This window comes from Mesitornis unicolor, unplaced genomic scaffold (genome assembly GCF_000695765.1).
Source record: "Mesitornis unicolor isolate BGI_N332 unplaced genomic scaffold, ASM69576v1 scaffold3190, whole genome shotgun sequence".
Lineage (NCBI taxonomy): Eukaryota > Metazoa > Chordata > Aves > Mesitornithiformes > Mesitornithidae > Mesitornis > Mesitornis unicolor.
In genome coordinates, this window is record NW_010157433.1 from 488 (window position 1) to 60,481 (window position 59,994).

Below are 59,994 nucleotides of genomic sequence, written 5' to 3' on the forward strand. Positions count from 1 at the left end.
AAAGTTGCCTGGTCTTCCCTATTTCTTATGGGAAACAGTATGAGCGCAATCTCATAGTATTGTATATGTATGAGATTTACAAGTTTAAATCTGAAGCATTGCTTTTTCTACTAGTAAAAGCAATGTATTTCTGAAAATATCTAGAAATGTATGCTTCAGGAACTATAAACATTAAAAACTTAGCGATCCCTAAGCGTTAGAATCTTCCAGAATCAGGCGATAACTAAACAGATTTCAAGGAGTATATTTTGAAGTCTGTTATCAGCATCCCTTTTGTACCCAGGTCCTCTCTGAACCCTTTTAAGTCATCTGTACCTGATAAAACCTAAATTAAAAAAAACAACAAAAAACTTTGTATGTAATTTGAAATAGTTCATAATGTTCTTTTTCAAGTTACAATTTACTTCACATTAGAAAGGCTCCCTAGGTCTCTTACTGGTAGACATTCCATCTAAATTCAATTTCTTATTACAGAAAACCATCTCATGGAAGCATTCTAATTGAAGCATTAACTGCTGGAAATTATACACATGGTCACTGCATTAGGAAAATCTGCCACTGAGGTAACCCTTGTCTGAACACAAGAAAACATCAATAAAATTGTCAGAAACAGATCTGAAGCTCTGCACACAACTTTCTCCCACACACACTAGGGAGGAACATTTAGATCTGATTGCTTTCCAAAGCAGTACTGAAGCAAGTCTTGGCCATAACTTGCTAGATTGCAGTTTTATTTTTCAGTGCAGATACTCCACACTGTCACAGCAACAGGCTTTAAATCCATGTTTAAAATCTAATTCTTAATGCCTAAAAAAATCTGATTATCAGCTCTGATAAATCTTACTCTGCATTTAAGAAGTTTAAGCAGCCAAAATGGGACTTGACACAGTATGACCACGAATGTATTTATGCAAAGTACAAAATTTAAGTAGTTTGAATATTTGGAAAATATTTATCACAGAACATTACAGAATCACAGAACGTTAGGGATTGGAAGGGACCTCAAAAGATCATCTAGTCCAATCCCCAAATGTTTGTAAAATGAAAATAGCAGCAAATAAAAAACTAATCTGAAAGCTTCAGACATGTTGCTGTGTTACTACTATGGAAAAAGCCTCAAAGTTTGAAGCTGGTAAGAAGAGGACAACAGGAAGAGGCGGAGAACATCAACTGTTACTGGACAGTAACTGAGACCGAACAGTCATGGTTTAACCTGTGTTTGACTGAACATTGGCTAGGGAATTGACACTACTGAAGAGTAGTGAATGGCTAGCATCGGTACTGATTTCGTGCTTATTGAAATTATGGAAAAGCTTAGAATCTCCAACTAGTCATTAAATACAATTTCTATTTCTCATCTTAATGGTATAAATTGTCATCTTAAAAATATATGAAAATATTTTTTATCTATTACACAGTTTAGTTCAATGATTAGAGAAAAATTCTCATGTAATTAAGTGAATGATGTCCCTGAAACCATCTGCAAGTGCTTCATTAAGTCTAGCAGCCACCTAGTACAATTTCCTTTATCCAACTACTATAAAAATCATTCTGGCCATGCTTCACACATCATACTAAGCCTTCTCCTGACCTGAGCAGTTGTGGGCACCAAAATGAGAGCTGTGTTAGCCCTTAAGAGAAAGTTTATCCCACCAAGCAGAGCAGTGAGGTTGGAACAGTGATTACAAAGCTGGCTATAAAGGCCTGAATTTTTCCTTTAGTCTAAGCTGATGCTATAGCTCTTATAATAAAGAACATTGACAGAAAATGATAAGGAACTGTCCTTTCAATGGCTTCAAAAACTTCATCATGATACTAACAATATGGTGAGGTCCCAGGAGGAATGGGTCCTGGGGCTGAGATACAGAGGTGAGACTGGCAACACTGGAGTGGAAAAGTGCGCAGATATTGCTGCTAGGCCAGTATGCGATGCAACTTCAGCAGAGAAGGTCACACATCAAGCATCCAGACTCAGCATTAAACAGCCCATAAAGCTGACAGACAGCAGATGTAGTCCACCTCTGATGAGCTTTCTGTAACTGGTAAATTCTGGACAGTTTCCCCTGGGGCTCCTAGCACAGGGCAGCAATGACCATCCAGTTCTGCTCATCTTGAGCCCACATTAAAATACATCTAGATTTTAATGCATGGGTTTTTGCCTGTGAATTTACCTGTAAGATTCTGCCTTGGGAATTAACCCTTCCATATTTTCAGAATTAAGTAGATACTCTACTTCCCATTTTTATATTATCTTTTAAAACTTCCTAAACAATCAAGAAGAGACAGGAAAGAGATTAGGATAGGTAGGAGGCAGAACTGAGCAAGTTCCCTGTAGGTATTAGAGGTTCATTAGTCTCAAGGACTACAGAAAACAGTTAGCAAAAGGAGTGAAGGAAAATAGATGCTGTTTGTAAATCAGCATGTCCTCATTTTCAGTCACAAGGTACACTTAATAGTACACTACAGAGGAAGAGGGCAAAGACTTGTACTGAAAGCTCTGCATCTTTGAGATACTTAGAGTTACAGAAGACAAGCGGTTGAAGGCTCCCATCCATAATATAGTTTGCTTCTTTTTGAACTCAGTTTCACATTAAAATAATGAGTAGAAAGCAGAGGCTGGTAAGCCTCAGGGAATGAAAAGCTTCATGAATCCCCACAGACTTTCCAGTCCTCAACGGCAAAGATCTAAAGGCTCCTCTAATCCCTCTGGATATCCCAGTCTCTGAGGCTCTGAAACTGTGTGGTGCTTAAAATATCTTCTTTATATTACCCACAGTCTCACTGATGATTTCATTCTACAGACACTTCTCAGCACAGTGACACCTTACCCTGCTCAGCTATTCAGGTTGGCAAACCAGCACTCAATACTAGAAATGGCTAAACAGCAAGCAGTAAAGAAAGGACAAAAACACCAGTAATGACTCCTACCCATGTTACCCTAGTCCATAAAAGATACAGTTAGGGCCCTTTGATAATGTAAAAATAGGTAGATAAAAAAATACCATGCATTAAATTTAACATTTAACATATATTTAACATAAACCACAAACGGTTCGTGTCCTAACAAAACTCTTTAATGAAACTCCATTTTAACTGAGACAGAAAATATGGAATTTTAAAATGGACCAGCTAGCATTGCTTTACCAATTACAGCTTTTAAATATACCTATCCCATTAAGATATCTTGTTTGGAAGACAAGTGATCCAGTTCTAGAGAACATTCTTTCTGGAAGTTATTTAGCACAGCACTATTTTTTATTTTATTTTATTTTATTTATTTTTTTTACAGTGCTATTTCTAAATTATTCTCTCTCAGAAGTAAAGCATACATCAGGATACTGATTCAAACAGCTGTTATTTCCATGACACTTCTATATACACATGCTATAAGAAGCATATATATACATAAATGTGAAGTTACTCAGAGGTTTATTTTCTACCACATCACGATGCATTCTACAGTTTATGCCCTAAAAAAGGCTGTTGAATGAGGACCAATTCCTTTGAAAGCATTGTGAAATAATCACTTATTTGCAATACCCACCTTGACTAGTAAAGTCAGGTATAGCCAGGGGATAGGTAGATATATTATGCAAGTACTAGTTCTCATAACATTAATTTCTTCTGAATTGTTCAGGTACATGTATAAATGCTTGTATTAAGAACATTAAACTTCTCTCTGCACAAAGCTGTAAGTGTTACATAGAAAATTAGGTTTCTGATCGAAACGACAATGGTTGAGATTTGATTTAGATTGTTGGAGGGTGAAAGAAGAGAGGTGGAAGAAAGGTTGAGAGAAAAGCAAAACATGTCTAAATAGCAAAACCATTTGCTGCAACTCAGGAACTCCTTTTTCTCCAGTCTGAATAATAGAGACAGAGTCCAGACTTGGCTGTAAAGAAAGGACGCTAAAAGCTTTAAGAGATAAAACATTAAAAGCATCGTCCTTGAAAATGTTATTTTTCTGCGAGACTAAATCCATTTTTATGACCATGGTTTTGATTTAATAAACTTTTTTTATCTCACTGCTCTGTACATTCAGTTTAAATTAAATTTACCCTAACAATTCATAACTGTCTATAATTTTCAGTCATGTACAATATAAAGTATTTGATATATTTTGTAATTTAATAAAATCAAGATAAATATGTATGGCTTATTGAGATACATTGTACATTGTTAAAATTTTAGGATCAATTCTGAAGCTTTCATAAAAGTAATTGTCTAATCGTTGAACAGTTATATGACCACAAAGATAGGTTTAGGAGGAAGAGTAGAATATTATTCTCAGTTTTAGTTGAGAATTAAAAAAAAATCCGCTGACAACATGATTTTTCAGACTTTTGTAAAGCAGAAACCTAATATAGTAAGTTTAAGAGGTAGACAACTACTTTGCCAAATGCACTGTAAATGTCTTTATGGCAGCCCATATAACCTGAACTTCTATTAATAAGAAATAGCTGAAGTCTGAAAGGTGACAAGAGATGACCATGTTTGCCACAGATTGTGGATGAAAGATTTAAGCACTAATTAAAGAGATTTAACTGAGTTCTAAAGAGATAGTTAGCATCATCCCTCCAAAACGAAACACTTTATGCATGGTACGTCAACAGCTCCACTTACATATTCTCCGTATGTCTCCTGTGCTGGAGGTGGTGGAAGGGGCCGGTAGCCTGCAGGTGGGGGTACTCCTCTTGCTCTGGGTGCCAGAAGCCCACGGCTACGACTGACTGGTCCTCTACTGGGAGGCACTCCTCTGGGTGCTGGTGCCCCTCTCGGCACTCCTGCTGGTGGTGGAGGCACTCCCCCACGGCCCCTGTGAAGATACAGATCACTTACCATTAAATACTAAATGCTCGGGCTCCCTTTCAACAGCTCCCTGCCCCCCCACGATGACAATTTTGCTTTGCTACAGCCACAAAAATTCTAAAAGCAGTTTGCAGTTTGTCATTTTTCTGAATGCTTTAATCCAATTACACACATTATGTAAAAAAATGCTGAAAGATACAAACTAGACATGTGCTTCAGTGATGAACTTCTCACTAGCTTGAGCCATTCTCGCATACACAGACACCCAAACCAATTTGCTGGAGTCAGTCAACTTCACTAGAATTTGACTTATAGTACAAGAAATCACAGTCATAGAACAGGTTAATTTGAAGCTGTCAGGCTATATCGTACTCAAACCCTGCACAGAGAAATCAGTTGCAACTCCTTTCTTATCCTGTGTAAGCTTCTAAGTGCAATGCAAAGATCCCACTGCGTCTCAGACTGAGTGGGTCAGAAAAATTACATTTTCTCCTGGTTCTAAAGATTTCCGGCTATTGCAGGAAACGTTCAGACATGTACTAAATGTGCAGTGTGATTATAGGATATAACCTGATGTTCTATATGTATTTAAGAACAAGAAATAATATTTCTATAAATAACAGTATTTGTTTTTAAAGTTCTGAAAAAATTATAAGTATTAACTACCATTCCATTACTTTGGACACTTAACATATGGATTAAAAAAATCTGAGACCTAGACTGGAACAATTTTAGAGGTGGCATTCTCCCCCTGCCTCCCTATAGCAGAGGGAGGGACTTAGAGGTACATTCTTAGAGAAATTTGCGTTATTTATCAACTAATAAACAGGATCTCTAAATTATTGCTAATAAATACCTCCTTTTCAAAGGAGATCATTTCACCCCATGGACTATAATTGAGTTTAAATGACTGCTCTGTAGGCATATAGACTTGTCTTGAAGAAGTCATATTCTTATTGTATCCTGTAACAGATATATAGATGAAAAACAAGCACAAGCTCTACGCTTTCTTTCTACATATAAAACAATCTAATTTATCTTAATAGTAATTAAGAGAAAATACTCTGTCCTGATTTCAGAAGAAATTTCCAACTTAAGGCCAAATATGGTTCTTACTTTGTTTAAAATTTCCTATCCAATTTCAAGTAAGTCATACAATTTGTTATCAGTTAGCTTATCAGAAAAAATACAATTGTTTTAGCACAAATAATTAGCATTTTAAAATTTTAACACTGCATCACCAAATGAAGAATGCAAAAAGATAAATACTTGATGCAATCAGGATAGATTTTATTATTTCTAATTACTGATGAAAACACAGCCACAAAAGTATTTTAAACAAGCCTAGAGAGTAAGTGATTTAAAACTGTGCTTATTACTTGGTTTTGGCTAATCTGTAGAATGGCTCCTCAGGACAGGGTACCAGCTGCTTATTTGACTTCATTGTAGTGGGGGCAGGGGTGAGCAGTGAAGTTCCCAGACACAGCCTGCTGAAGTAATATAAAGAAATAGCAAATGTGACACTTTCCAAGTGAAGCCAAAGAAAGGGAAATGAACCTATTGGCATAGACAACAGTCAATACCAAGTGAAAAAAAAAAGGTAGTAAAAAGGGTCAAGAATCACTAGGCATGATCTATATGGCATCCTTCAGACAGGGTGCAAGTGAAAGCAGCAGGAAATGGGACATGCTGAAAAACATGGAAAAAACATTTGAAGGAGGGGGAAAAAAGTACCATTTTTAAAGCCAACAGATTTATTCTAGAAGAGTAATTAGAACACCAGAGCCACATATTGAGAAGGTTTTTTCTGCATTTCAAAAACAGTTAATAGGATTGCAGTGGTGATGGGTGGAAAATCATATTTCTCCCCTATTAGGAGACTATTTACATGCTTTTAAGAGTTACTTTAGGATGAATAAACAAATTTGAGATTTACAGTTCTGTATTACACCACTGATGACTACTGACCAGGCTGGAGGAGACTGGAAAGATGCAGAGATAGGAAACCCAGTAACAGGAGAGTTCAATTACCACCATGCAGATTTGACTCTCATCAGGGTATGATGCTAAGAGCAAATTTTTAAGAACTAAATTATTTCCTTAAGTAGTTATCAGGGAACTAAAGAAGTCTGACATGAGCAATGAACAGAAACTCAAAATATTGAGGAACTACTTGAACAGGAACCTTTGCATACCTTTGAAAAAACCAGCAGATCAGTTCCTGCTTCATTTGAAAAAGGGCAGCTATATAAAATTGTTTAGAAAGATGTAAGCGTAAAATATAGATACACAATATGGGAAGACATTTCGAGAAATCCCATGGGAAGTCAGAGCAAACAATTTTCAAAATAGGAAAAGGTTGAAAAAGGGCAAAAGGAGCTCAGTAAGGCCAGAACAGCAGGGGGTAAGGGGAGGTGTTAAAAGAGGTATCACCTGAAAAGCTGAACCCATCTCTAACTTCAAAGCACAAATGCTAATAAAAGAAATGTAAAATATTCAGAAAAAACAGGTCAGAGCTAACTTAAAGGAATTGTAAACAGCCTAAAAGAAATCAAAAGTCCTTCAAGCATTCTGGAATGGGGAAACCTGCCAGACTGAGGCCAAAGTACAATTGAAAAAACAGTAAGGTATGTATATACATACATACACAAATTTTTTTGCTACACAATCAAGAAAGACTGAAAATTATTCTCATGGTAGAGCCTTTCCTTATGGTGAATGCACTGGATGGTGCTGGCAACTGTCTTAAGAGACAATTTACATAAAAAAAGAGCAAATAGAAGTAATTGCACTATCTTTCCATAAACTACTGCAGGAGTTCAGATCCCTAGCTCTTTAATCTGCAACTGAATTCCAACCTGAATGTTTAGGAAAGGAAAATAGCAAAAAAAGTTAAAGTAGCAAAGTATAAGAGAGTGACATTTGAGAGCTAATATACACACACAAACACAAATTTATAAATCCTAACATTATACAAAGTAATAGGTTCTGCGCTGTTACTACACAGAGAACACCTATAATTAAGATTGGCCCAGTGGTCAGAACACTAAACAACAAATACAATTTTTGAAAATATAAGAAGAGAACACATAAAACTTTGTTAGTCAAATGTGTGTATTCAGAGTCCTGTTTCTTATTTTGGAGAGAACACAAAAGACTTGGAAATGCATCAGAAACTACATCAAAGATAACCAACAGCATAAATCAGCTTGCATATAGGAAACAATTAAGTTAAGACACTTCATACTACAACTGAGGTTTTATGACAGAAGTCAGTAGAAACAAAGGAACAGAGAAGGCTGAGGGGTGACCTCATCATGGTCTACAACTTCCTCAAGGAGGGCTGCAGAGGGGGCAGTGCTGACCTCCCTCCAGTGACAGAACACGAGGAGATGGAATGAAGCTGCATCAGGGGAAGTTCAGATTGGACATTAGGAGAAGGTTCTTCACTGAGAGGGTGGCCAGTCACTAGAACAGGCTCCCCAGACAAGTGGCAACAGCATCAAGCCTGTCAAGAGTTCAAGCAGCATCTGGACAACATAGTCACGTGGTTTAGTTTTAGGTAGTCCTAAGAGGAGCAAGGAGTTGGACTCAAGCCTTATGAGTTCTTTCCAACTTGAGGTATTTTAAGGTAACTAAAAAGAACCTATACTTCTCTAGGCTGAACAGTCCCAGCTCTCAGGCTTTCCTCACAGGAAAAATGCTCCATACCCTTCATAACCCTTGTGGCCCTTTGCTGAACTCTGCAGTATATGTTTGTCTCATTTGCACTGGGGAACCCAAAAATGGATACAGCACTCCAGATGTGGTCTCATCAGTGATGACTAGAGGAAAAGGGTCACCACCTTCTGCCTGTGCACAACCCTAATGCAGCCCAGGATACCATTAGCCTTCTTCACAGCAAGTGCACATTCCTGGCTCACGTTCAACTTGGTGTCCCACCCTGGTCCTTTTCTGTCAAGGTATTTTCCACCTGAGTGGCCTCCAGCATATATTGGTGCATGCGGTTGTTCTTCCCCAGGTGCAGGACTTTCCAATTCCCCTTGTTGAGCTTCATGCCATTCCTGCCAGACCATTTCTCCAGCCTGTCAAGGTCCCTCTGGACAGCAGCACAACTCTGGCATATCATCTACTACCCAGCCCAATGTCACCTGCAAACAAGATACACTCTGCCCCATCATCCAGATCATTAATGAAGTTAAACAAGCTGGACCCAGTGTTGACCCCTGAGGCTCACTGCTTGTTACTGGCCTCCAGCTGGACTTCACACTACTGGGCCTAGCCATTCAGCCAAATTTCAGTCCACCTGTCTCCTCATCCAGCCCACACATCAACAGGTTCTCTATAAGGATCCCATGAGACAGCCTTCCTGAAGTCACAACAGACAATATCCACTGCTCTCCCTTTACATACCAGGCCAGTCACTTCATCACAGAATGATATCATGCTGATCAAGCATGACTTCCCCTTTGTGAATCCATGATTACTACAGATGAGCTTGCCATTTATGTGCTTTGAAATAGTTTCCAGGATTAGTTGCTTCATCAGTATCCCAGTGCTTGAGATGAGACTGACCAGCCTATAGTTCACCAGGTCCTCCTTGCTTTTTTTGAAGGTAGGAGTGACATTTACTTTCCTCCAGTCCTCAAGCACCTCTCCTAATCTCCACAATTGTTCAAAGATTGAGAGTGGGTCCACAACATCTGCCAGCTCCCTCAGCACTCATGGGTCCATCCCATCAGTGCCTATGGACTTGCATGTCCAGTTTGCTTAGCTATTCTCTAACCTGATCCTCTGCCACCAAGGGTACGCTTTCCCCCCATCTTTGGGTCCTTGGCTTTCAGAAGGCCTCTCTTACTCAAAGACTGAGCGCAAGAAGTCATTAGGCATGTCAGTCTTTTCCATGCCCTGTGTCACCAGGGCCTCTGCTCCACTCAGCAGGAGGCTCACGTTTTCCCTATTATTCTTATTGATAATTCAGTATTCACAGAAGTACTTCTCGAGTTAGACATCCCTCACCACACTGCTGATGACTTCTGTAAGTCATCTCTACTCATGTCTACATAGCAGACACCTATCCATTAGGAGCAGAACTGATCGCCCTAAGGCAGTTTAGTCCCCACGCATCTCTTACAATTGTCATCTTTCATTATGCTTTAGCTAATGCTTCCACAGCTCTCACTTCTCAACCATCTTGCCTACTCTTGTTTTCCATTTACATTTTACTCCAGGTGTTTAAGGTTGAAGTGGTTTTATTTTACTGTAATAAAAGCTTCTCTCAGACATACTTGAATGTAACCCACTACTACCATTAAGTTTAGTGAACACGCCATTAGACTTCTCCCTTTACACCCTGGACATTCAGCAGTGCACAAATATACACAGCATGTTAGAAAGCACTCCCAGTGGGCATCTAATGATTTTTCAGCTAGATCTCCTACAGAGTTTGTCCACATATTCCATGCTGTATTTACAATTTCTGTAATTTCTTACATTTTTCCTTTTGAAATCCGATTCTTTGACTTTCCTGAGCTTTCCCTCTCATTCAACTACTTTTGAAGGGTACCCATCTGCTTCTTGGGTCTCTGAAGAAACTGCAGAGAAGGTCTTTTCTCTACCTTTTTTCTTCTACAACTCTAACACCTATAACTAGGGAAAAAACAGTGCAACTGGTAACATTTAGATTTATTCTTCTACTTATCTCACCCAAACCAAGACACCTCAGTTCTGTTTTATCACACCCACAGAGATATCTTACTATCAAATCAAATTCATCATTGCTCCTAGTCCCTTTGTCTTTCATTGCTTGCTTCTTTGACCAATGTCATCATTCTGAGGTTATATTTCAGCTGCCATCACCAATCTCCTTTTCTTTGCTTACAGCCTACAGAGTATTCTTTTTTCTTTATAAAAACACCTAAAATAGCCTCTCTTTTCAAATTACATGGAAAATTATTTGGCATGGAGATTTCAGGTGACAAAAACTTTAGGACAATGAAGGGCTCCTCTCTCAAAATCAGATATTCTTTCATGGTAATTGAGGGTTTAGAAAGCAGATTTTGAAAAATTCTGGAGCATAAGTGATTGGATATCAAATTCCTATTTAATTAAAATTATGGCACATTTGTTCAAATAATTATGAAACAGTCTAGATACACAACTTTGGATCAAGTACACAAATCATGCTTTTACTACAAGCAGCACAAATCCTGGAAATAACTTTTCTTTCTGATGAAGAAAACTGTGCTATATTAACCCTCAATCTGAATGCTTCTGATTTTGAAATCTGATCAGACTCCCAATGCACTTCCTTGCTCATTAGCCCTATTACAGAATCACAGAATGGTAGGGAAATTAGGTATGAAAATTTAGTGATAAGAGCAGACCAAACAGTAACTTCTGTGTCACAAACAGCAGCCTAAGGACATATGATAAATGTGAATGATAAGCATGATAAGAACATGGCATTTCATCATAAACATGAAATAGAACTGTGAGTGTCTCTGGACTGAGCATCTGTAGTAGAGCTGTTACAGGCATTTATAGAAGATTTAAAAACATATTTAAGAACTGAAGTAAAATTAGCAAAAACCTCATCTCCAAAAGCAATGAGATCCTTAATTTCCAAGCACTTTTGTACGTCTGATTACAGTGCTAAAGAAGTTAACCTTGGTATATAATTACCACTACTCTGAACAACATTGAAATGAAGGCAAGAAGTGAGAGATATATTACGTAGTATTACGTAAGAAAATAAGAACAAAGATTCGTTGATTTAGAGACTATGTTGTTACAGGACACAACCAACTGTGTGTGTAAATTCTCTAAGTTAAGATTCATTCTGCATTGCCTCTGTAATCATTATTACAGGATACATGTAACTAAACAGATCTGTATAAATGGAATAATTACTCGGTGCTTTTCTTCTAACTTGCTTAATCTGAGTAAAAATACTTCAGAATACTACTTTGAAATTATTTTAAAAGCTGAAATGTAAGTTTCGAGCTCACATGAATAAGCACCATAGCCACAACTGAAGGGAAATAGTTCACTGTAGAAAACTGTTACGCTTAACTGCCGCAGCCACAATCCCTCTGTACTGTAACAGACAGCTATGCATTTTATTTAGTTTTTGTTTTCACACTTTGGGACTCAAAGGAGCTGAAGCTGTCATCTCAGCACTGCAAGGAAGGTAGGGGATGCTAGAGTAAAAATGTCTCCCGTGTCAAAGAAAAATACAGCAAAAACAGCAGTAGACTTGCCTATTCTTGGATCAAAGGAAAGCCACTTTTGAATGAAATAAGCACAATATAAAAGAGACTAAGTTCAAATCCTACCTCCAAAACACTTCCATAGCATTATTTTATCAGGACTACAAAAACCTTCGTGGTACAGTAAAAGGAATATGTATATTTCCTAAGTTAAAAGGAGCTCTACAGGGCCAATACCCAGACCCTACAGGTACCTAAGGAGCAACTGGAAGTCAGAAGTCAAGCAGCACAGAAGTCTTCTTGTGATGTGCATGGTTTCTTAACTGGGTACCATTTGAGCTTCACAAGACAAATTTCAGCACCACTGTTAATTCAGCCTAAGCTAATTAGACTACCTGCAACAATTCAAGATTTGTTTCCCTTATCTTCTGCTCTTATTTTGAGGGTCTTTCACATATTTCACTATTGTACTCTGAGGGATTTTTTGGGTGTTTGAAGGGGGGAGCTTAAAATATACACATTGAAATTAAATTTCACAGCAGCTGAGATATTTACCTGGACAAAGCAGGAACTGGTACTCCTCTTGCTCGAATAGATGGTTTTCCACGAACTACTGGAACTTCTGCATTTTCTGAACCACCATTTAAATATGTTAATTCCTGAAGCTGTGCCTGTCTGATTTCATCATTGTAGTCCTAAAACAGGGGGCAGAAAGTAAGAAAAAACCCCATTCAACTACAACACCAAGTTATGTCAGCAAACACTGCTCCCAAAAGTTTCCTCTTAAAGAGCTGAACATCCCATTGAAAAAAGTTTAATATACAGAATAAGAGGTTGAAGTAGATGAACTTTAAGGTCCCTTCCAAATCAAACCATTCTATGATTTTATGATTATAGGCATATTATTCAGTCAAAAATTTCTAAAATAATTCTATATATTAACTGCAATTTCTGGTCTGCCATGTTTCCTTCCCATTGCATATTATCTTCATGTAGCTTTACCAATTAAAATGCCAATGTTAAAATGCTGCAGATGGGGGAAAATAGAAAAATCAAGGTCCCATTTCTGAGCTGAGATCTGGTTTGTAGTTCCAGCTAGAGAGCAATAGTGTGTTAAAAGCATGGAAAATTGAATTGCATAGTGTTGCAAAACACTGCAGAATAAATACACTGTAGAGAACAGCCCCTGATAACCAAGGAATAGATTAGACATCTACACTTTTAAAGTCAGGAGTTAAAGAATAAACAATTAAATTCATTCAATAAAAACATGCACTATTATCTGATAGTAAGAGCTCAAAAAGTTTCAATTCTAAAACACGCAAAGGTAAACAATTTGAAGACACACAGCTTGTTTCTTATTCTGCACAAATCCTCTCTCAAGGTCTACTCAAAAGAAAGCTGAAGTTATTTACTTGGAATTAATATGGTACTTCTCAAATACACAAGAGTCTTCTCAGGGACCTTGAGCCAGCCTCCAAAACTAGCACATCACACAGGAACAAAACAGATACAGCAATAAAGTCTTGAGCTGTACATATTTTTCTGCCATTTTTCCTCCACTTAAAATGACACAAAGAATGCATCTATAAAGGTGAATCAGAAAAAGAAATACTTTATTCTGTGTGTATACATACACACTAAGTGTCATAATATTAATAGGCTCTCTGAGAATGAAGTGATACTTCTGATAAAACAGGTCTTACCTTCTGCGAATCCCCCCCATTTCAAAGAAGGCAGGTTCATACAAAAACTGCCTATTTCTGTTTCAATTACAAAGCAAAGGATCTGCATCCCTTATTGGAAACCTAGTTATTACATTTATGTGCTAAGCAGGTACCAAAAGACTGTAAGGCAGCCTCGCATCAGGCAGCTCACAAACATAACTCCACATTGAAAGTGGACTAAAACATCCATGAACTCAAATATCTCAATTATCCTTAAAACATTCTGCTTCCACAAACAGAAATACAAGTTTTCCCTTTACATGCCATTGCTGAAGATAGTTACTAGTATTAAAAAAAGGCATTTTGTCCAAACTGTCTTAAATAGGATCTGAAACTTAACTCTCATCTGTCTATTTGAGATCATCCTCTATTTAGAAGCAGAAACCAACCAGCAAACAAGATGAAGAAAAAAAAGTCTTGAAGATTGAACCAACTGTTGCAAAATGCATAATTCAGGCTTTTCAGAAACAGATTACAATTTAAAACAACTTGGAGACAACTCACAGCCAAACCACCATAGGAAGTGGAATAGAAACAGGGAACTGAACACTGTTCTGGCCAAAAACTGTACAGAAGCCTGCTTTATATTTTTAATTTGTTTCTGGACTTGAAGTGGCTAAAAATGCAATATTCTATGCAATGTGTGGAACAAGAACTTCAATCTTGAAATAAAAAGCTAATAAATTGTTCAAACTATACCACAAACAAGGTATAGTTATAGTCCTTAGACAAGGACTGCACAAAGGTACAGCACAGAAAATGTGGTCCTTATCACACATGCCAGAGACAGCAGGAGGATACAGAGTGAAGAGGCAGCACAAGGAAATAACACAAACAGCCATGATAAGCAACAGTGTTAATCCATTAGACTCTGAAATGGATTCTTCAATTAAAAGTAACAGATGGTTAATACATGAATACCCACTGCTGGAAAACAGCACATTTCAAGTCAAATTGAGGAGACAACAATCTCTTCCTCACCTAGAACACAGGATGGGCATGGAAACTCTTTAGTCTGCACTCCTCCCTGTATAGTTTAGGCAGAGGTGACATTTGAATTTCAGTCAAATGCTGCAGATTAATTTCAAGTGAATGGACATACTCCGATTTTACAAGTAATGCCCATCCTGACTTTGATTACAGTCTTTTCTAAAGATGGAGCATGGTTCTGCTGCAGGAACGACCACATCATCAAGGTTGGCAGAAAATCTCTTGCATGTTTCTCCCACAGAATTACTTACGTGACCCAACTAAGCATCATTCTTTTAGCTTTTATCTGCAATTTTCACCCAGCCGTGATTAACACATTGGCAGAAGCTCTCCTCGGGAACATCTTTAACTTAGGACCTTATTCCAATTTATCAAACCATTAGTAAAATAATTTTTTATTTAACATTAGGAACTTTCCCTGAAAAATCCCATACAGTTTCACAAAACACCCAAGAAAATCTCTATCCTGGCAGTGAGCAATAACTACTTATCAGGTTTCTAGCCACAAGAAACGTGTGAGTTTCCAACCCCCCCCAGCTATTCCAAATGCCCTTAAATGCTATTTCATCCCCACACCTTACAAACTGAACATGCAGGAGGCAAGGTGAAGTACAAGAAAAACTTGTGAACTCTGTTCATGTTATAAATGGACCTCTACAGGTTGTTCTCTCAAAGACATTTAAATACTTTGCTTTAAAGACAAGGAAAACAAGTAACTCAGGTAACCCAACAGAATAGCATCATTAATGCTGTACCTGTCAAAAGAATGGGTACAGCTGCTGACCAGAGGGTCTGTCTGATATAAATGAGGATGATATAAATGAGGACAAAAGAATATACTTGAAGTCAGCAGCCACAATTCTCCCTGCAGAAGACAGGTGAGAGTCGAGGCAACATAAGGACAGACAAAAACTCTGAAGTCAAGCTTTATGTTTTCAGTTTTGCCAATAGTTTAAAGGAAAGTACACCCCTGCAGCTGCTTAAAGCTGAACTTCAATGCAAAGGTACTTGTTCACGGATCTAGAAAGTTCTTAGAAGAGAGGCTAAGGCATTTTTGCTATAGTCAGCTATGACAAGGATATTTTGTATCCTATATTCTAGCACCAACTATCATTATATATTCAGCCCTGATCTGAAAACTGAACAAGGACCATATTCATAAATTAGGATCAGCATCTAAAGTTGATGGAAGGTATAGTTAGCTTACATTGTAAGAGAACACATATTAAGATCATAATCATATATACTGATAGCAGGACTTACTAGAAATAAAACTGATAATTTGCTACGAAAGCCACACTAGACCTTGTGAAAACTAAAAATAAAATTGCACTTGGCAGCACTTAACCTAAAAAGGACAAAGTGCTCGCTATTGCTTCCTGAAGTGGCTGCTGCACGGGGGAAGGCAGGGGGGCAGGAGATTAAGGCATTTAGAACCGTTCTGATAAGATTACATTTGAAAAGCCAAAGGGAAATTAAGACAGTGCTGGCTTGATCCCATAGTTCAGAAAAGATTATTTAGCATCAGTTCAGCTCAGTACAATAAAGATGCAATGATCAAAACTTGAGACAGAAAAGTATACAACCAATTAATGGAATTGCTCGTTATCAGGCTGTAATTCTACTGGCTTAGCAGTAATGACTAGGTTTTAATAAACTTGCTTCATTTATTACATTAGGTGAATCAAGCTCAATGAAGAAAAGTAAGATCCCTGATGAAGGGGACAGAGCGATCAGATATAGCCTTCCTTCCAGTGCATGCAAAAAGCACTTATATTGATCATATTTTCATTTAAGAAAGCAGGTGTTTGCTCACTTAGAATAGCCAAGAACTTAATTCTTATTCTCCCCACACAATCAAATAATGAATCATGCAAATACAGTAACCTTTCAACACTATGACAGCCCAGCATTCCTCAAATATTCTGTTGATTCGGTAACAGTAGTATGTTTATTCACCTCCTCATATACATCAAGACAAAAGCCAGTTGGAACCTGCAGAAAATGTTATGATGCAGCGCGTGCTTCTCTGTAGTTGAATATACACTGCTCAGGACACATTTTGGAGGGTGGGTTTAACTGTCTTAAGGTGCATTATTCCACATGAGGATGTATTCCTAAATGAACGTCCTGATACTTGTTACTTATTATGCTTCAGCTCGTGTCATGGAATAGTATTGGGGCATATACAGTAACTCATTCAAACAAAAACAAGTCAGAATAGACACTCGAACTCAGAAAAGCCCTATGTTAATAACAGTAAGTTTTTTTCCTTATTTGACATTTTTTACAATTTTTTTACAACTATCTGTGAACTGAAGTACTTTGCTCATATACTTTGACCAGTTAAGTAAGAATAAGTTGCTCTTTTACTGTAGGTCATATCATAAGATAAAAGTGTATGTGGACAGTTATACATTCCCCCAATAACTGCCAGTACCAAAATGAAAAGTATTTGTAAGCATCACTACTTCTTTCACAGGTGAAAGAAATTAAGTAACATGACCATGCCAATATTGCACAGTAAGTTGGTTTTAAAGACCAAGTTTCTCACTTCTGACTACCAGCATTCTTATGAAAAAATTAAAATACTAACAGGGATGAGGAACTTCTTGATTTCTTCCAATGCATGTCCCATTCTGGCGTATGCTTCTGCCGGTGGAGCAAATACTTCAATTAAAACATGCAAGTCATCATTTAGGTGGAAGTACTTTGCTTCTCCACTTTTTCTCAACTCTTCCTCCTAGAAGATAAGAAAAAAAATTAAGTTTTTTCCCAGCTTCTTATTTTAAACATTGTAATTCAAGTGTTAGAGCTGCTTCAGAAGCATTTGCACATAGCATTTACTCACATTCAGATGTCAGTAACTAAAAAGTATAAAATTCTATACATTACTGATACACTTCAAACCAATGTTGCTAAAATATTAGAACAGTATCAGTTTGGTTAACAGTAAGTGGCTATTAACATAAAATAGGACCCACCAGCTTCTGCTCACATACAGAAACTGTAGCACAAGGGAATATTCCCAGTTTTTCCAAGTGGACCAGTTTAATGTAGAAGACACTGAGAAACAAGTGAACTTGAAGCCTCTTTTCTCAAAAGTAAGGTCTTTTACGAACAGGTTTGATCTAATATTCCACAAGAGCAAGATTCTTCTATCAATATTACTTCAATCTTAGTATTATTGCACTGCTTAGAAACATTTTCTGTTCTCACTTTCTACCCCATGAGTACATCCTTCACAGAACTGTGCTACTTGGATACAGAACTAACAGAGTATGAGAAGGGAAGATAACAAAGGAAAAAAGTTCACCAGCTATTTCAGACGACAGTTCATTTCTTTTATTCTGCTTCACCCAACCTGCTTCAACATGACTGAAAAACCATTACTTCAATGTAGTGGAACAGAGCTCAGTTCTCAAACACTTTTGCATGCACATCCAAAACGTTCACAGATCTAAGGACATCCTCTGTTAGTCTCAGATAGGCTCCCCCCTCAATGTGCATCTGTCAGGTGCATTCTAAGAGATCACTGAAAATTTCACTGTATTACCAGATAACATTATATCAAATTCTTAGTATTTCTTCTATGAAGAAAGCAAAGCCCTAAGAATTCTCTCGTGCTGCTTATTGTATTTAGCAAGCACCAGGTAAATACTTCATCCTTTGGACTACTAAAACAGAGTTTCAATGAGAGTTGAAACCTCCCATCATGAGCACCCCTTAGTTATGGATTGAGTTTTATAAGCGACAATCCATTTCTGCTTCTCAGATAACACTGTCATCATACTCTGTGTTTAACTATAGAGATGTTTAAAAAAAATCAACACAAACTAGTTAGCTATTAGAGCAGCCACAGCAAGAATATTAGGAGGCCAGAATCAGCAGGATTAGATTTTTGTCAGCAAAACGGTTATCTTGTCAATACAAATAACAGATCTTAGAGATAGAAAGTAAACTACAACATCACAGCTTAAATATTTAGTTGCAATAGGAATTGTTTCTCACTTTAGTTAAGCACAGTTATTCAAAACATACACGCTATCATCTAGCGCTGGAAGCTAGATGTTTTCAGTGGAGTTTCCCATATGCTTTATTTTTTTAGTATATACATGCCATCAAGCATGTCTTTTTAAAAACGGAAAAAATTCACTGTGCAGATACACGTGCAGAAAATTGAGAATTAAGAAAACTCATTTCTGTGGTTATCAGCTTGCCTGGTAAGAGCACAAGCAATAAAAACAGCACAACTTCATGTGCAGTGCTCGGTAACAAAGGATTCCAATCAGCAATTTTAACAAAACATACAAGATATTTCAGTGCAGGTTGTTCTAAAAATCAGTCCCATTAGCAAGCTTTTACTTTATCCTTTCTTCGTGCTCCACTTGCAAGGTGAATTGTTTTCAATTCTGTAACATGACTCAGCAACAAACTGTTCTCCACAGCCTTTAACAGCACACATGACAGAGCTCATCCCCTATGGCCTTTGTCTCCCAGCCTTGGGCACACATTGAACATTTCAGGCTCCTTTATTCCCTATGTGACCAACACAAAAGCCACAGCTTGCTCCCATTCCAGTACCCTTCACTGATAGAATTTTAGCTCCCACAAACCCCTCTGCCTTCCACTACTTGACAGATACCAGCCCTAGAACTCGACTGCTTTAAATCAGTAGTTGAGCAGCAGTATTTATCAAAATATATGCTCATAGTACTGTCCATTTTCATCTGTACTACACCACCTTTGATTTAGACTGTAAGTTTCAGGTACTACACAGTATTTCTTTTTAATGTTACAATAAATGAAATTTGGCTTCTGTCAGATATTAAATAGCATTCAAAATACTCAAGCTGAAAGGCTTGTACCAGTCTTGGTAACTATTGATAATACAGGAAATAACTAACTGGGGCAGAAGGCTTTATTTACTTTAACTATTATGTCTTCGGATTTGCTATGCAAAAGCAATGTTGTCATGCAATAAAGAAATTCTGAAACAGGTCCTTTCACTTTTTCACTTTCCCATAGACACATGAAAGCCTGAATAGTCAAGCAAAAGGTCTCTCTGCACTGAACAACAGCTCATGAGAAGCAAGTGATGAAGTGACAGCATGGCTTGAAAAAACACGCACATGGAAGAGAATTACTGAGTTGAGATGCTGCATATCACAAGCACATGTATGAAACAGTTCTCCAGATGTTGACAAAAAAGTGTTTATATAAACTCTAGACTGACTCTAGAACTCAAGTTTTCAATGAGTAAGGAACAAAGATACAGTGAAAACACTTTCCTGACTATGCTCTTTTTAAACCCACATCTTATTTAAATGAATTAAAATAAGCTGTTTTGTGGTGCAAATCTGGCTCCAGTGTAAGAATACTAATTTACATAAACTGAAATTTTTTAAATCTGTGATAATGTAATTCCAAAAATTTTGCTATCAAACAACAAAACCTCTAACCAAAGCACTGTTCCAAAATACAATTTTTCCCCCCTTCAAAAATTTTTCAATTACAGTTTATGCCTTTAAACATCGGCATCTTATATCACCTATGCACCTGTGAAAACAGGGTTTGCTCTGACTTCCTGATCACCAGGAGAATAATCGATCTTCCAGGAGATTTCATTTTCATCTGACCTTTAATTAAATCAAGAAGTAAATGAGAATTGAAAGAAAATCCCACATAACTGCAGCTATACTTTTTAGTCAATTCCTTTTGTCTTACAAGATGCAAAACAGTAGGCTAGAAACTTGTTGTTTGGTCAGACAGCCCAGTGGAAAATAGGGAGAAGCAATCATGCTTGAACAGTCATGACAGACAAGTAATGCCTGGAGTCACAGATGCAATGGAAAGGCAGTTTATCTCCCGTGTGTCTTTCTAGGCTGGCATGTCATCTTGCTTCACCATCTATCTTCTCTACAAGGCAGCAATGAAATTGCTTCCTTTGGCACCTGGATTACTGGCAAATAGAAAAAAATGTAATTTACTCTATTTACCTATTATTCTCCTACAGGAACATCTCCAGCTTCTCTCCATATGTGAAATACTGTATCAAACAGGGCAAGAGTGATGTACTTCATTGTTTATCAATACCACATGAAAATCTCAACTGGATGTTCAAAGTAACACAAAAACTGGTTGCACCTGAGTACTTGCCAGCCTTTCTGACCAGCAACTCACTGACACCAAGTAATTCAATCCTGAGGTTCTCTTCAGCATAAACCACTATTCCTTTTCGTACAGAAAAATCCTGCATAATTAAGGTTCTTTTGTTTATTAGTTCTCTGGACAAGTTTAATACAGTAGATCCAAAGTGCTAACCAAGAATGCATGAAGATCAATGCAAAAAGTTACCTGTTAGTGAAAGATACGGCTGAAAAAATTAGTATATAGATAATCTACATGAAACTCAAAAAAAAAGTCCAAAGTTCACTTCTTTGTTTAAACAAAAAATTATTTAATAAAACATTTTTTAAAAGGAATTAAAAGGAAGGGTTTGTTCTGCGTAACTTAAGAGCTAAGTAATTTATGGGCTCAAATCATGTTCGTAAAACTCTATAAGTCACATAACATTTGTGTTTTGCTGATGGAGAAATGTGCTGAAAAGTGCATCATTTAGGAAAATCAGTAGCCAGCCCTTCAAGACTCTTCCATATGCATGTCATTACGAGTCTTTATAGCACACAGTATTTTTAAATTTCAGATTATATAACCACAGAGGTTTCACTGAAGGCCAATAAAACATGGCTAGCCACAGGCATGAAAGATGTTCTGTGTTTTAATTTGATCATTAGGAATGCTCCACATAAAAACGCAACTTACCAGTCAGGTAACATCTCCTCACTGACACACACTTCTGCTACAAATTTAGCCAGATATTTACTTCAGTAAAGAGTGGAACTGATTAGGACAAACACCTATCAAGCTAGAGAGGGGTTTCACTTCTGCTGTCTACTTTGACTCTTTTAATGATACATCCACTATAACCAAATACATCCCACAAACAATTGCAATTTGTCAGTTCCTTAAGTGGCATAAGTCATCCTCAGAGCCGTGAAAATATTTTTCTGACTGTGTTTTATCTCCTTTCAGCAGTTGTTTTTAATCTTTGTCTAGAAATGTTATTAAATTTTAAGTGTTATGTTTTGAACTAAGGTTTTCCTTCAAAAGTGATAACCCTGCCATGTTCACTTGGCCATTACTCACTAGAAGCTGAACAAGACCAACCTAGAACAAATGCCCCACTTACGTGCCCAAGGACTGCAGTTTAGGGGGCCTAAGTACAACTCATAGTAGCCTCAAAATACACAGTGAGAACAGGCTCCTTAGAATCAGATGGGATCTGTTTTCTCTAACTAATATAAGGTTATCCTATGCTTTTTATTTGCTCTAAATTTTGGTGTGGGGTTTGTTCACCTCCTAAAAAAAACCTTCAGGAAGACTGAAATTCAGGTATCAAACATTCCACTAACATTCTCAGGTCTTACCTTTGTCTTGTCCCTCATAGAGCCTTTTCCCAAAATAGACATTTTGGTCAGTGTTTCTTCCTGCAAACGCTTTAGAGAATTGCCACGTGGACCCAAAAGTTTTCCCACAAAGTTGAACTGTAAGAAAACAAAAAAAATACATCAAACTCAGATTTTTAAGCAGAAGTAAAAATGGAATATTTGCTGATCAACCTTTTGCTCTTGCTGCAGACAAGTATTGGATCATAAATTAGAGTCACTAAGTACACCTGTGTAGGACAATTAACAGCATGCCAGTGGCTCCACCAGGTGCCAACAGAAACACAGAAGAACTCTAAGAACTTAAAGAGAAGTTTGTGTTTATCACTTTCAACACAGAGCAGATGTGCTCAAACTGCAATTCAATTTTCAGCAATGGTTACCAGGTACATAAAACCATAAAAAAAAAAGCTGGCAGTAATCTTGGATACAATACTAACCAACCAGAGCTGTGAAGAAAAGAAATACCTTAATTGCCTTACCCTCCCTTGAAGATTTATGAAGTAATACAACGACCCATACAATGTACTCCTAAACTAAAACACAAACAGGGAAATCCAGAGAACGTAAGCATATAAATCCAGTCCTAAACCAGAATCAACAGAAAATCTTCCCAATTACCACTCAATCCCCATTATCACTAAAGTTTACCTAAATCAGTTGCAGTTCATAACCATGGCATTACACCATTAATATGACTATGGAGAAGAAAGTGGTGAGCCCCAAAAATAAAGGAAGGCAAGGAAAATACAACATTTTCATTTCATTCATAGAAAACATCAAAACATACAGCTGGTGCTTTTTTCAGCCCAGAAGGTGCTTCAGAGGGAAAAGTAGGCTAAAGAGATAAAAGAGGTATCAAAACCCCATTCATAAAGGAAATCAAAAAGGGAGAATCTGCCTGTTTTCACTTCAAGGACAAAACTAGACTTAGTAGGAGTAGGTGTGAACTCATGAGCACTACCCCATAGGGCATATATTTCCAGTCACATACCAGGAGAAAAAGCTGTGTACATTCAGCTGTCTACTTCTGCACATCACTGCACTGTATTTTGGAAGGTACATACAATTTGAAGGATAGTTACAGAGAAGACATGAGGATTCACTTCGTAACTATTTTAATTGTGCAAAAAAAAAAACAACAAAAGAGCTGATAAACATAAGCTACACCTGGAAGTTGTTATGCAATGTTGTGAATGCTTCCTGGAAGTAACAGTTTACTCCTGTGTTGGATTTGTGTCAAGGTTTTGGCAGCAGTAGATTACAGGGGTCACTTCTGTGAGAAGATTCCAGAAGCTGCCCCCCATGTTGGATAGAGCCAGGTCTAAGACAGACCCACCACTGCCCAAAGGCTGGCCAATCAGTGACATAGCACCTATGTGATAACATATTTAAGAAAGGGCAAAGTTGAGAAGAGAGAAAAATGAGAAATAGCCCTGCAGACACCAGGGTCAGTGAAGGATGGGGAGGAAGTGCTCCTCCAGGCACCAGAGCAGAGACTCCCTTGCAGCCTGTTGAAAAGACCATGGTGATGCAGGCTGTAGCCCTGCAAGCCATGGAGGACCCCACACCAGAGCAGGTGGATATGCCCTGAAGGAAGCTGCAGCCCATGGAAAGACCATGCTGAAAGCAGGGTCATGGCAGAAGCTGTGGCCTGTAGAGAAGAGCCCAGAGGAGCCAGTTTTCTGGCAGGACCTGTAACCCCATGAGGGACCCAGACTGGAGCAGTCTATAACACAGGGTTCAGGAAGGGACCCACACTGGAGCAGGTCTTGAACTGCAGCCCATGGGAAGGGCCCAGATAGTAGCAGTTTGTGAACAACTGAATCCTTCAGGAGGAACCACAGGCTGGAGCAGCGGAAGGAACAGCAGAGACTAAGTGTTATGAGCTGACCACAACTGCCATTCCTTATCACCCTCTGACACTCGGGGGAAGAAGATGGAAGAGTAAGAGTCAGGAGTGAAGTTGATCCCAGAAAGAAGAAGAAAGTATGGGAAAGGTGGTTTTAGTTTTATTTCTCACTATCCTGTTACAATTAATTGGCAATAAATTAATCTTTCCCAAGTCAAGACTGTTTCGCCTGTGACTAAGTGGTGAGTGATCTCCCTGCCCTTATCTCAACCCACAAATCTTTCATCCTACTTTCTCCCCTCATCCTGTTGACAAGGCAGAGAGCTTGGTGGGCACCTGACAGTCAAAGGTCTACCCACCACAATTCCTGTCAAAATAATCCTGCAATAGAGATTACTTACCAAGCTACTGTTCAGTAATATTTATTATAGCTAGTGAAACCTCATAAAACCAGAATATTCACACTACTGCAATCTAAAATGAATCAATCATGTTAACAAAAAGTTTTAGGCACAAGTATAATACAGTGATGCTAAAGAGCAAAGAGGCTTAAACTATTTGTTTGTGGCCACCAATTTATGAAACAATTGAAGTTTTTTAACTGGCCCTTTCCCACTGTGCCATTAAAGGGCCAAGATGGGATTCTTTCATCTCCCTATTGTATCACAGAATCACAGCGTGGTTTGGGTTGGAAGTCTCCTTAAAGCTCCCCCAAGTCCAACCCCTCTGCCATGGGCAAGGACACCTCCCACCAGACCAGGTTGCCTGAAGCCCTGCCCAACCTGGCCTCAAACACTTCCAGGGAGGGGGCATCCACAACTTCCCTGGGCAACCTGTGCCAGTGTCTCACCACCCTTGCAGTAAAGAAATTCTTCCTTATATCTAGTCTAAATCCCTCTGGGGAGATTCTCCTCCTCCCCTATTCCTCTACACAAATGTGAAAACACTTGACAATGAGGTAGTAGCAGCTCAAAACCCTTTGTTACTACATTGGAAGTCCTGATGGAAAAAAGCCCAGCTGCAGTCACCGCACAATGCAGAAAGTCTACAGCTCCAGTTCACCTACTTTGCCTTTAGACAAAAAGAAACAAGCATTAAAAGCCTACTAAGTAAGAAAATAGTTTTATTCCCTTTAGTACTTAGAAGTTCAATTGCAATGTAGCCCTGAGTTAGACACAAGATCTGATTGAGCAAATTGCTTAGGATGACTATAGTCCAAAGAAGATATTAAATGTAAGGCCTTGCATGAACTAGTATTTTCTGAAATTAATCAGGCCAACTCTCAGTAAATCCTCAGACAATTTATTTAAGTTTGTTTTGCCCCCTCCCTGGAAGTGTCCAAGACCAGGTTGGATGGGGCTTTGAGCAACCTGGTCTGGTGGGAGGTGTCCCTGCTCACAGCAAGGGTTGGACTGGATGAGCTTTAAGGTCCCTTCTGACCCAAGTGATTCTATAATCCTATTAGGGATATATATTTTTTTTCTTATGGGTCCTAAGATGCGATCAAGGAAAACATTCCTCAAAAATACGTTGCTTAGCAAAATAGTAGAAGTTTCCCTTGCTGAGAATATTCAGGACTCGGGGCCACTGACAGTGCCCTGTGTAATCTAATTTACAGTTATGATTTCAACAGAAGGCTGGACCAGACATTCTCTAGAGGTCCCTTCCAACTTGGACTTCTGATTTTATTGTTTCTGGAAGTGTAAGCACAAGGAAAGCAAACAAATTGAAACAATCCATAACAAGTCTGAACTTCCAGAAGTCTGTAACTCCTTGTCAACATTAGCATTGAATAAAGGATGGTGACTTATGACCAGTGAGTTCACAGCTAAGCTCAAATGAAAGCTTTCATATAGAGGAATAACACATCAATTTTTCAAGCATTACTTAGGATTACTTATGTTTGCTTTAAAATAGCCTTGTAAGTTACTAGGAACAAAAATAAACACCGCATACATTTAGAATGAGAGATTTTCCATTTACAGTAAAGTATGCTGAAATTATTTCAGAATGTAGAGTACCTGCTGTCTGATGCAGTCTAAATTTCTAGACAATTTTAGTTAAAATATTCAGATTAAACTATTCAATTTTTGACTGTAATTTAGGAGTAGGCAAACACGGGTTTAACTATGCAATGCATAGCTCTGAATATTGCTTCCTAACTGGAAGAAACAACTACCTGACAATTAAAAATGCAAACTGCAAATCATAACAAATCAAAGTGCACACCTGCAACAAAAATGAAACCTACTTTGTATATCATCAAAGCAACTTGGCTTCAATGCTCAGAGAAGACTTGGGTGTTCCAAAGCTGTTTACTTCAGCTGTATTGTTCACTTTCATTAAAGCCAAATAGTTTAATATGTTGTGTATATCTAAAACTTGACCTACAGAACTTTAATACCACCAAAAGTTGCCACCTTCCCATAACTGAAAAATCTCTAGTGTTGAAGCTAGACATTATGGTAGCTATACAAGAAGCTGCACAGATGACATGTTCTTGACAACACATTTAATGAACATGAAAATGTATTAGCTGTATCCCGAGATCCACTGAACTATTCTTTCCTGTGCACTGAGTCTCCAAATATTAGATATGACAAGTCTGAAGCATGAGAAAGCTGTGCTACAAGTCTGAAATTCTGCTGACTTGAAAGCACAGTACCTCTAGATGTAGTTTCAAAACACAATAAACATTGAAGGTTACTTAAAAATGGCTTACAATGCAGTCCCAGAGCCTTTTTGCTGCCATGTTACAAAGCTAAAAAGCTCTGGAACATTTCAGTTGATTATTCCATAAATAAAACCCATTTATGATATTGAATGAATCCTTTCAGCAGAAAACAGACTATTTACTTTGAACAGGTACTGGATTTTGGTGAAACTACTGGTTTATCTCCCATTTATATCAAATTGGAAGCATCTGATTAGCAAAGGTATATTTTGAAATTTTTCATGGAGACATAAAAATACTCAAAAATATACCAGACACTTAAGTTACTAACATTATTGACACACTTTATCCACAGCAATCAGGGAGAATGACTCAAACCCAATGGTACAAAACTGCCACACAGTAAGGCAAGTTTAATTAAAAAATTAACAAATCCAACCTATCTGCTGGTAAAACAGAAGCAAATAAGCCTGGAAGATCAAAGTTAGCTCTTACACAAGACAGCTCATGTACAAAGATGTCTCACATTCCTATGGTGTAGTTGACCAAGAGCACAAAAACAAAAACCAAATTCATGTCTAGTATTGAACTCAAGCTTAGAAAATCTCTCTGAATTAGAGAGTTCTAAATTCAGATATGCCAAACATGGCACCTTAAACAAAATTACGGCAAAACATTTACAAAATCTCTGCAAAAGCAGTATCAAGATTCAGATTAACAGGCTTAGGAGGAGACAATTAGAGAAGACAGGAAAAACTTCAGCTACAGCTCAAACCTAACAACACTTCAATAGTGATAAATAGTGCCCTCTGTAGTCTTACATCACTACAAAGTATCGCCAGATATACATTAGTTTGAGTTAAAGAATGTAAAATTTAAAGGGTGTTCTTATTTCTTAAAGCTTCTGATCACTGAAAGCACATCCTCCCATGCCTGTACCTCTGGTTTACTTTGTGGGTATAGATGTACTTCATGGTGTAACAGCTCCTTCTCAGATTCTTCAGATATGGGATTCTATCCCTTGGCCACAGGGTCCACTAGCCCACAAGTACACTGAAAGCATCTGTTTGTTTCCCTTGCACAGATTACCTTAAACTGCTGTATAGCTACAAAATCTCCAGTGTAAAATACTTTCATAGAAAATATATTAAAAGAAATAGAAATTAATTTTGCCTGAACATTGTTTCCTCTCTAGACAAGCTCATTGTAAGCAGCATTTTGGCAGCTATAGTACAACATAGATCATAGACATCACTGCGCAACACCCATTTCTTCAGAATCCCAAATTCAAAATATGACAGTTATCTAGAGATTTATTTCCTCACCAAATCACTGCTTGAAACTATTCCCTGAAAAGAGTTTGAGAAAACACAGCTACAAAGAGTATACAAGTGAGACACTCTTCATAAGCACTTGATCTACTATATGAATTTCAGCAGAAAGGGAATTAATGCCAATGCTACAGCTTTTTTTAATGCATATATTAAAGGGGGATATAATAGAAAAAGTAATCCTAGTTTATCCCCACCAAGACAAGTCTGCTGAGAATGGTTCATCCAGCTTAAAATACTTAGTGAAAGTATAAACACTTGACCAAATGCTTTCCTGTGAAGCTCTACACAAGCCATTGTCATTAAAGCCATAAAAAGCTTTCTTGGGATATTAGTTTCCTGTAATGGTTCTTCTGTGATAGGGTCACTAGAAAAAATATAAATAGTTAAATTAAGATTCAGAGCACTTTCCTTTAAAGTGATCAGAAACCAGGAGAGCTTCAAGATTTCTTTTTTTCCACTCATTTCAAGAAAATAAAGTTTCTATAGAAAGGTAGATATTTCAAGCATTTGTGTTTTACCACATCAAACTACTCTCTCCTTCAAACAACACAGTAATAAGTCTTTAAACATTTATTCACAACAGAAAGTTTGGTCGATTACTATAAAGTTGCTCAAAAGTTATCCCTTGTATTCCATTTGATGCTTGTTCTTCCATGTCACTTATGGTTATACAACCACATCTTCTCATTCCTACTGTAAGAAATCCTTAGAGCAAAGCTATTTCGAAAAATTGTTTTCCATGTGATTAAAATATTAATCTCTCCTTGACTTTACATAACAACTACAGATATACTGTATGAGAATGAAATTTTAAAATAGATATTTTTACTTTTAATGTTGAGCTAAAAGGCTTAAATGGATACTGGCTCCATAACACAGTAACTTTTGAGAATATATTTTTAAAGTATCACTTCAGGGAACACGAGGTAGACCATTTCTTACTGACTTCTGAGACTGCTGTGGTTTAACCCAGCAAGCAGAACCACAGAATGGTAGGGGTTGGAAGCAACCTCTGAAGATCACCTAGGCCAATCCCCACAGACACCACAGTTCTCACTTGCTGCCCCCAAGAATGGGGGGGGAGAATTGGGACAGTAAAAGTTGGGATAAAGTCTAATAATGAAAATAATGGAAATAATACCAAAGAACCATAGTAGAAAAGGAACAATAATAATAAAGCAATAAAAATTATACTCAGCTCACAAAGAGCAGTCACCAGCTGTACACCAATGAAAACACAAACAAGGGAGGGGTGAGCCTCAGGAACCGAGGCAGGTCACCATCACAAAGGAGAAGGGAAGGAGAGAATGGATCAAAAGGAGGATCAAAGATAAGAAGGAAGGGGTCAACCCTAGCAAACTCTCCAATTTATAGTGAGTGTGATGTTTATGGGATAGAATACATTTTTGTTGGACAGCTTGGGTCACACCCGGATCATCTGTCCTGAGTCACCTGTCCCAGAGAAACTCAGGCTTTTTTGTTTCCCCACTCCCTCATCCTCCTGCATAGAGAGAAAAAAACTAAAAAAAAAAACCCAAAAGAAACAATGAACACATGTTTAGGTAGAGACTGAAAAGCAAAACTTGGAAAAATGAAATACTGGCATGTTATCAAGATCAGTCCCAGCACAAGCTACTAGCTACTATGAGGGAAAGAAAAACCCTCTGTCCCAGCAAAACCAGGACAGAGTTTCACCCAGTATTTAAGTGTAGTTCTATGAGCAATTTTTAAAATGGTATCTTGTCGCAAAACAACTGTTCCCATAGTTTTGATCCATCTCATGAAAAACCATCATCTTTTCACTTATCCATGAAAGTCTTTTACTCCAAAGTCTGAACACCTGAGTTCACAAAACTGTCAAAGCAAAATCAGGTTCCTGAGACTAAACTGCTTTACAATGCATATTAATTAAGTACTGGGAGGGGGATAACACCCTCCTGCCTCATTTGTACATATCTAAGCTATGAAACCTTTCATGCATGCTGGCATTTCATAGCAGTTTTAGGATGGATCCTAAAGGATGGTGAGGGGTCTGGAGAACAAGCATTATGAGGAGTGGCTAAGGGAACTGGGGTTGTTTAGCCTGGAGAAGAGAAGGCTGAGGGGAGACCTCATCACCACCTACAACTACCTAAAGGGAGGTTGTAGAGAGGTGGGTGCTGGTCTTTTCTCCCAGGTGATGGAGGATAGAACACAGGGAAATGGCACCAAGCTGTGCCAAGGGAAGTTCAGGTTAGAGATAAGGAGGAAGTTCTTTACTGAGAGGGTCGTCAGAGTCTGGAACAGGCTGCGCAGGGAGGTGGTGGAGTCACCATCCCTGGATGTATTTAAAAAGCGGGTAGATTAGGTACTTAAGGATATGGTTTAGTGGGTAGACAGGAATGGTTGGATATGATGATCTCAGAGGTCTTTTCCAACCAAGCGATTTTGTGATTCTGTGATCCAAAGAGTCCCTTCAGGACAACCACATTACAACCTTCCATAGCCAGCTCACTTTTTTTGCCTTTAAGTTTATAGAAGTTTGAAGATTTTCAAGCATGTATGCACCAGAAGCACAGGTTTAAGGGTCACATTTTCACACTTGACCTAAAGTCAGTTGAGGCATTCAGCTGAGCAAACAGCAAGGTGTATGAAATCATCCTGAACTCCATTGCCTAAGATGATGAGATCTCAACTCCACTCACTGCAGTTTAAGCATCCACTCCATATATAGGTAACTTGATTTAGACTGAATCCTACCTCAAAAAGTTGTCTTGTTTCCTATAGGGTTGCATAAAAGCCCTAACCTCTCTAATCCTTGCTTGTAGCCTGTCCCAATGAAATCACCCTGAACTCCATTGCCTAAGATGAGATCTCAACTCCACTCACTGCAGTTTAAGCATCCACTCCATATATAGGTAACTTGATTTAGACTGAATCCTACCTCAAAAAGTTGTCTTGTTTCCTATAGGGTTGCATAAAAGCCCTAACCTCTCTAATCCTTGCTTGTAGCCTGTCCCAGTTACAGCAGGATTGTAGGCAGCATTACCAAAGCATATTCAAGCCTCACATAAATACTTCAGATTAATTTCCTATCACAGAAATTCAGACAAATCTGTAAAGCTGGACCAACCTGAAAAATTCTTAACATTGTATACAATTGGATTTTGAAAAGACTTGACTGGCCCTTCAATCTCTAGAAGAGTTTCTACACGGTTGTCTTTCTTGGTAAGACTGTCACCATATCAAGACATTAATTCAGGTGTTTTTAATGTGTACAGGAGTCTAAAGAACACAAATGAAGAAATTCAAGTGCACAACCAGCTTCAAGCAGAAACTGTACATAATTTTTCACAGTATTCCCAGAAGTTTTCATAAAGTAGACAAAATTCAGGCTGTCTTGGTTGTTCTATCACCTTCTATCAAGGTCCAGACTAAAAACAACATTTAACCCAATTATCTATGACATATTAGGCCTGTTAACATTGCCAAGGCTTGAGCAAGACAAAAGGTCCCAGCTAAAGTATATAAATATATACCACTGCAGAAATAACCAAGAGCAGGTAGCAGGCAAGTAAAGCACATCAGCACAGACACTGAACTGTTTGCAGTCTGAGTGGAAGACCAGAAACTCAAAAGGTTTTTTCAGGGAGAGCAAAGATGCCCAAGAAAGTGAGATACCTAAATTTTTCAATCTGAGGTCTACCAGATTATTTTCCAATAGAAACTCAGCTGCTCTCAACTCCAGTTGAACATCTTTCTGCTGCAGTTAACCTGTCACCTTCTAAAGCTGTCAGAGGCAATGAGGCTGCATTTGCACAGGACTCAGCTATGAGAATGTATCTGACAGGACAGGTAATGCGAGCAGGCATTGCAATGCCAGGCTGATCAGATCAGAGCTGGGACTGCCTGACCCGTGTTGAGGCTCTTATGATTTATTCAAGGAGTTAGAGCAAGTGAGAAGTTTTAAGAAGGGAAAAGGCAATAAAACACTTAAAGCAAACTTAGTTAACCCTGTGTCAGGTCTAGAAAGCTGTCTGAGTGTTTTAGTCCATTTAGAATGCAAAATTATGATTGATATTTCATTCATCTTATCTGCATACCTCAACATCAGAGGCATCTTTGCTTGCTGGAGACATCACTGGCAAATATAAAGCAAAGGAACAGATACTGCTAGCAAAATCGCTTATCTATAGTTAGTTTCATTTTCAGATATTAAACCCTATTAAGGATTTAATAACTAATAACTTGGTTTTTCGAGCCTGTTTAAAAGCAGGATCATTTATTTGGGAAAGCATTATTCTACTCATAAAATTGAAACAAACAAGTTTTTCATCACCACTTTCTGAATACTCAAGTTTGCCAGATAAAACCCAAACTAGTACTCCGATGCTAGTTTGATAGATTTCTCAGTTATCATAGTGACTTGGTCAGCTTCAAACAGCATATTCTCAGTTCATTAACACCAAAAAGGTTACACCTCTTGAAAGACTGGAGGCATCTTTTCATTCAGGATCTTGCACAATAGCTAACAGCTTTAATGTGAACTGCAGGCATACGGAAACAGATGCCAGCTTACTAGAACTGCTCTGAATTCAGTATTCACATGCAGAAGAGATTTCTTCCATATTTAAGTCTTAAGTCTCAAGTCTCATTTTTGAGCCATTTGTCGACCTCCCTGAGCAGGAAGAAGGAAAAAATTGCTCATAAATCAGAACCAAATCTTTTAAAGATTTGAGTAACTATCGCTTGGTACCATCTACAAGTGACACATTTGCACTAATACTAACACCTCTTGCAGGCAAAATGGTCTAAAGTAACTGCACACATGCACAGAAAAGAACAGCAGAGGCATAAAACATTTATGTAAAGCATTATTTCAGGTTTTATAAGAACAACTTAATACTTTCTGCTTAAATTCTGCCAAATCTGAATATACAATGCACACACTCTAGACACAGCTCAGTAAAACCAAGATGACTGGCATGGTTTCACATATACCCCAAAAGACTTGATAAAGAATCCCTAATTTCTAAGCCCTCCTCTGAACACACTGAAGAGAAAGAAGATTAGCCTTCATAGCAAACATTAGGATGCAAAAAGACTTTGTTCCCTTGGGTACCGATGTTCAAGACTCATGTCACTCACCGCAGACTTTAGCACGACAGAATAAGGCTCTCAGATGCCACACTGAAGCTATGTCAGAATCACAGAATGGTTTGGGTTGGAAGAGACCTCAAAGCTCATCCAGTCTGACCCCTGCCATGGGCAGGGACACCTCCCACCAGCCCAGGTTGCTCAAAGCCCTGTCCAACTTCATGTCACTTCATACAATACATTTAGATTTATTAGATCTCAGAAATAAAACCACAAGCCTGGTCCTAGTAAACAAGTGACACTAAACTGCAGTGACTGCCTGTGGTTTAGGGTGGGTGTTTTTCAGAGAAGTTCAAGAGTTCCTGTCATAAGTCTGAATTCATACTCGGATCCTAAGCTACTCCTACACAGTGAGAAATTTTAATTCCTTTTGACTATACAGAATCTTTAATAAGTAAGCTTTAAGATAAATATCAATCTATATGTGATAAAGTGGAAATTTCTAAAAAAATAAGCCCTCCTATACTGGGGGGAAAATATTGTTAAATAGAAACTACCTAGAAACTATTTGCTCTGGCAGAAGGGAGATGTGTGAGCAGAGATATCAGTATTCTGCTTTCTGTGGAGAAAGTCTTCATGGAGACACAGGAACTCAGATGGCTTGTCTATTCTGCACAGTTGTACTTTGTACCCCCTGGATCGTGGTGGACTAAGCAAACGCATACAGGATCACACCAAAGCTCTACCTGGATACAAACTGAGGTTTCTTTCCATAGCATATAGTGGGCTTTATCCCAGCTCACACACTGTCCCCATGGACCAAGACTACTGAGGTCACATCAGAGCATACCTGCCCATTTAAAAGATGGGCAAGAGCTTTCCTGCTACCTATCTTAAATAAGAATTTGAGTTCAGCCCTTTAAAGGAAGTTGACACTACATAAAGCAGCAGCATCTTTCAAAAGACCTTGTTTCCCTTTGTAATAACCACTTCACCTTTCTTCCCCTTGAGCAGAAGTATCAGCATCTCACACTGACCATAAAAGTTTCCCCTTCCCATCGTTATGTTTCTGTATATTTGTATGGAGCTCTTCCGACTTAAGTCAGCGTTCAAAAGAAGGGCCCACGTATAAATGGCATGCAATCTTGAATTCACTGAAATGTCATGAAGTTTCATTAAACTTCAAACAGCAGTAAAGCAATTCCTGCAGGTTACCCATCCCAGTCTGTGAGGAAGACATTGATAAGGGTCAGAAAAAAAATATTAAGATAAAAGGAATTCCTTTCCTTCATGAGCAGAAACAGAAGCAGTCTTGAAATTTCTAGTAGGAAAAAAAAGCCAGTTCAAACAAGTGGGAAAATGCTCATCTGATTTTCATAGCATTAACCTCAAAATTTAAAAAGGAACCAAAAGAATAAAGTGCCACAGCCTATTCAGTATTGAATAAATGCTTCCAGCAATATTTTAGTACAGGATAATACTTGGCAGTAAAGAAGTGTTAAGAGTTCATGGTGGTCAAAGATTAACAAAACAGTCCCTACGCCTCCAGAATAGTCTGCATAATTTAATAGTGCAGTGTTAACTAATCCAAGACTAACAATAGCTGAAACATAGGAGGATGAGAAGAAAGTGTTCACACAGCGAGTTCCTTCAGTGGTGCATTTTAGGCTGCAGTTTTACCTACAAGGAGAAAGTTTTAAAGTCTGGCATCAGAGTAAACCAATACAATTAATTCTCTTTGCTATTTGGAAGAGAAGGATCCTGCTATCCTGAAAGCGTAATTCATTTATACTCACACTTGTGTGACCAGCACCACTTTCTTCCACATTTATTCCAACAAGAACCATTCCGACCTTAGAATCTGTCCAGAACAGACTGCAGAACAGTCAGTGGAAATGGTTAATACTGTTTAAGTACAACAGTTAAAAAATTAGTTAATGTATTAGTGGAATATCTCTTATAAGCAATTAGATTTATCAAGTATGAAAACTGGGCTTACCTTTGGGAATTGTTTGACTGGAATCAAAACTTTTTGTCCCAACTTCATATTTTTATTGATGACTACATCAATATACTTTTCCTCTTCCTTTCCTTCCCCTTTTTGGAATTTTTCAATTTCTGTTAAAGGAAAAAAACTCAGTTATTTTCACATTTTAATACAACATAAAACCTGAGAATCTTCAAAGACAGTAGAAATGAACTTTACAACTAATACTGTATGGCATAATACATAGGGCATAACATGTAACTAACATAATTAGTTGCATAGGTCAAAGGAGTAAACATGCTTTTCTTTTTCAGGATTTTTAATACTCATGTTCCTATCAGCACGTTGAATTGGCATTGCAAGCATTTTAAAAGCTAACTTTTAGATTTATACTTTGTATACATTTACATTTTATATGGCTCAAGCAGCAAGAAGTATTCTTAGATATCTTTATTCCTTTTTAAATTCAAAAACTTACAGGATAGTTTAATTGACTACTTTATCCCTCTATGCTATAAGCAAAGTATTCAGTTTTAATGGTGTTTATCTACAGTGCACTTATGAGCAAACGTCAAGCGAATCTTTCAAACTTTCAGGAATATAATCAAGGCACATAGATCGTACCCAAAAATCTGAGATTAATGTTATGCCAATGATGACATAATTCTATTTAAAAGTTCAAACCCAGGCTGAATGACTCTACTCATTCCAGAGACAGGTACAAAACTGATGCTTGATTATAATTCTCTCCAAATATTGACTCTCTAGCATGCTAATGAAACACTGCAGACTTTATTTCATTGGTGGGAAGCATGAGAAAAGGAGTCAAACTGAAGCCCTGCTTGAAGCCTTTGCTGGATTGGATTTAAACACACTGAGCTGCAGTGTTAAATGCATTAGCAAAGGACATACCAAAATCCAACCAATTTCAGAGATGCAACAGAAGTTTTTCTATGGACACTTAGCATTTGTCCTCCTAAGTCTTCAAATATTTTGTTAGCTTTTTTCCACAACAAAATGTACCTTTCTACACTACTTAACCAGAAGTTAATTACATTTATCAAGACCTTGAAGTTTCCTTAGTGGGAATGTGATCTTACATCAATAGGAGACAGTAACAAAAACTTATGTGCAGAAACCCACTGAAAATTTAGAAGGAGAAAACATCCTTTACAATATGCTTTAGAAGACAATTTAGTTTGAAGTGGCTTTCAATGAAAAACAGTAGTAGTAGTAAACCAATACATTTCTTACACAGAATCACAGAACATTAGGAGTTGGAAGGGACCTCTAAAGATCATCCAGTCCAACCCCTGCCAGAGCAGGATCACCCAGACCAGGTCACACAGGAACGCGTCCAGGCGGGTTTTGAATGTCTCCAGAGAAGGAGACTCCACAACCTCTCTGGGCATCCTGGTCCAGTGCTCCATAACCCTCACAGTAAAAAAGTTTTTCCTCATGTTCAGATTGAACCTCCTATGCTCCAGCTTGCTCCCATTGCCCCTTGTCCTGTCATTGGCTGTCACTGAGAAGAGCCTGGCTCCTTCCTCCTGACACTCACCCTTTACAAATTTATAAACATTAATGAGATCACCCTTCAGTCTCCTCTTCTCCAAGCTAAAGAGACCCAGCTCCCTCAGCTGCTCCTCTTTCACTCTTTCACTTATTAGTGAAAAAATCCACACACCATTAGCAGCTTTATTTAATGACTACTGGTCCATTCCCATGTGCCACAACAGAAATGAATATGTTAACATTTTATCCCAATAACTGAAACACCAGTCTTTTATGCACTTTTTCACCTCACGAGTGCAGAACAGGAAATAAATACAATTGCATTTATTCAAGTCAGTGTTCAGTGAGTGAAGAACTAGGAAAGCCAAACCAGCTTCAGTCTACCTGAAGTCTTCCCAGCTTTCAAATCTTCTTGCAAGTCCCTAGGAAGTTTTTTATTCATATGGATTCTTGTAATGCAAACATTGTGGAGGAGCTGTATTCTGTAAAGAAACCTTCCTCTAAAGTGTCTGTTATGTCACAGAATGCTCAGAAAAGCCTCCAAATCCCTGAGCCCTCAGGCTGACAACAGAGGAACACATTTTAACAGCTGAGTTCCAGTAAAAATGGAATTCCTGTGTTTTGTAGACACCATCTCATGAACTAGAGAATTATGGGCAATTAAATAGATGTAAAGTTACCCTGAAATACATTTCCAGATTAAATTAAGACAAATTTTATAGCATATGATGTTCCCACTCAAAGCAGGTGACTGGGATTTCTTAGAAGTCAAAGTTTCTGAATAGCATATTCAGAATTAAGAGTCTACTTATATTTGAGTGCTGCGACATTTCTAAACTACTTTTAACACCCCCGCTTCCTGATACAAGAGTAGTTATGATAAAACTCTGATTTCTCTTGTAAAACAAACTAGATACTTGAAGGTTAGTATGTTTTAAGAGCAGAAAACAAATATCTGATTTTTAATGCTGCTGTTGGTACACACTATTAATAGCAGATGCACTGAAAGCTTGAAAATATGCAATCAAGTATGCTGTTCTTTAGCTACATTTTACACTAAAATACTGAATATTAAAGCTGTCATAAAAATACATCATTTATTACTGAATCAAATGCAGTTACAACAAAATTGCATATGACTTCATTTGATATTGGCTTTAAATGTTAGGACTAGATTTTTTTCAGAAAAACACAGAAAAGCACAGTTCAACTCCATTCAAGATTAAAAATTAAATTAATGCACTGTGCTGTAGTATTTTGGAACAGATCAGTGCACAAAAGACTCCTGGTAGTTAGACTGATACCAGATCTTTAGAGGTTTTCAGTAGCTATAGTTATGTTGCAGTGAAGGACATTTCCCTGAAGTATTCTAAGCATACAAAACAAAAGGACCTTTAACATCAAAGCCCACCATGTTTCTATGAACTTGTAAAGCTAAAAACTTGGGGTTTTTTCCTGTTCAGTCGCATACTATTAAACAGAACTGTAGAGTATGGCATACACTGCAATTCCTCCTCTCCACCTCAAAATTTAATTGCACAAAGAATGCATTTGCAGAAGTATTAAGGAATTTTAAATTAGAACCACAAATGCATAAGTTAACAGTAGTTTAAGGATCTGCTTAGAAATTGCCAAGAAATTAAACCTGACAGGGAGTTTTGTTTCAGGAACATTCAGATGTCTCAAATGGACTTGTCAAGGCTAGAATGTATTTGTAAAGTTAAGAGCAGAGTATCTCCATGACATTCCTCAGATGAGCCAGCTGCATAAGTTTCTTAAAAGATCAATACACATTTTATTTCCCAAATATTATAGCTTATGTAAGATATTTTAATTCAGTATTTGAAGGACCTGACTGCAACAACTTGATTAATTCTAGTCACATTTGTAATTCTACAGCATTTTGATTTATTTAAATTTATAAAGGCTGTAGAAAGAACATTCCTTTCTTGCTCTACTAATCATTAATCTTGAAGTGGCCAAAGTAAATATTAAAAGAAATCCATTAATTTTCTGAAGATCAGTTCTCCTACCCCAAACAGCTACAAACATTTTATTGCCCATTTTAAGAACTGTATCTTTATTCTTTAGCTTTCACTGTTTAATCAACTTGCCATTTGCTTGAAGAAGCTACTGAAACCCATAAAGGGCACAATCAGCTCTCAGTAAACTAGATCACAATTTTCCCCATTTGTTTTCAAGTCAAATGACTTGTTTTTCTTCTAATAAGCAACCATAGAACAAACAAATAAGTTTGTCCTATTATGGTCCAAAATTAACCAAACTGACTTAAGGCTTTATATATATTAACTGCATCATAAGACTTTCATTTTGAATTAACAAAATCAAGGCCACTGAATTACTGAAAATTTGTCTTATACTGACACTACGTTTTATTTCAGATTTTTCTGGGTTTTCTTGTGATTTGTTTGCAGTTATATTTACGATGAATATGAAATAAAGTTAAGCATTAGAACTTTATCCATATCTGCACAGCTCATTCAATATCTATCATGCACATACATCAAGCTTTAGATAATTAGGGAAAAATCATGCCAGATCACACAAGGTCAAATGGATAAGGAAGATTTGCCTTTTCCTAATCCTTAGATTACATTCTCTACTGCTTAGCTATATGAAGCAATGACATTTCCTAGATCACAAACAGTAAATAAACATGTGATTAAAGCTTCCTATAATGCTAGAGATTAAAATCCCACGTTCTCAGACCAAGGATGCAGCTAATGCAACAGCACAGGAATTTAACTGGATGAAGTAATAACTACATGGATTTTTTTCTCTTTACATTTAATCATAGTAGAGAGATCTAAGCAATGATTACTCCTCAGTTAATTCACCAAATAATGTTGCTAGATACATCAGATAATGACAAAGTAGAATTGTTTCACGTTAATCTTTAGGTAGAATTAATCTTCCTGTGGCAGAACTACAGGCCAGGATTCCCACTCCCTCCACTAAGCCAACATAAATACTTGTGTTTAATACAGAATATTCTACTTTGTTTCCTTAGATTCAGATGTCTTATCAGACACCTCACTCAATTAAAATAATTTCATAATTTTTTTCTACTTCAGATGGAAGAATAAGTGAAGAATCCAAGGCTCAAATTCTAGGACATCCAGATGACCATGGCTTCAGAAAACATAGGAGGCTGACAGAACTACACTGTGATTTCACTCAAAGTACTTTCCATATAAATTTGGAAAATACAATATTGTAAGAAAAAAATATCCTTTATAAATACTCCTAAATAATTCTTGATTGAAATACACTGGAGAGGTTTGGGAAATCATTAACATTATACAACAGCAGCAGTATATTTGGCTTTATTTGGACAATTCAAGTTTCATTAGCTTGTAGCTAAGAGAAAGAAACATTAACACTTAAACCAAGCCAATCAAACAAGTTGCTGCTATGCTGCAATACAATTACTGACACATGCCCAATAACAATAGTATTTCCCAGTATATTCTCAAAACTTCATAATTGACTTGGAAAAAACCACTATCTCCAGATCAAAAGGCTCTTAAGTCAAACTGAAGGCTGTGGAAATATCTTTATACACTTTCCCTGCCTTTTACCTTCTTGAAAAAACCTCACTTATTGACCATCGCTGGATGTATAACTATGAGCTAGATGAATATCTGGTCCAAGTATACAATGGTACTTTATGGTCTCATCAAACAAATATCAATAAAGATGATGGTACTACAATAGCAGATTTTGGCTTACTAATTTGCATTTTATAAACATCTCCTTTAAGGAGCATACCCAAGCTTTGATAGGGTACAAGGTTCTAGAGAAGAAGGGAGACTCCCAAGTCAGTTGTAACAATGTTAGGACAAGACAGTATTTCCTTAATGGAGGAAATAACAGACCTTACATCTGTTCAGTTCTCAACTTTTCGACAATCTTTCCAGTGCAGAGTATCAATAAGTACTTGTGAAACAGGCTGTGATTAAAATATTAGTTTATACCATGTATAAAATTCTCCAGCATTCTCCACTGTTTCTTGCTGGAAAATTTTCATTGTGGCAAAATCATAGTTATCTCAGGAGGCAGATTTTAAGCTCACCAGTTCTGAAAATACTGGTAGTTAACACTTCTGCACTAAATCAAAGTCATAGCAAGCCTGCTACGGCCAGATCCTGATTTAATGGTCACAGTCCTCCTACAGCTAGTTCTGATAGAGCCAAAGTGCAATAACATAGGATGAGGAACCCAACAATTGTTCTAATTATCATGATGCTGAGACCTTCACCTCACTATTGCCACAGTAAAACGGTCTTCATCGTGCTTCAGATTGTAACTCTTGCACTGGACTCCTTCATTCCCTTCCTCACTGAGGTAATTACCCAATACAGTACCTCTCCAACAAATATCTGTCTCTTTAGCTGAAAGTAATACTGCACAGTATCAAATTAATCTAGATTCACCACATTAAGGCCTTAATACATTTCAAAAAATACACCTGAAATAAGCCCCACAGATTTCCTGAAAACAGCCTCTAAGAGATCTACTGTTCAATTCTCCCTGTCTTCTTGATCACTATGAAGCTGGAGGGCTCTCCCAATTTTTGCACTAAATAGAAGAGGTAAACTTAGCCTCATGCTTTGGAGCATCTTAAAACACATCTAGCATAATCTAGATTGCTTTAAAGCAGTTTCTCTGTGTATATATTCACAAAAGATGCAGAATTTCTCAGTTTGAGTTGTATGGAGCATTCCAATCCCCCAGAAAAATAAAAACACAGTTAAAAGAGTAGTAACGACACAATTTTTGAGGTAACTAAATGCTTGGGAAAATATCCCTTTTTCCACTCAGAAGATTTTTCCAAAGCAAATACTGATTAGCCTGTCTTTGAGAAAAAGGCAAATTAAAGAACTAAAGCAATCAAGCAAACAAAACAAAAATAACCTCAACAAATACTAAAATAAGGGAACTAAATATATGTGGAATGGCAACATCTGGATGAGTCTAAAAGATTTGAATGAAAAATACAACAAAATGTTCAATTCTTGACACAGCTGCTGCTGCACCCATCCCCATTCCTCTATGAACTGCAGAGAACTCCACTTATCTTCCACCATCATTTTGATACTTTAAGTTTTTAAAACAAATTTAGCTTCCACAGTATGTCCTAATTCTGAACAGAAATAAAAAGTAATACTTTAAGATTATGAACTGTGTATAAGAACCATAGGAAGTTCTTTCAACAAATGTGTATTATTACAGTAGTTGAATTCAGAATAGCTACTTTATATGCCACCTTAATTTTGTAGAATCAACTGACAATGAATCTAATTTGAATTTACAATAAAATGAGTGGTTCATGCTAGAAAGATGTCTACAACATTCAGCATACTCAAATTAATAATAATACCCCTGTTGAAGGACGTATTCCAATCTTGATTTAAATTGCATTCCCAGGCATTGTAAGCTCTATTTTACAGTCTAAGTACTACTGTCTGCACTGATCTGAAAATACATTTCAGTCACCAATATGACAAATATTTTGAATAGGCCTTTTTATTTAAGCAGTTCGAAACTAATTGAACACCTATTACCTTCACATCAAAAATGACTCCGCTAAAATCTGTTTAGACTGATTAATATTAGCAATAAAGTAGAAAGTACCACAGTAGAAACTGTCAAAAGTAACATTTAAGGTATTAACAGACGTTCAGTCAGTCTTGCTCAGGAAAAAACTAAGAGGTACACATAGGCTTCAGCCCCACATATCCACTCCACTGAAATTTACGATTTATCACACTGTGAAGACAGTTTCTGAACTTATAACAACATGCTAAAGTTCTCTATGATTTACCCACTGTTGACAGCTTTCTTTGAACATAAATGTTTTTACATTAGCAAGGTCAGAAATCCACTAACTGTGAAAACATCAACTCATTCGTTATGTAACTTCAACTAAAAAAATTCCAAAAGCAACTGAAATGCCCATGTGGAAACAGTACTCAGTGACCTACACTCAAGTACTTCAAACCTGGATGCAACATCCTATCAGGACAAAAACACTTGACATCCATGTTTCTCCCTGCTCCGGTAACACCTGACCTTACTGCCCAAGTACTGAAAGCATTAGTTTTTGTTCTGCTTAGAGCAGGAGATTGGCCTTTCAGAGGTTTCTTAAAGCCTCAGGCACCTCATGGTCCTTCTTATAAGTAGATGTCTGAAAAGGGACCCTTACCACCTTGGTTTTACCTACTGTATCTACCGCACAATAACCGATAGAAAATACAACTCCCTTTCTGCAAATACGTTGTGTTTCCATAGGACAGCACAAGTAGCCACAAGGCCCAGAAGCAAAACTCTGCAAGCCCTCTAAACTATTTAGACAGTATGGTAGGAATAAAATGGAGGAGTTGGTATTAAACAGTCTTCGTGTTTAGAAGACAGAGTTTTAAATATCAACCTAAAGCAGTTCCCTCAAAAAAGGCAGCATGCACAAACATGGCAAGAGTTGGCAGTATACATAAAGCTACTTTGGATGCAGGTTTCAAATGCAAATGTATTACTTATTTCAGAAGGGGCTCCAACATACAGGTCTTTTTATACTACTCCCAGCATAGAGCTTAGGCAAAATAAAGTTAGCCTTTTGTATCAAGAGCTCTTACAGAAAAGAGTTCCATCTTTTTTAATGTAAATGTATGAACAGGATCAGGTAGCCCTTACACAAGATTTAACTTGTCATCTTGGTGAGTCATCAAGAACAGCCTATATCCTTTCTTTCTTATTACATACACAACACTACTGAATAAGCTTGTGATTCCTTTAACAATTTTTACAAGAAGGAAAAGCATAATTCAGATCTCAGTTGAAAAATGGATATGACCTGCAGCTCTTAACATGCATATATTGCATCTTAAACTATTGCCAAGTTGAAACACTAAGCATAGCACATCCAGTTATTGAACTCCACAGCAGATGGACGTGAGCACTGTTAAAGACCACATTTAAAGTTTTTTAGGGCACTGGCAAAGAGTGCAGTCTAAAAATCTGCAGATTCAAACAAGTCACATTTAATACTGGCAGATACCTACACTACTAAAACACATCTTAGTAAGGTATCTTCCACCCCCATATTGTTACATAAATAAGTGTACAACTGTTTACCCAGTGTTACGCAAGATTTACGCAGCTATCAGCAAGACAAAGTGGTGTTATCTTCCTACTTCTCTAAAAATAAGTTTTAGCAACTCTAGAGAGCTTTGCCAGCACCCTCCATCCCAACTGACAGAAGGCCAGGATACAGCCTCACACTAGCAACCCTCAATTCAGTAAGCTCTCATCCTATTGATAAATCTTAATAAAACACTTATCAATGGCCAGCCCAGCCCTAAACCACGACAATAAGTTGCAATTCACTTAAAATAATCACTAAAACAGATATTTCAGGAAGCATCCACAAGCACTGAGAGCAATGGCTCATGTTGTTGACAGGCCACGGCAAACACATTCTTCCAAAGTTACACATCTCTTCCTACTGCTTCCCAGACCCCAATCTTGTCTAAAATACATTTTCTGTCCAATAAAAACTTGTCATTGCTCATATTTCAGTGTTAGGGAAAGCATTTGTGAACTCTGGTCCAGAGATGCATGAAACAAACCCACGGAGGTTACTTGGTGCAAGCAGAAGAAAGGAGACCAATTCCAGCACATCATTCTGGATTACTTCAACACACCTCTGATCCTTCAGAAGGTCACTACTCCCACTGCCAGCAGATAACAGATAACCACTACTTGATACAATTATTGTAGGCAAAACTTTTATGCCATTCATTACAGCCCTTGGTTGTGGAAATGCAGCTTAGCAAGAAAAACCTGAAGGCAGCTTGTACATCTACTGCCCTATAGGAAATTAGTTTAAAAAAACTCATGGAAATTTTATGTATGAGTTTCAATTGAATGTTAAAAACTCTTAGCATGCAATTTTTAACTAGCAGAGAGATAACATTAATTACTACCACGTTCACATGTTTATCCTGGTTCTGTTGGGACTGAATTGTAAAATTCCCTTTTGATGTTTCAGCAGAGCTGGATATCTGAGAAAACTGCAGATGTTCCTTCCCTTCAGTGAACACAATTTGTGACTATAGCTTTAGCTGATATAGAATTGTTTCCCTTACAGTAGCCAATATGTTTTTGTTTTCATTCTCACTAGCAGATATTTACATTTTTTTCAAGGTTTTGTTTTTCAGTCTCTACCTGAACACAGGTTCATAGTTTCTTTTGAATTTATTGGGGGTTTTCATTTGTTTGGGTTTATTCTGTCTGCACAAGAAGATGGGAGGAAGCAAAAGTCTGGGATTCTCTGGGACAGATGACCCAGGAGAGATGATTGGGTGTGATCCAAGCTGACAAATAAAGATGTATTCTATCTCATAAACATCACACTTACTATAAACTTGAGAGTCTACAGGGGACAACTCCTTTGGCTCCTCAATCTCTTTGGTTCTTCAATCCCTTCTACTTCATGATTGCCACCAGTCTTGGATTCCAAGGCTTACACCTCCCTTGTCATGTTTTCATTGGCAAATGGCTAGTGGCTCCTGTCTGTGAACCGAGTATAACCTTGATTGCTACATTATTGTTGATCCTATTCTTGTTACAAGTTGAATTATTATTTTTTGTTTGATTTTAACTATCAGGAGTCTTTATCTCAACTGACAAATTCTTTACTTCTAACTCTCCTGATTCAATCCCCTATCCCACTAGGGAAGGCAGGTGAGTGAACTGTGTGGTGTTTAGCTGCTTGCCAGGTTAAACTGTAACAGTGCTTTTTTGGCATCCAACATAGGGAAGAAAGTGATTTATTTGGCCCCAAACTAAAATAGTTTAAGAGAACTGGAAGCTTGCAACTTGAGTGTCTCAGTTGAGATAAATACTGGTTCTGACCAGACTATGTAATATGCTAGTTTAATAGTCAGACAACATTGACTTTTTTGCTCTCAGAACTGCTGTGCTGGTTCCCACAGTTGTGTTATGGAACATACCACTTGCTATTCCCAGTTCTGTATATAATTCCTGGGGCTCTGTGGTATGCAATGCTGATAGTAAGGCTCCTGTTATCTCTGGGCTCAGTGTTGTCACCACTTTTGTACCTCGGAGGCCACCTACTGGGGATCATTAAAAACTACACTTATTTTTTCCACACATTAACATTTGGTAAGAGAACATCACTCAGTTTTCCAGATTTAAGAAAAAAATTAAACAGTCTCATGATTTATACCTGCATAAATATCTGAAGTAACTATCAACATATACCAGTAAGCTTTTGTTGAAGCATACCTTGTAAAGAAAGTTAAAATACACTAGTTTTAGTAGTATTTGTGTTATGGTTTACTTGCCACAGGAAACAGCTTTGAGTTATTTTTTATCTAAAGAAAGTCTTCCTGTTTAGCTTAAGTCAGCTAAACAGTTCCTTCTAAGTCATATTTCAGGTTAATAAATTTTTTTGTAAAAAAGCATCTTCTGTAAAAACAGTATTTTTCAAAGCCCAAGGTCAAGTTTCTTTCCAATACATACAGTTACATTTAGCTGAAAGAAGCATAACACCTGCATGATGTTCAGTGTAACTACTCAGTAGTCAAGATATTACAAATTCATTTGTCTTACAAATTTGTTTTGAAGGCAGTTTAAAATCAAGTGCTTCTATGGAAGTAGAATACATGATGCCTCAGTCTTACTGGCATTTCAGAAGTCTCATTAACTCATGTAGTTGTGTGATTAATTAATTATAGAAACGTTACTGGTTCAGTTTTAACTCAGTTAACTTAAAATTTCAGCTTTCATTGAACACTACAACATTTTCCCAGTGATGATTGTGTTATGAATTTTCTCATGAGAGTGATTCCTACATTTAATAGTTAAATAGCAGATCTCAGTACACTTCCACAGATCTTACACAGAATAATCAACTACTAGAAAGTGTAAAATGCACAAGGCATCTGACATCTCTAAGTGCACTGGAACACTTCACAGCCAGCGAAGTCTACCTACATTCAAGGTGGGACAGCAAAACCAAGACTGAACTGGTCACATTGGTATCGGTAGTGCTGGGAAAATGCAGAAACTAGGACTACCCACAGACACCTGCCCTGCCTGTCCCCCACTTGCCTTCATAATCCCATATACCCAAATTTCTGCTCCTTCATTCCTTCTGTCTGCCAAGAAACAATAAAAGTGCCAGTGCCAAGAACCTCAGGTCTCATTACTTCTTGGTTCAGTGATGTTTGAATTACTTCTATATGAGAAAGTTTTAATGCTCCATTTTCCAAAAGTATACAATCAAGTTACCTTCTGGATGTGGCAAAGGACAAAGGGGATGCATTTGAAAAATGCAGAGGCCTAAGAAATTCAGGGTCTGTATGGCCCAAAAGATGAAGGACAGCTGAGACAGCAATAACCACTTAATATGGAAGATTGTTCTATCACTCTTTGCTACTAGAGAGAAATAAAACAAAAGTGCATTTGGGAAAAACAAAAGACCAAAAGTGTCATAATAGGTACTTATGGTCCCATGAATAAGTCTTCCTTAAATAATGGTTCCTGTGTATATTAAGTTTCAAATCCCACTTCTTGATTCATTGTTTCTAGAGCAAATGCAGGCGTGACTTAACTAGTAACAAACAGAACCACCACAAACTGCTGGAATGTGCTACTTTGCATAAATCCAAGAAATAAAGGTGCTTAACAAATCTGACTGTATAATAATATTAAATCTGGAAAGACCATTTAATACAGGAGAAGTTAAACTCTTCTTTCAAGCCAACAGGAGAACCATCAAAAATACCTCTACCACATTTGACATGAGGGTTTAAGATTCAATCAACAGTGTTTCACAGAGCAAGAGAATACCAGAAATGCTAGAATGAGTCTTCATTAAATATAAATGGAACTGCATTCCCAGGATTGTTGGTTTGTTTTTGTTTTTGTAGTATCCCTTTCTTAAGCAGCACACAACTAATTTAACAGGTTACTACCCCAATTGACTATAGCTGTATCTCAAATATGAACACAGCACTGAATTCTCATAAAGAGCTGGGGGTGAGGAAAAGCTTCCCCTCCCCCCACTAAATTCATACAGCTTTAATTTTACCCTTGCATTATAACTATCTACTGGCAGTACCTCTCAACAAGAAGCAAGGGATTAACTAGGTAGCAGGCCAGGAGCATGTATTCTCCCTAATCTATTTTTCTGAAGGGGCCATCTGCTCTTATTTCTTCATTTTGTGGCCTAGCTTGAAATTGCATTCACTGTTCTGCTAGGATTTCAATTAAGTGCATGTAAAAATTTCTCCTGTGTCAGGATAGCTGTCTTGAGGATGAAATACTGCAAGGTGAAGAGGGAAAAAGGGGTTATTACCAAAAGCTGATGGACTATAATTGATACAGCTCAAATACCTAATTAGTCATCAATAAAACAAAGGGAAAATAATGCTCTAACATTTGTTTTATTACAACGCAGCTTGACATCCATTACTGACAAGCATGCTCAGCCATGTTTTAAGGCGCTGAATCCAAATAAAGGGACACTGCTTGCTTTCTGTATTCTCAGCTCTCAGCTCTTTTCACATGACTCTGCAGAAAAAGCTTCAAATCTCAGCTTTGATAACAGCACCAAAACCTTCCAAATGAGGTGCCCTGAAATACCTCATACAAATGCTGACAAGACATACCTACACGATTAGCATCATTGGCACAGACTACAATAATGAGTAGTTACTTCAAAATATTTACTCACTACAAGCTACAGGTTTGAGCTCTAGCCAAGTATGACTCCAATTCAATAATATTAAAATTAGACATTAGGAAACAGTTATTCAACATGAAGGTGGTAGATCACTGGAAGAGGTTGCTCAGAGAGGTGGTGGAAGCCCCATCCCTGGAGATATTCAAGGTCAGGCTTGACGGGACTCTGAGCAACCTGACCTGGTAACATTGTCCCTGCTCACTGCAGAGGGGTTGGACTGGATGAGCTTTAAAGGTCCCTTCCAACCCAACACATTCTATAATTCTAAGTTAAGTGAAGAATTCTGAAGGGACCATACAGAATAGAAACCAATAGTTTTACAACCTACTTCATGTGGGAAAGAAAAGCACTTACGATTCAGTTTTTCTACCCATTTCACTGTTTTCCCAGCAGAAAGACCAAGCAGGAGGCTATCCAGCAAGCTAAGTATCTTAGTTCCTTAGCAGCTGACTTCTCAGCACTATCATCATGCAAGCCATCAGAACAGGTAGCCTTGTAGGCTAGACAACCAGCCACTGGAAGCTTTGGTTATTGCTTTGAGCACATTGACAAAGAGATCAGTGCCTTGAGGACCTACAAGCTACACAGAAGCAGAAAATACCACTAAGTTAGCATCATGCCTGGCATACCACTGAAGTCTAAAGAAACTGATCTACTGATTAAAGCAAATCACATCAATTTTCCTCCATCAGGGCATTAATTTAAAAAGGATAATTTGTCTAGAGTGCTTTGTAGAGCTGATCTCAGTCAGCTACTCACCACTTACATGACAACAAAATACACATCAGCATTTTTAATGAATCTTATATTGAAATATGCAAACTATTACTTAGTGTTCCAAACAAGGCCTGCTATTTCAGGATATTTCTAAATTCTGTAAGTACATCTATGAACAAATGACTTATAAATAACATTCTGGTAGTTTTTCTGCAATCTCCATTTAATCATCTGATAATAATGTGCTCGTCCAAGAGCTTGGAGCTTAAAAAAGTTTGGCAAAGTATTTTTTTTTAGAACTTCATTCAACACTTATCAAGTTGGACTGACTGACAGCAGTTGTACTAGTTAAAGCACACATCAAGAGAAGAGCACAGCCCAAAAGCTATTTCAGCTCCCATCCACATCTCAATTGTATTTAGAAACCCTGTGCCCAGAGATAAGGTAGTTCTATTACAGCCGCAGCGTTCAGTCTGTATTGGAGCCTAAGCTTGTGCTCAAGATGTTGTCCCAAAAAGAAAAGGGGGTTCTTCACCCAGTGCGCAAAACCAATCAACACAGAGTTGAGTATTTGCTTTATTTCGATTCTGCAGAAACAGATTCTAGGCAATAAATCACAAATCCAGCTCAGCATTAGCTCAAACAGCAGCAGTTTATGTGCAGTACAACAGCAAAAAAACAATACGATTGGTTACTTGATTTCACATCACAGAAATTCTTGTACAGACACAGCATTGATTACCTAATTCATTATATTATTCCCCAATTCAATTCATTATACTAGAGTAATCCTACATGTAAAGTCTCCTTCTAGAGGTGTGGTTTTAACATCAAAATCAAAGGCTGTGTAGCAGACAACTCCCATTTTGATCCTTGTTCAAATTTGTCTCTGGTTTATGTAAAGAAATCATAGAGCAGCCTTGCCTACAAAGGTTGACAGGATTGTTACCATCTTAAGATCCCTTTCTTAATGACTTTATCTTGTTTCTCATTATTTTAATCTTCAAGGTCAGTCCATCTCTTGGTCTTATGGGCCTTCTATTCCTGTTACTCTGGTTGCAGACCAGTTTATTACAATCACTTAGTTTAAAAAAGTCTTTACTTGTGAATTTTAACTCAGTCATTCCAACATGAGGTATGAGCAGTACAAATGCCCATGAGATGCCCAAGCACAAAGATGCAACTAACACTCATTTCAAACAGGCGAGTTACCAGTTTGCCCTGGTTTCCTGGGATGGAATAATTTTCCTTACAGTAGCTGATATTTTTGTTTTGGTTTGGTAGATGTTTACAGTTTTCAAGGTTTGTTTTTCAGTCTTTCACCTGTACCTGCGGTTATAGTTTAATCTGTTGCTTGTTTTTCCTTCTCTCTGCAAAAGAGGATGGATGGGGGAAAAAAGAAAGCTCAGGATCCTCTGCAACAGCTGACCCAGAACAGATGATCTGGGTGTGATCCAAGCTGACCAATAAAGATGTATACTATGTATATATATATATACACACACTATGTATATGTATGTATACATCACACTCACCATAAATGAAGGAGTTTGCTGGGAACAACCCTTCTTCCCTTGAACCCCTTCCCTTTCTGCTTCAATCTCCTCTCTTCCACCTTGTGATAGCAGTCTGTCTCTGTTCCTGAGCTTTACCCCTCACTTTTTTCATTTTTGTTGGCATATGGCCAGTGGCTGCTATTTTGAGCCAAGTATAACCTTGATTGTTTTATTATCATTGTTCCTATTCTTACTACAATTTGTTAGTAGTAGTATTATTTCAGTTGGGTTTATTTTAATAAAAAAGTCTTTATCTCAACCAGACAAGTTTTCACTTTTACTGATTCTCTCTCCCATCCTACCTAGCAGGAAGGGACTGAGTGAGCTGCGTGGTGTTTAGCTGCTTGTCAAGTTAAACCACAACAATATATATATTTTATACCTTGAGCATCAACTCTTTATGCTCACATAATGAAGCTGTATGTAAAGTCATATTAACAAAATGATTCTCTGAGCACTGCAATCTCAGTTAACTGAACAATGGCTTTCGGGAGGGACCTGCATTTGAGGCAGCAGACAGAACACATCTGGCTGCAAGTGTTAAGACAAGCGAACACCCAGCACTTATGTGCATCTCCCACAGAAGCAGCCCCCAGATTTCCTTCAGGGTAGCCAACCTTCAACTCCCCCCACAGCTTTGTCCTCACAGGGAACCCAAGCAGGCCCTGGCACAGCGCTCCCTGCTGGTCCAGCACCACAGCTACAGGGTGGCACCATCCAGCTGGAAGCACTGGCTGTGCTGTACTTGAAATCATTCCCAAAAACAACATATGAAGCCTTTCAGAAAAAGCTCCATGCAAAGCTAAACAGCATGGTGATGTCTCCAATTAGACCTATCACTAATACAATAGTGTTTTCAGACAGATAGCATCCAAAAACCTTCCTAGGTAAATGACATCCTCAAAATTTCAGCATTGCTACATTTAAGGTAGCAAACCCCATTGTGGATCACTACTTCCCTTTCCAAAGTGGACTTATATTAAGACTTCAAAATTGCCCGAGATACTTAAATTTACAGAAAAAAGACTGGAAGAAATCTTAAAAGGTCATTAATTCCCTCACAAGCATTTTACGTGGCTACACGTCTGTCATTCCTGACATTTGTTTTACATGGTATTGACAGGCTTCTGTGAAGACTTCAAATCTACAGAAAAAAATAAATCTGAGTAACAGATACAGTAAGCTTTAAAAACATAAATCTTCTCCCATATACTATTATACAGTAGGCCAATAAAAACCTAATCATTTTTCCAGACCATGGATTCATGGTGTAATAAAAAGGTCAAGGGTATATGACAAGTGAAAAAAAACTGTAAGACCAACTTGTCTTATACAAAAGAAACTGGACCACAGTAGTCCCTTTCCAGTCTTAAGATCTAGGACTATCGTGCCAAATTTCACCTTGCAGACTGTCTACTCAGTCTAGGACATTAGGGTGTCTCTAGAAAAGCAGCAAATTTAACTAAAGCTAGAGGTATCACTGCAACCTACCACAGCTCACTGATCCAGCCTGTCCAGGTCCCACTGAAGAATCTTCCTACCCACAAGCAGATCAACACTTCTGCCCAGCTTAATTTCATCTGCAAACTTACTGAGGGTACACTGAGGTATCTCCCCATGCAGGTCATTGATATGTTAAATAGAAGTACTGAGCCCAGGGGAACACCACTTGTGACCAGCCAACTGGATTCACCTCCATTCACCACAACTCTTTAGGCCCAGCCATCCAGTCAGTTTTCACCCAGCAAAGCATATGCCTGTCCAGGCCACAGGCAGCCAATTTCTCCAGCAGAATGTTGTGGGAAGTGGTGCAAAGACTTTGCTAAAGTTCAGGTATGCTACATCAACAGCCTTTCCCACATCCACTAAGTGGTCACCTTGCCATAGGAGATCAGGTTGGTCAAGCAGGATCTGCATATCATAAATGCACACTGACTGGGCCTGATCTCCTGGTTGTCCTGAACATGCCGCATAATGACACTCAAGATGATCTGCTCCATCACCTGCCTCAGCACCAAGGTCAGACCAACAGGTCTGTAGTTCCCCAGATCCTCTCTCCAACCCTTCTTGTAAATGGACATCACATTTGCCAACCTCCAGCCATGTGAACTTCCCCAGTCAGCCAGCCTTCTGCCTACATTGTCTTGTCCACAAAAAAGCACCTTCCCCTACCAACCATTCCTTTTGTACAACTCAAATAGATTAGTAAAGTTGAAGAAAATCTGTAAATCCTTGAAGGACTTGCAACTTCAGATATTCGCTGTCACTACATTATACCAAGATCAGCACAGCAGCAGTTATAACAAATTTTCTTTTGGATTAAGTGCAAGAACAATAGGTTTACTGAAATTATTTCTGATCTTTTAGGTTTCCAATTATTTTGTTAAGATTTTCTTCCTTGAAAAGAGAGACCAATAAAAGAACACCTATTTAGGCCAAAGAAGTGAAAGATTTACCAACTGTGAGAATTAAACTGACATTTGCTTGCTGCCTTGCAACTTCGTTCCTGTTGAGCTGGTAGCTAAAGCCAAAAGCCTGATAAACACATCAAATAAGAAATGGAAGGCAGCCAGCAAAACAGCAACTGGAAATGGAGAATAGAAAGGAAGGAAATCTATTTAACTTTCCCATTTCTTATTCATTTTACCTTGACAATAAGGTAAAAGGACAAACAACACCACAAAGCAAAAGAATACTAAGTAATAAAAATGACAAAGTTGAGTTCTAGCAAAGGAATATTTTAAGATATGACAAATGCCCAGAAAATAACACATGTGCTGCTCAGCTGATGAGACACTCAACTACAGCTCTCAGCTTAAAAATGTTTCTTCATTCCACCTCTCCAGTTGCGACTTTAATTTGCATCTTGTCATAAATAGCCTACTGCATAACCCAAGTCACTGACAGTTCAGTAAAGAGCCTAACAATTTAGCTGAGATGAAGCATCCAGAAAAGCATCTTACTTTGAACCAAAGATGTCAAGAGATGCAAAATCTACTAGTTCTTATATCTGATTTAAGAGTTAATCATCCATTGCTGAAGCACTGTGCCTTAATTTTTTCAATTGCACTTTTTCAGCCAGATATCATCGGCTTAAAGGGCCTCTTAGCACCCTTATTTATCTCTGTGAAGGTAGTAAGGCACTCAACCCACAGGTTAATGATCATTTTCACAAGATAATCAGACTAGGAAGAGGCCTACAGACCTTCAAGCTTGCAAAGCACTGTCTTTTCCATGATCTTCTTGAAGATTAAGACACATGGACTTCTGCACCTAGAACATCACAAGAAAATTAAATTCCATAGTTCCATATACTCCCTTATGGCCTTAGGTTAAGGCCAGAAAAGACATTCATTGTCAGAAAAGACCGTTTTCTTAGCACTTGGAGCTCACCCTTGGCTAGCAATATACAGCTTTTAAGTCATTCACAGAACTACCACGCCGCTCCCATTCATTGCACAGCTGAGAGGTGTCTTTCCAGGTCTCAGAGGTCGATAACCCCACTTTACCAAGATACTCCCCCTTGCCCAGTATAAACATCCTGTCCTTTATAATTTCATATTTGAAAAGCAGTATTAATAATGTAAACATTAAGCTTGCAAGATTCCTGCATAGCTCAGCAAAGAATAGTCAGTTAATTCACCATAAAATATTAGGTGTGTCAGTTACCAGTTAATCCATTTAAACATGCTTTTTACTCACACTGCTAAATACTAATTAAAAAGTCACACAGTACCACACTGAACACTTCACAGAGGTTACTCAACTTTGGAGTTTGATATCCCATTCTTTCAAATCAAACCACATCCTAAATTCATTTCGTAATTACATTTGAAGTCAGGGGAAAAAAACTCAGAGAGCAGCAAGGTCACATACATAGAGTTTAAGCGCATGCAAGTTAAGACAAACAAGCCACGGGCCAGAAGAGCAGCCATTCAGTGCTGTGACCTTCTTTCTGATTTCTCCAGTAAATAAGTACTCTGAAGGTTACCCCTTTAATTTGCATGGCTGGTGTCGAAAAGGATTGAAAGTGACAAACCATGTCAGTTTGAATTTGAAACCTTTAAATTCGATCTCTCTCATTGACTGCCAAAGTAAGTGTGCAAGTGAATTAGAAGTCAGCTTCAGACTAAATGTGATCATCGGTGAGTGGCTGGAGGCAAGAGTCATGCTTCAGAGCAGACAAGCCTACAGTGAAGTATGTATGATTATCTTCAGCTGCATTTCACAGCAGCCCTGTTAACATGACTGGAATACCTGATAAATCACTTCCCCAGCCTTTTAAGAGACCAAGACCAGAATGTAATTGTTAATAAGTCCTGACTTTCCCAATACAGTTTCACTGCAGCAAAAGTGAAGAGCCAACCATTACAAAAACAGGGAAGTACTGGTGTGTTAATGAACAAGAAGGCTGAAACACAAGCGACAACCTCTGAAATATCCCTTATTCACTCAAAATCTTATTACTTTTAATGATGTCTAAAAAAACAGAAATAGAACCTAAGTCATCATTCCCTGATGTGATGGTGCTACCATCACATCATATCCTTTTCTACTACCAATTTCTATTACTAAATCTCCTATTGCACTGAGCTTGCCAAATAACCAGTTCCACCTGCACATTCTCAGTGTTTTTTTGAAGTCTGATTACTAGAAGACAGACTAATTTCTTCTATTTAACCTCTAATAAAGGCAACTTAAAGTGATTTTCTCTCTAAAAAAAATCATTGCCTGAAGAGCATATTACAAAATTTACTATTTTATTCAAATTAATAGGAAGCTGTGATGAATCTTAAAACGCAATCCACTTAATCTATATTTACTTCACAAAATGCCTATGACCTTCATGAAGTGTTTTGTGAGCCTTTAAGAGGAGGACACTTGAAACAATTGTTGCTCATGTGATCCTGACTACAAGGAGAAATAAAGGAGAGTTTGAGGTTACAAAGAGACAGGGAACCAGCAGCACCAGATGTCTGTTAAACACCATGAAATGCCTGCCCTCAGAGGAAAATGGATGATTCAGGAGCAAACTGGTTATTTATATCACAACATATGTATGTCACTTCACTACATATAATAAAGTAAATCTTTTAGAATCAAGGAAAATTAGAATTATTTAAAAAAATTAAAGAAAATCCCTGCTAAGTACCCACAGGCCCTTGCATACCAAGATAGATTTATTCAAAATCAGCATCATCTATGGAACCTTAATTTATAAGTTCCTACTTCAATCATTTTTACAAAGCCATCCCTTACCTGCTAAATAAATTAGTTTGTATCCTCCCCAAATCAGAGAGTCGGAACACTTTTCCTCACATGTTGTGGATTATTCTGTGATATTTAGGGAGGCACTGGTCTATTTGATTGAACTCCTACTCCAAATTTGACAGGAGCACCACCAAGCCTCTACTGATCCCTGCCAGTCACATGGCTCAGCACAGCCATTCAGTCAATGCACAACTTGCACATACAGCCACCTACTGATGGGAACGCTCCTTATTCCTCTGCATCATCTTCTTGACAGTGTAAGGGAAGCCTCATCAATGTAAGGCAGTACCTCAAATCTCCAAGTAGCTCAAAATGAGCTCATAAGGAAGAATTTCCCAGGTACAGCCTGAAAAGTAAAAGCTGTCTTTTAGCAGCAGCACCGGGACTCACAAGGATTTCAGGTGCCCTGACTTGGTTTACAGGGCCCTCTCCACCTACACATTTAACATCACACAAATCCAACAAGTGCCAGGCATCCGTTTTAATGTCTCTCCTGTTACAAAATACATCAGTTAGCTTCTTCCATCTGCAGTTTCACATATTTTACTCATCATAAATCCATACTATGCACAGATATGAAAGACTGAAGATAAAGTAACTCTTACAGATGTTCCAATATTTTTACAGCATCACTCATGAAACTAAGCTGACAGTCAACATCACATTTTCACATTTACCAACACTAACATACATCCCCAAATGCAAACAAAGTCAGCCTTCAAAATAAAGGTCTCAAAAAAGGTTAAAAAGTAAAGCTCCTCAGTGCCTTGCAATGATAAACACAAATAACTTGGCCCAACTTCAGAACAAGCATCACTTTCACATGCAAAAATATTTCAGATTTCACATAAAGATGAGCACCTGAGAGTTGTAAATAGGAAAAATACAAATGCACATGTATTCAGTTCTTGTTTCTTCAGAGCCTCATCTTTCCCAAGGTTCTTCAATTACAGAGCTTATTATAGGATAATTATTGAACATAACATTCCAGTTCCCATTGTCTGGTAGCAGCTGCAAATTAATCCTATTAGCATGGTCACCTTACTACCCAAGCAAAGTAAGTCTACTCCCAATAACGTGTTTAAAGGTTAAAAAAATCCCCTTTTTTGAAAGACTTAATGTTCAAACTTACAAGTAAATCATCTTAATTAGAGCAAAAAGGATACAGTCTAGTCTCCTGCAAATGATTCCTACTGTTCTAACATTTAAGCAGCAGCTCAATGTTTCTTTGACTGCTTAAAGCAAAATTTAAGCAAAGTGGTTTACGTTTGTGTCCCAAAGTGACAAGTCAACAAATACTTGAGCAGTTTAACAAAATCAGCACTTCCATGTACAGTGCAGGAACAATGAAGGATACTGCTCTTGGATCTCAATGCTTTTAAAATGCTTAATACAAGGTTTTGTTAGGGCAAGAGGAGATGCTGTCATCTCTTAATTCTGAAATACAGATTAATAATACTGCCCAGAAAAGTACTATTGCAGCATCCTAGTTCTTTTTCAACTGAAAGGCAACCCTGCAACTCTACAAGCATGTCCAGTGCCACTTTTTTCCTATGTTATTTAAAACTGTGTCATTTGTGTGGACCCAAACTAATTTGTAATTATAAGGATAATATGCAAATATGTCCACTTCTATTTGAGAACTATAATTAACAAATTTTGGAAGTCTAGACACAGGGCTTTTCCCTAGAAACCAATTTTCAACATGGTTAAAAAATTTTTAGCGATTTGGCTCTTTTGTTTACACATCACACTTCAATTCCTTCAACATCTTGGAAGGATTTACTAATTCAACCATACAGTTCTTACAAATCAATGTTGAGTTTCTGAAGAAAGTTGGCTGATCTACAGCATTTCAATTTAAGTAAATACAGATAGTAAATGTAATACTATTAAGACATCAAAATGCTATTACATAATTAAGCTGGTTATTTTAAGCACTTAAAACCTTTGCTAAGACATTCTCACACATACCTGGAAGAACCTAAACTGAAAAACATGTTTCATTCTACATTGAAAAGCTAAGCAAGCCCAGTCTAAAAAAATCAGACAAGACATTTCATGTCCCTGCTCACTGAACTATCAAAGAACTCAGTGGACCTGACATATGAAGTACAAGCCAGAACTACCACATTTCCACTAATATTTGCCTTCATTTAAGTGCACAGTATTGTTACAACTGAGAAAAAAAACAGTCACTGATAGAAGTCAGTGTCATGACAGGATGGTTTAGTAAAACATCTTACATTTCCCACTTGTATTAAAGTCACTTCACCTTGTTTGGTTCTTTGGCAACTCTACAACTGTCTAAAATACCTGCTTTACATAGATATCATACAAACTTGCATTTTAAACTATAGTTACAGTTTATAATCACACTTCAACTTTTTTTTATTTACGTAAATTTAACATGTGAAATACTTCAGATTTAATGCAAGACTTCACTTTCAAAGTAAATAAACCAGACACACAGAAAATAAAGACATTGGCTCCACATCTATCGACATTCATTTTTTCACTGACAATATAATTCATTTTTGGAGCTGGAAGTATGCATGCACATACCAAGCATTAGATAATAAAAACAAGCTCAAGTTAGTCCTCTAATTTCTCATTTCAGTGAGAGCCTCAAAAAACTATCGCAGTCCCAGAAAGTCACTATTTTGACAACAACCATACAGTCAGATCTACTTCCATAAATACTGTTTGTAAACCAGCAAATCACATACTTCTGTAACTTCCTAAAATAACTCACATTTGCAAAACAGATTCTTCCTTTACTATCTGAGAGGAACTTCACTAATTTGCAGCCTTAAATTCTCAGCCATCAAACTAAATCTTAACAAGATTTTTATTTACAGCATATATCTATTTATTTACATAATTCTCCTTTTTCCACTATCAGCAGTATTTCTACAAAGTTAGGAAAAAATATGCAAAATACCAACCCTCCAAGGACACACAGCTACAAATCACATGGTATTTGCATTCCACAGCTGAAGCTGTGACAGCTACTCCTAACTCCAGCATATTTCAGACAAAAGCTGATTCCCCTTCTGATTTAGAGATGGACATTTGCAGTCCATTACACATCAAAAACTGCAACAACGCACTAAAAGAAGCCACATTGATTTAGACCAGTTCCTGTTAGAGGAAGCAGAATACACCAGCTTTGTAATCACTTCAATTGAAGCCAAAATCATTTCGGCTGTCATTAAGTTATATTAGAAGTTCAGCTTGTAACTTATTTCACTTGACCATTCCAAGCACTCCATCAAGTGCTTGTCTCTCCAGAACTGTACTTGAAAGTCACCTGGCAATTATACAGTATTGTCAGATCTACATTAAATCATATTGTAAAACACAAATAATTACTTCTCTATTCAGTATAGTATCACTGAAACAAAGAGCTATCACTTTAAAGGATATCTGACACATCAGATGCAGAAAAGGATAGGAATCACTTATTATTTGGAGTTACATAATTGCAAAAGAAAATATGCTTTCCAGTTTTCAGATGCATCAAATTGTATTGTTGGTTACTTAGTATTTTAGTTACAGACCCAAAAGTCTAGGAAAGGGCATACGTTGCAGGCTCCTCTTTTAAAAGCGGGTCACGCATATATAAGCTGTTTATTGCTCAGAAGCACATTAGCAGTGTAAAACAGGAAAACCTTTTGGGGTTTTAACCCACCTGAAGCCCAAGCAGACCACAGTTGTGTCCTACACAACACTTGGAAGAATTTATAACTCGAGCAGCGAACAATCACGCCTTCACTGGTGTAAAAACCCCCTCCCGATTAAAGGGGAGAGATTTAGGCAGGCAGCCCAGCTGTATCACGATACTGTTTAGGGAGATGCTCAGCCCGCAGGAGCGCCCCAGGACGCCTCACCGACCGCCCCGGTGGCGCGGTACTGGCCGGGCAGCGGCGGCGGGGTTGGGCAGACCCTCCCAGCTTCCCCCCCGCTGCCT

At 37.8% G+C, this 59,994-nt stretch overlaps 1 protein-coding gene across 1 annotated transcript; it reads right to left on the reverse strand.

Annotated features, from left to right (window-relative positions):
• Positions 1 to 4,623: 4,623 nt before the first annotated feature.
• LOC104537193 (KH domain-containing, RNA-binding, signal transduction-associated protein 3-like) lies at positions 4,624 to 35,294 on the reverse strand (the record flags this gene model as incomplete). The annotated part of the gene is made up of 6 exons (XM_010180008.1): positions 4,624 to 4,816; positions 6,189 to 6,296; positions 12,576 to 12,715; positions 17,334 to 17,480; positions 22,228 to 22,344; positions 35,181 to 35,294. Coding segments are annotated over 6 exons (819 nt in total), but the record flags the coding sequence as incomplete, so codon positions are not given.
• Between the last annotated feature and the right edge of the window lie 24,700 nt (positions 35,295 to 59,994).